This window comes from Thamnophis sirtalis, unplaced genomic scaffold (genome assembly GCF_051295495.1).
Source record: "Thamnophis sirtalis isolate CommonGarterSnake01/CBP01778 unplaced genomic scaffold, rThaSir2_p1.2 scaffold_6, whole genome shotgun sequence".
Lineage (NCBI taxonomy): Eukaryota > Metazoa > Chordata > Lepidosauria > Squamata > Natricidae > Thamnophis > Thamnophis sirtalis.
Window position 1 is genome coordinate 112190671 of NW_028261386.1, and position 60948 is coordinate 112251618.

The 60948-nt window shown below is 39.7% G+C and overlaps 1 protein-coding gene across 1 annotated transcript; it reads right to left on the reverse strand.

The window, feature by feature from the left end:
- Positions 1 to 31104: 31104 nt before the first annotated feature.
- On the reverse strand, positions 31105 to 60701 carry FHL5 (four and a half LIM domains 5). The gene is made up of 6 exons (XM_014066080.2): positions 60511 to 60701; positions 43231 to 43409; positions 39083 to 39257; positions 35886 to 36055; positions 33433 to 33619; positions 31105 to 31796 (listed from the first exon to the last, which is right to left on the reverse strand). The coding sequence occupies exons 2-6, from the start codon at positions 43387 to 43389 to the stop codon at positions 31645 to 31647; spliced, it is 843 nt and encodes a 280-aa protein (XP_013921555.2). The 5' UTR covers positions 43390 to 43409; positions 60511 to 60701; the 3' UTR covers positions 31105 to 31644.
- Positions 60702 to 60948: the final 247 nt, after the last annotated feature.

Consider the following 60948-nt stretch of genomic DNA (forward strand, 5'->3'; position numbering starts at 1 on the left):
CAGCCTGACCTCAATACCAGGAAAGATTCTGGAAAAAATAATCAAGCAATGAATTAGCGAACACCTAGAAGCAAACAAAGTAATAGCCAAAAGCCAACATGGGTTTGTCAAAAACAGATCATGCCAGACTAATCTTATTGCATTCTTTGGTAATGTGGACCAGAGGAATGCCGTCGATATAGTTTACTTGGACTTCAGTAAGGCATTTGATTAGGTAGACCATAACCTACTACTAGATAAAGTAGAAGAATGTGGTTTAGATAGCATCACCATCAGATGGATTCGTAACTGGCTGACCAACCGCATTCAACGTGTAGTCCCCAATGGAACTGCATCTACATGGAGGGAAGTATGCAGTGGAGTACCCCAAGGCTCCGTTTTAGGTCCAGTACTCTTCAACATCTTCATCAATGATTTGGATGAGGGAATAAATGGGGAACTCATCAAATTTGCAGATGACACCAAGCTGGCAGGAATAGCCAACACTCCAGAAGATAGGCTCAAGATACAGAATAATCTTGACAAACCTGAACATTGGGCACTATCTAATAAAATGAAATTTAATGGTGAAAAGAGTAAGGTTCTACATTTAGGCAACAAAAACGAAATGCACAGGTACAGTATAGGTGGTACCTTGCTCAATAGTAGTAACTGTGAAAGGGATCTTGGAGTCCTAGTGGACAAGCATTTAAATATGAGCCAGCAGTGTGCAGCAGCTGCCAAAAAAGCCAACACAGTTCTAGGCTGCATAAACAGAGGGATAGAATCAAGATCACGTGAAGTGTTAATACCACTTTATAATATCTTGGTAAGGCCACACGTGGAATACTGCATTCAATTCTGGTCGCCACGAAGTAGAAAAGATGTGGAGACTCTGGAAAGAGTGCAGAGAAGAGCAACAAAGATGATTAGGGGACTGGAAACTAAAACATATGAAGAATGGTTGCAGGAACTGGGCATGTCTAGATTAATGAAAAGAAGGACTAGGGGAGACATGATAGCAGCGTTCCAATATCTCAGGGGTTGCCACAAAGAAGAGGGAGTCAAACTATTTTCCAAGGCACTTGAGGGTAGGACAAGAAGCAATGGGTGGAAACTAATCAAGGAGAGAAGCAACTTAGAACTGAGGAGAAATTTCCTGACAGTTAGAACAATTAATCAGTGGACCAGCTTGCCTCCAGAAGTTGTGAATGCCCCAACACTGCAAGTCTTTAAGAAGATGTTGGATAGCCATTTGTCTGAAATGGTATAGGGTTTCCTGCCTAGGCAGGGGGTTGGACTAGAAGACCTCCAAGGTCCCTTCCAACTCTGCTATTGTATTGTATTGTAAATGACTTGGGTGAGGAAATAGAAGGGGAACTAATCAAATTTGCAGATGACACTAAGCTGACAGGAATAGTCAACACCCCAGGAGACAAGCTCGGGATTCAAAGAAATCTTAAAAGGCTTGAACAATGGGCCCTGACTCATTTGAACATGAATCAGCAGTGCTTGACAGCTGGTAAAAAAGCTAATACAATCCTGGGTTGTAAAAACAGAGGTATATAATCAAAAGTATGTGAAGTATTAGTACCACTTTATAAGGCCTTAGCAAGATTATATCTGGAATATGCATCCAGTTTTGGTCACCATGTTCCCAAAAAGTTATTGAGACTTTGGGGTAAAAGAGTGCAAACTAAGAAAAAAAAGACCAGTTTCAGTTCAGTTTATTCAGTTTGCATGCCGCCCTATTCCCGAGAGACTCAGGGCGGCTAACAATAAGAGGGGGAAGGGGTACAAAATAAAAAATAGAAAGACAGACAATTTAAAAATACAACAACAGACCTAACCTCAGATGGGGCTGGAAAATTCAACAGCCCCAGGCCTGCCAGAACAGCCAGGTCTTAGTTGCTTTGCGGAAGGCTGGAAGGGTGGTAAGGGTCCGGATCTCAACGGGGAGATTGTTCCAGAGGGCCGGAGCAGCCACAGAGAAGGCCCTCCCCCGGGGAGTTGCCAATCGACACTGGCCGGCAGATGGAATTCGGAGGAGGCCTAGTCTGTGGGATCTAACAGTTCTTTGGGAGGTAATTGGCAGGAGGCGGTCTCTCAAGTACCCAGGTCCGATACCATGTAGGGCTTTAAAAGTAACGACTAGCACCTTGAAGCTTGTCCAGAGACCAATGACCAACTAAGATGATCAAGAGTCTGGATACAAAAACATATGAAAAAAGTTACAAGAATTGGATATGGTCGGTTTAGGGAAAAGAAGGACTAGGGGGTGACATAATAGCAGTATTTGAAGGGCTGCCACAAAGAGGAGGGGGTCAATTTTTTTCCCGAAGTGCCAGAAGGTAAGACAAAAAATAATGGATGGAAACTAATCAAGGAGAGACGCAACCTGGAATTAAAGAAACTTCCTAACAGTGAGGACAATTAAACAGTAGAACAGCGTGCCTTCAAAAGTTGTAGATGCTTCCTTACTGGAAGTTATCTGAAATAGAGATTATTTGAAGTATCTGAAATAGTATAGGATGGTAATGGTCAAACCTGAGCAGGGGTTGGGCTAGAAGACCTTCAAGGTCCCTTCCAGCTCCATTCTGATTGATTCATTGATTGATTGATTACTATCAACCACCCATATCTGATGTTAGGACTGCAAAACTATACACGATCTTTTTAAAACATGCAATAATGCTTCATGCAGACTGTATTAATAATTTTAAATGAGTCAATTCTACCATCAACCTGATACCAGAAAGCCATTTTGATGCAAGAAACCTGTACTGGTTGCTTAGCAACACTGAGACATGCTCATCAACTTAGAAGTAATTGGTAAGCTTGCGCTATATTAGAGAAGATAACCTCAGTTTTTTTCCCCCTGGTATTCCCCATCCTATTAAATCCCAAACTAGAAAAGTGAAATTGATAAAACACCATGCTAGAATGACATGAGTGGGGACTTGACTGTATCCTGAGTAAATGAGTACCTGCCTCAAACCATCCATTTGTAATTCAGTATTTTTGTATTGTTTATAAAATCAGCCAACCGTAAGAAAAAAAATTGTTAAGAGAAATTAAATGTCTCTAGAAAGAGAGATTGGATAACTGTATGTACAGGGAAATGTAAAGAAGATAGCAAATTTAAATATTGTAATTTCTGATTTCCTGTTCCATGCTAAGCATTTTAAATTACAAAGCAGTGAGAGTGGATTTGTTTACGTGGCAAGCTCATGCAAACTAAATATAACTATGTCTATTAGTGCTTGGGTGTATCTTAATCAAAATGACACAAAAAATTTTGTGATCCCAGGCAAAGGGGGTGGAGAGAAGAGAACAAGAGAAATGAAGTTCCTGAGAAACTAAGAGAAAATGGTTGAAAGGAGAAAATAAAGAAAATTTACTAGTAGAATAGAATTAAATTTAAATGACCAGCGCAAATGTTCAAAGGTAAGTTCCCGTCTGTGACGTCAGTGGGCAGCATGCGGTGTGGAGAAGCGGGAAGTAACGTTTGGATCTGGTGCGCCGCGTTTGATGTGATTGCGGCTTTGGAGAGGCCGGCTGATGTGCAGCATCTGATTGCAAGTCGGGGTGTTGAGATGGCCGGCTGGGATTGTAACAGAGAGGTCTTGCGGCGGCGCAGTTGATTTATATGGCGCCGCCAAAGTCCTCTGTCGCTGAGCTGGACCCTGTAAGAAAAGGGCCCAGTTAGTTCTGTTATGACACCTGGATCTCCGGCGTAGTTTTGTGCGAAGACCCCCTCCTCCACCAGAAAGGACCAAGGGGGCCTTCAGAGTGGAAGGCTGGAGGGGGCATAGGATGGGTGGAGGCGGTCCAGAGTGGTCTGGAGTCGGCGGCCCATAAGAATCTTGGCAGGGCACTTGCCGAAAGGTTGGCAGGGGGTAGTATGCTGGGCCCAGAGATATGTCTGGAGCCTGGCCGGCAGGAAAGATGGCAGAGGCGAGCAAGGGCGTCCTTGGCCGAGCGGACAGCCCGCTCGGCCATGCCATTCCCGGCAGGATGGTACAGGGCCACCTGAGCGTGGCGAATGCCAAGGCTGGTCAAGTAGGATTGGAATGCAGCAGAGGTGAATTGAGGGCCATTGTCCGAGACAATGATGTCGGGAATGTCGTGGGTTGTGAAGAGGGATTCCAGAATTTGAATGGTGGCACCAGACATGGTGGAATGCATGGGAAAAATCTCAACCCATTTGGAAAGGGCATCCACCATGAGGAGAAAGGTGTGGCCCTCAATGGTGCCAAAGAAATCAATGTGGAGACAGCTCCACGGTGCAGAGGGGGTGTCCCACTCCCGGGAAGGGGTGGCAGAAGGGGCAGGCCAGACAGCCTGGCAGGGCGGGCACCGCTGGACCCAACCAGCAATGTCCGCATCCATAGAGGACCACCAGACATAGCTGCGACCAAGGGATTTCATTCGCACAATGCCTGGGTGGTACTCGTGGAGGCGGTGGAGAACTTGCTGGCAATTTTTTTTTGTGTGATCCTATTTGTTAAAATCAGGAGCAAAACTATGGTAGCGCCTATAAGGGAAGATTTTTTTTCAGTAAGAGGGCTTTATATGTATATTTGCAAAAGGAAAAAATATATATTCCTAAGCTGTGAATCTTTCATCAAGAATCTTCCAAAATGAAGATTACATTCAGCAGAAGATTCTGATGCTGGGTTTTCTTTTTAAATATATCTGCCAAAGGCCCAATATTATTTTTAATTAGTTTATCAGAATACAAAATACAAAGAAAATGAAAATAATGGGAGACTAGGGAAGAAAAAGGGGGAAAGGAAAAAGGATGGGGTAGAAGGGAAAAAAGAAAAAAAGGCATTGACTTCTGATTCTTTTTAGTGTGGGAGAAGATTCTTAATAACACTACAACCTCAACTTTTTACTTCTACACAAACATAAATGCTAGCCAGTTCTATGATGGCAAACTCATCTAATCAGCAAACTCAAAATTTCATATATATTTTTTCATCACAAGCACAAAATCCAGAAGCGATTTCCAAATGGGAACAAGTTTAGATAGATATATATCTGCCAAAGATCTGAATTGTTATATGATCTAAACTTGCTTCTACGGCTCTTTTTTTGGGGGGGGGGGAATGTAGCATCAGATACCCAGGAATTCCTCTACTTAGGAATTCTCTGCTTACCAAGCCCCTCCTGATTCTTAAGTTATCTGTATTAACTTTTTAAGGCTCTTACTTCCAATGTTACTATTAAATTTCTCCAGTGGTGGGATTCAAATTTTTTTAGAACCTCTTCTGTAGGTGTGGCCTGCTTTGGGGGAGTGGCTTGCTGGCCATGTGACTGGGTGGGTGGGTGGCCAGCCATGTGACCAAGTGGGAGTGGCTTGGCAGTCATGTGACAGGGTGAGCGTGGCCAACTTGTAAAATGTGGTGAAACTCACTTAACAATGCTCTTGCTTAGCAACCAAAATGTTGGCTCAGAAACTGGCATTTGAAGCACGCAAGTCTTAAATCTGCCAAGTTACAAGACCCTTGCACCCCTAACCCTTTAGGAAAAACCCCCCAGGTATGTTCAAACTTGACAGCTTTAAGACTTTAAGGTTTAGATAGGACTCTTAGAGGCGGGCGGGGTGATTGGTGAGCCAGCCAATCAGTGAGCGGTGGGCGGGGCAAGCGTGGTGTGGACGGGTGGGGGGAGGGAGCTGGAACCAGTTCTAAATGGCACGGTAGATTTGTGGAACCTCTTTTATAGAAGAGGTTAGAACTGGCAGGAACCCACCTTGAATTTCTCCTTCTGAAGATCTTGGAGCACTGATGAACCACTGGATCTCAGCAGTACTAGTACAGAAATATCTCTGCTGATTAAGAATGGTTAAACATGAAGTCTGCCTAGCTCAAAGACAGCATAGGACTGAAATGACAATTTAGGAATAAAATGAGAAGGTCAAGATGTCCTGCAGAAAATCTTGTACACTCTATTGTTCATGTTGTTCAAACTGGCAGAACGTATCCAGCAGACCACCCCCCCAAAAAAAACCCCTAAATCCCAGTTATTTATGAATTCTTCACCTACATAGAAAAATGAAGTACCGGTATTAATGGCTAGGAGCATTTTTCATTTCAGAACAGGCAAAATGGCTTTAGATTCAAGTATATTTAATTCTCACGAGGAGACTGCTTTTTGTGCTGTTGCTGCTCGCATTCTACTTCTAAAATGTTGCTTTTCCTCAAATATTTATTGCATTCTTTGTAATCAAACTGTAAAAATACCTGTATCATGTACTTTGTGTCTATATGCATGAAATCTTTAAAAAGAGGAAATACCTTCCATCCTTATTTCTGTCTTAAATTTACTCTCATTTAAATCTCAAAGGTATCAATTTAGTGTAAAAGGATTCTTTGTTGCCATGTATCAAAGAGCTAAAGCATCCTTTTCACGTCTTAAGGCTATGTCATTGACTGATACAGAGATGTTGGGTTATTTTAGGAATTATATACTCCACTATCTCATCTAGTATTGGAAAAAAATACAATTTTTTAAAAACCTGCCCCTAAAATTAATCGTAAGGGCTTCCCCTACCTGTGGTGGTATGGTGGCACAGTGGTCAGAATGCAGTATTGAAAGCTAATTCAGCATTCCACTGCCAGGAGTTCAATTCTGACTTGCTCAAGGTTGACTCCGTCTTTCATCCTTCCAAGGTCGGTGAAATAAGGATCCAGATTGTTAGGGCAATAAGCTGATTCTATAAACTGCTCAAAGAGATCTGTAAAGCACCATGGAGCAATATATAAGTACTTTTGCTATTTCAGACTCTAGGGGATGATGCTTGTCTCTGTTTCTTATCCAAGGGAGCCAGCATTGTCTGAGGATATTTTCAAAGACAACTTATTGCTGATGATTACATTGGGTTATCTCCCCAGTCACAACGGTAAGTTGCCTTGCAGTGAAAAAGCTGAAGGAAACCATTACTAGGGCTGTCTATTAAAGTTGCCACCTACAGTATCACTGAACATTGTATCTCCAACTCAAAATAATATGCAACCATGATAAGCTGCCAATAGGTATGCCAGTGACTATCCATTTAGATAGATGATAGACCCTTACTTTCCCTTATCTATAAACACCTGTTTTTGAACATTATAGATATATTTGCCATTATTATTATTATTCTTCAACACGAAGAACAATGTTATTCTGTTCTATGCATGAACAAAGTTATTTCTTGTTCTATGCAAGGGATGAGAGCTAAATGCAGGTCTTGCAATTTATGCACAATTAATTTTCAGCTCCAAATTTCAGTCACAAATGTCTCTGCTGTTGTTTTAATATTAGATATTTATCTCTTAAGCTGTTTATGGTAACTGTGGTAGTCAAGACTGAAGAAACAAACAAACAAAAACAAAATAACGTATTATTTCAAATAGTCTTTTTTGCGGACTATTTTTTGCCATATGAAAACTATGCCTGGCTTAGGTTCTGAATCATGTATTGAACAAATATAGTAGTCTGATTCATATAATACCAAGCTATAATCCATATTTTTTTAACCCAGTGGCTGGATTTTATACTTTACATAATGTCAAAAGCAAACAATGTTATAATTCATCATAATGTCTGAACTGAGCTACAGTAATCTAGCAATCAAACCAGAACAACTATAAAGTATCTTTGATAGAGGGATTAGTGGAATTGTTGGATGTTTGAAGGAGTATGTTTTTTCCCCCTTACTGGATATATTTACAGGATATGTGATGGTATGAATCTGGATTTTTATAGTCTTCATGTGAAAACCTTTCTAAACCTCTATAAAGCCAAGTCACTGGACCCCAATAGTAGAGTGTTATTTAAACTGCAGTGGCACATGGATTTAGCTAAACAGTTTAGAAATTGGACTGATCCCAAGAGCCTTTTGTTCGTATTCTCTCATAACAAAGCCTTGTGTTTTATTGAAGTGTATTACTTTGTAGAAAGAGAAACTGTTTCTATATTTGTTTTAGCTACTGAGTTCAACACATTCTCCAAATAATAACAATTTTTACTGACTTACCTCCACAGTCACAACAGTAAATTCCCTTGCAATGAAAAGCTGGTGTCTGTTTCCTCAATTTTGTGAGCGGGAAGCCTGGTAGTAAAACCGGGAACAACCCATCTCTGACTAACAGTTCTAACATTCTACTCATGACAATGAAAGAGCCTTTATCACAAAATCAATGGTGAATAATACAAGCAATAGTTAGGACTCTGGCATGTATTTTATGTCTCAATCTTAAAATCATTTCCTAAAAAAACAGGCCCATAATTTCAGCAAATAGGTCTACTTAGAAAAGAAGAGTAAACTGCTTCACCAGCCAAACATATGGATAGAAAATGCTGCAGTGTGAACAGCAGCTTTCCCCTACCAAAGACAAAATCATAGATTTAACTTTTATTTGAACAGTTCTTCTGTTTACTTTTCTTGCAAATAAATACGATGTTTTGTTTTTATAACCCTATTATCTATTTAGTAGGAGTATGTACATCTGTTCTTTGAGATATTTCAGTGCAGTTCCAAGCTATTCAAACTACTATCTTGAAAGGCTAGAGCAAACATGTTGATCCCACTAATATGGGATGCTAGGTTTACATAGTCCTCTTAGAATTCTTACAAGTTGAAGGCCTTCCCCCGAAACCAAGCAACTCAAGAGGGATGGGGCAGGGGATATATCTACCATTCTGCTTTCTAACCTTGAACTGTTTTAGCGTTGGAAAGTAAATAGGGAAGCAAAGCAAATAGCAAACTCTCTTAGATAGTGTGGGCAGAGCTTTAAAAACAGTAACCCATCAGGCATTTTACTCTCTGCCTATTCTAATGTCATCTAGAATCAGGTCCCACTATTTCTTCACATTTAGACTTGGTGACATTTTATCTTTCTATCCTAAAATGTCATTTTCTTACATACATTTCATTATTCAGTTACCTAGTTTGGTAATGAAATGTCCACAGTTCAACCCTGAGCTACAAAGATTCACTCCTATCAATCTCGTAATAATGATCATTCAGTGAAACTGAATAACATGAAATTTAAAACAGATTATATATATATATATATATATATATATATATATGTGTGTGTGTGTGTGTGTGTGTGTGTGTGTGTGTGTGTGTGTGTGTGTGGTTTTTTTTTATTTGTGCTGATAAATAAATGAAGGGAGACTAGTATAGATTGACAGATGATGGAAGCAGTTAGCTTCCTCCCATAATTGGGGCTTACCAGGGGTTGTAAAAAAAATCTTATATATATATATATATATATATATATATATATATATATATATATATGTGTGTGTGTGTGTGTGTGTGTGTGTGTGTGTGTGTGTGTGTGTGTGTGTGTGTGTGTGTGTGTTTTATTTGTGCTGATAAATAAATAAAGGAAGCACAAATAAAAAAAACAACACAAATATAACAAAGGCAACAGTAAAAATATTGGGTTTCTGTCTGGATGGACTCTTGTGACGAGCCTAATGACAGAGAGTGGAAGTGTGACCTTCCTCCCACACTTGGGCATACCAGGGGTTGTGACTTTAAGTGTATATATATATATATATATATATATATATATATATATATATATATATATATATATATATATATATATATATATATATACATATATATACATATATATACATATATATACATATATATACATATATATACATATATATACATATATATACATATATATACATATATATACATATATATACATATATATATATATATATATATATATATATATATATATATATATATATATATAAGTCACAACCCCTGGTATGCCCAAATATGGGAGGAAGTTCACTGCTTCCATTCTCTGTCCATCGGCTCGTCATAAGAGACCATCCAGACAGAAACCCAATATTTTTACTGTTGCCTTTGTTACGTTTGTGTTGTATTTGTGCTGATAAATAAATAAAGGGAGACTAGTATAGATCTATTTCAAGCTATTTAGCTCTCATCAGCTAGCCATACCCTTACTGGGATTAATACAGCACAGGTTCTAATCCCAGTAAGGGTATGGCTAGCTGATGAGAGCTAAATAGCTTGAAATAGATCTACACTAGTCTCCCTTTATTTATTTATCAGCACAAACATCACACACACACACACACACACACACACACACACACACACACACACACATATATATATGAAAAATATGTGGCTGCCCGACTCTCTCTCAATAACTTCAGGCAGTTTACAAAAATAAAAACCCAATTTAAAAACAATAAAAAGCACTCAGCCCAACCAACCTCCTCAATTCCTGGCAACAACAATCAAATAAGCCATTTGATGGCCTTCATCCCACTCTGGGAGCCCGTTGGCAAAACAGGTCTGCAAGTCCCTGTGAAAGAGTGTCAAAGCGGGATGGGGCAGGGAACTTATCTCTGGAGAGAAATATTGTTTCACCAGGAAGGAGCCATGACAGAAGAGATCCTTCTTGATGCTGCTAGGTGGCCCTCCTTAGTACAGGGGACATGTAGCATCTCCAGCCTTCCTGCTCTGGTGACCAGGAAAATGTGGTTTTTCAAATAAAGGAAGTATCTCTTCACACAGCAGGTAATCAAATTATAGAACATGTTACAAAATATGTCTACTAGCTTTGGGGGGGAGGAATTAGATTCACACAGTACAATTGCATCATGATTAGCTTTCCTGGAAGCTACTATCTCCTATATCAAATCTGGTTTGAATCCAATTGCTGAGGAACAGAAACAGAAAAGTATCAGAGTGTTTGTGTCCTGTTTGTGACTTTCCCAAAGCATCTGAGTGGGAACAAAAGGCCGGACAAGATGAATGTTAATTTGATTCAGTGTGGCCCTTCTGTTTCCTTAGTTGTTGGATCATTGTCTCTATTTTTTACAGCAATTAGCCCATGAAATTTCTAATAAGGATGCTGCCCATGTCTTGAACAGCCATCAGACTCAACAATGCTTTTGTTATAGTCCAGTCAATAGTATTGCACTTAGAATAGAATACTTAGAATACTTAATTGTCACTTTAAATGTATACTAGTCGGCATACATTAAAATGTAATTTTGTGGCATACAGCTCTCAAAGGGTTACCATCTCCAATATATACTACATAAGCATGACAAAATAAATAAATACAAAATTATGCATATACCCACATGCCCACATATATTATATGACAGTGTTTCTCAACCGTGGCAACTTGAAGATGTCTGGACTTCAACTCCCAGAATTCCCCAGCCAGCATTCGCTGGCTGGGGAATTCTGGGACTTGAAGTCCAGACATCTTCAAGTTGCCAAGGTTGAGAAACACTGTTATATGACATGGAATAACAACACAATTTAGTTTGGATCTATACATGTACATGGAGAGAAAAACGAATCTTGCAAGTTTAGCAGACAGATGGCAGAGGGAACAAAGCTGTTACAGAATCTGATAGTCCTGCTAGAAATACTATGAAACCTCCTCCCAGAGGCGAGCAACAGAAACGGATTGTAAAGTGGGTTTCTAACAATGCTTTGAGCTCTGAGCAGGGGTGTCAAACTGGTGGCCCACAGGCCGGATGTGTCATGCGCAGGCTGCACCCATCCCAGCTCTCTGAAGGGAAAAAATGTTGTAATATGTCACGTGCCAGCAACATGATATAGTGAATTTGACACCTTTGATATATCGCTTATAAGCAGTATCCTGAATAACAGGAAGCGAATTTCCTATAATCTTCTCAGCTGTCCTTATCACTCTCTGTATGGATTTTCTATCTGAGGCACTGCTGCCACCAAACCAAACAGTGAAGCAGTGTGTGAAAATGCTCTCAATTGTGTTTCTGTAAAAAAATGGCCAGGAAAGAAGGAGAAAGATGTGCTTCTCTCTCAATTATGCAAGCTTTCTAGCTGTGACTTTCAGAACCTAAGTTCATTTTATGATTAGGGGATGAGGTATAAATAATACAGAGCTTGGTTCCATCTGCGTATTTATGCAATCTATTTCCTGATTTACCATGAAGGTTTTTTTGTCTATGTAACTCTCCTTATATAGATGCTATATATGTGTCATCTGCCTTGTGTTGTTCTAATTATGGCAGCAATCTAATGCCCAACCACAAGGCTTTAGAACTTGTATGTTGGTTCTACTGAAATTAAATTATTTTATCTCCTGAGACTCCAGGCATATTGTTGAAATAAAAATGAAAATCAGGATGAAAAAAATCTAGCTGAGTAAAAGCACTGAGAATGAAATAATGAAAAAGCTCAAGACACGCAGATGATTAAGTCTGAAAAAAATATTCCAAAAGACTTCTGTAGAATCCTCAGAAGGAAAAGATAAAAAGAAGCTTTCATTATCCCCCTTCCCCTGCTTTTGCTTTGTTCATTTAGTTATGGATGATAGCATGTAAGCAATCTACCATATTAAGATTACTTTTCTTCAGAACAATCAGTGGTCATTTTGTTCCTTTATGTTCTTTAAATAATTCTCTGGTTACAACAATACAATTTCCAAAGCACTCCAGAAAACAAATGTTTTACAGCTAAACCTTTCAATAAACAATCCGAAAAATAATTAGAATGAGTCTACAGAATATACTTTTATGGACCTGTAGTTTCCTATATGGACAGGTTCTTTAAAATACTGAGTTACTATGGTGCATATTTTTTTGTATTTGGAAGCTCATTTAAATATTATTATGTACTATACCATAAGTACCTCTCGCTAAACTTTTTTGGAAGGATCCAAGAACAATCAAAATCCAAGAAAAATCATCAGTATGTGAAAAGGAAGAAATTAATAGCCATTAAATTAGCCATTAAAGTCCTTTTAGGATCTAAATCAGAGTCAATTTGGTGTCATGATTAAGGCACCACACTAGAGACACTGTGAATTTCAGTCTTGCCTGAGGCACCAAACCACTTAGTAACCTTGGGCCAGTCATTTTTTTTCCAGCCCTGGGAATCAGGCAATGCCAAACTGAAAAATCTTGGCAAAAAGCTCTAGGGTGTAGTCCAGGCAGTTGTCCGGAAGTCCTTTACCGACTTGAAGACACACACACACAACTCCCTCCCCGCTACTAAATCAAAGTTCATTACTCAGCTGAACGTTTGGGTACCATCAGCACCAGGGGTGGGTTTCTCGCCCCGTTCCAACCGGTTCGGTTGGAACGGGGCCAACGGTGTCCTCATGCATGCGCACGATGCACACATGCGTACTAGCGTCTGTGCGATGCTCCAGCTGCTCCTGGAGGATCGCGCAGGCGCTGTATGCGTCCTGCGCATGCGGGGAAGCACAGAACTCATCAAAACCAGGTAAGGAGCGCGGCTGGGCGGGTGGGCCATTCGTCGTTCCCGGAAGTTACTTACTTCCGGGTTCGCCGACCAACCGGTTTGCAGGGACCGCCGCGAACCGGTTGAAACCCACCCCTGATCAGCACACAATCTCAATATTGTTATTATCAATTTTCAATGTTTTCAGAAGGGTAAAATTCTGAAATACATGCCCGGAAAGCAACTGTGTATTTAAAATATATTTAATTGAATTCATTTTTTTTTAATGAAAATTTTATTTTTGGCGTCTCCTTATGTGCTACTTTTTGAGTGTGGTCTCCAGCATACAACTCAAACGAAATGCTCAATCTAAAGGTAGCACATTTCTGATTGCCAAGAAGAAAAGATTCTTTGGCTATTTTTATTTTTTTGTTTTCTTCTCACAAGGCTCTAAAAAGTTAAAGGTATCAAATCAGGGAAGCTTTATTGAAGTGAGAGGACAAGAACCACTCATTCAGGCCCACTGACTCTCATTTGGCAAGGATGTTTAATGATAATACAGGTTGTCATTTCTCAGATGTTCTATGGAGGCTCACCCTAATTTTTATGTAAACTTATTCCTCAATTAGTAAATAGTGGCTGGATTACCAGAATGTTTAATTATAATGTAACAGGATACAATCTGGGTCAGTCACCGGGACCACAGGTTTAGTCTTCTGAGCTTTCACTCTCTAGCAGAGTGTGTGCTTTGGGCTGTTCTCTATGTGGTTTTTTATATGATGCCTGTTGTATGAAGCTTTTTATATGTTCATTTTAAGTCATTGACTGTTGTTTGTGTCAGCATTCCAAATAACATCCAAAGTTAAATCAGAGTCCAAGGCAAAGTATTGCTCTAAGTTCCAATTTATTAAGAGAGTCATGTTGGCACATCTGTGGGAACCTGAATCTGAGCTACCTGGGTATCCCCACCCAGTTGAAAGTTCGTGATATTTCCCCCATACCCACAAGTCCATCACATGGTCCAATCTTCCACTGCCATGCTGGCAGTTCCACCCATCCAGTTCTGGTCAGGTGCAGAGGTGTAGAAACAAAGGATGAGCTTGGATTCTAGAAAGGATTTTTATTTTGGCAACATCACATTCTGTTCCTTACTATTCCCCCTCCCAATTCCCCACTAATGAAATAGAATATTAGTGTGGCAGGCCAAGGATCCCAAAAGGAACCGGCTGCCGGCCTGACAGTTTCCCTCTCCTCCTTGATAAGCTGATGGTAAATCAGCACTTCCGTTAACTGATGAGGGGCCATTTCCAAGCCTCAATCATTTCCCAGGCTGTTTTTGGGCCTGCCTGTCCAACAATCTTGTAGCTACAAAATGGGACACCTATATTCCTGGGACATGTATACCTTCATTCGTATAATGTGACTTGTCTGAACGTGATTCAATGTCTTGGGTCACCTGCAACACCCCCCCCCCCAAACCAATTACTGAGACTTAGTTAAGAATCATCCATGACCTAACATAGCATATGAATCTAGTGAGTATCTGCTAGCATTTTTACAGTGGGTTTCATTGTAATGCACCATTCCTGGGTAGTGTGAAACTGAAAAGTCATCTCGTATGGATGGTTCAAATAAATAGAAAACACAGATTTTACTATTTTAAATCAATACTATGCCAGCGTGTCATAGGAATTGGTTCAGAAAGGCCTCCATCAAGCCTTAGGCATTTAAGAGGGAAATATAACAGGCCCTGGAATTTTAAGTAGCTTAACCCAACACATGTCTTCTGTTCATCTCCTTTTACCCTCTAGAAGTTATAATTAAAAATGCAAAAAATATAACGGAGCACCAGACTCAGGCTAGTTAACCTCCCTTTAATTAGAAATAGTTTCTGGGCATCTGAAAATACACTACATGAATGTTGATGTTGGTATATTTTCAGTGTTATTTGAAGAGTTGCCATGTTTAAAACCTCTAAGTATTAATGCAAATAGTCTTAAATACTGGACTGGAGAGAAAGATGACACATCCTCTTAATGTTTTATTAGAGAAGAAAAGAACTAATCTTCAAAAGCTGGGAAAAAGAAGAAATTCAAATAAGTATACTGTGTCCAGCAGGATTCAAAGAAATCCTAAACTGTATCTGCTGAAATTCATACTTCTCTGCAACTGTTAATTGCAACATTTGGGGACCTTTGCATCCAATTATCTGCAACTCAGATAACATTGAAAGCAAAACCAGATGGCGGCCTTCCCTTTTCAATTACTGGGCTGTTCTCAGTTTAAGGCTATCCTATAATCTGAAATCCCTTCCATAGGGAAAAAAAATGAAGGGAAAAGAGGGGGAAATTGAAGTAAAAAGCTGAACAAATATAGCTGTTCTTCAACAAAGCTATATGGTTTTGTTTGGTTTCAGTGGATCTTGTTTTTCTTTAATTGTTTATGAATTGTTTGTCAGCTGCCTCCAGTGCCTTTGACAGATGGGATAAAGATTGGTTTAAATAAACAAGCAGGAATGTCCATGATAAGGCAGCACAGCACAAACAACAAACTGTCAATTCATTAACTTCTTGCTAAGAGGCCCACAGATTTTGCTTGACAGATGCAACCAAACCTTCCCAACACTAATCTACAAAAAGCGAGTAAATAAATTGTAAGAGGCTGCCTTGAAGCAGCATTGTTCTGACAGCAAGGGGCTGCTGTGTGAATTAGTTTTAATTATGAAGTACCAGGGACACCGTTTATTCCTGCTTCTCCAGTAGGGTCACTCCTTCCGTGCTGACAGTATTGGAAGTGCTCATTGAACCCCAGTGTTGCAATGGGCATGCTTGCGAGTGTGAGAGAGTTTGGGTCCACACCATGTTCTTGGAAAATGCAGTTTAATTAAATACATGCAGCTTTCTCCCACTGCTTGGTACCTTGAGTTCCCTAGGAAACCACTCACATAGAAGAGAGAGAATGCTCTGCTTTAAAAAAATGGGGGGGGGGAGCTTCAATATGGCACAGACTTTTTTCTTTCTCTCTTTTAAAAAAATTTAATTCTATTAAACTTATCAAAGTCTGCAATACAAATACAAATGAAAATTGTGGGAAAATAGGGGAAGGAAAAGAGAAAGAAAACAATGTAGGATAGAGAGGGGGAAAAGGTGGGGGGAAATATTGACTTCTGATTCCTTTTAACACAGCAGAATACCATAACATGACAGCCCCTTTTACATGCTTAATATGTATTAGCCATTTCTATAACAACAAACTTATCTAATCAGGAAAATCCAAAATCAAAGTTTAATTTTTTACCCATCTCAAGCACAAAATCCAGAAGCAGTTTCCAAGTAGAAACAAAGTTGGATGTATTTTTTTTCTTTGATTAGAGCCATTAATTTAGCCATCTCTGCTAGTTCTTTCCGTTTTTCCAGCCACTCATCCATTGTGAGAATTTTCATTTATGTGCATATTCTTGTTGCTGTCAACATATGAAACAATAAGGTTCCAGATTTTTCACCCAAGTTGTTTGTCCATTAAACTTAAAAGAAAAGTCTCTGATTTAATTTTTATATTCATATTAAGAATCTTCTGCATTAAAATATGGATCTTACCCCAGACTTTCCTCTCTCTCTCTTTTAAACATTTTTATTGAATTATAAAATATTCTAAGATACAAAATACAAAAGTAAATAGAAAAACAGGAAGAGGGGGAAGAGAAATTAGGAAAGATAAGAAAAAGAAAGAAAAAGAAGCATCAACTTCTGACTTTCTGTTGCAGTAAAATAAGGCTAATGCTCCCCTACACAGATGAGTTTAGATTATTGTTCCCAACTTCAAATCACAACTTTTTGCTTTTTCATAATAATACAGTATGAAAAAGCCATTTCTGTAAAGATCTATCAATCTACTTGGTAAAACTCACAATCAAAGTATTTTTTCTTTCTTTCTCAAGAAACAAAAATAAATGGGAACCATCTTTTCTTTCCCTTCTACACGAAGACTCAATCAGGCCTGTTGAATTTCGGTAGACACAATTGCAGAGAAATATTGGAAAAATACTATGTTTAATTGAAATATATGTATATCCAACATATAGTTAATATGAGGTTCTCTTGCAAGTGTTTAGGAAGAACTTCATTTCTGATTTTGAAGAACATAGAGAATTTGCAAGCATCTACAATTATATTTTTGATGGGGAAGTTTGGGGCTTGGGGCCAGTATATATGTTGAAAAGGGAGAAAATTTCTAAAATGTTTATTTAAAAACGATCAGTCTGAAGGTAGAGCTACTCCTTTGGATTATGTTTTTGTCCCATGCTAAGAATTTTGCTTCACCGAAAACTCAGAACTCTCCCAAGTGCTAGAATCTGTTTGATAAAAGGCAAAAGGTTTATACAATCCAAAGAAAAGCCAGAACATGCAACCACTTGGTTATGCCAGCCTATACGGTAGGTAACGTATCTCCCCTGCCATAGGAAGTGATGACTCCTACAAGTTCAACTGCTGCCCTTTGCTGCTTATTCTACCATTGGGGAAAAATGAAATGAAAGAAGAAAGTTAGGCTGTTTTATGAAACATGCTGAGAAGATACTGTGGAGGAGAGTTGGGAATCACAGTACCACCTCAGGAACACCAGGAGAAAAGTCTCAGGTAGTAGGACTGAGGATACAGAAATAACACTATACAAGACAGCCAGAATGTTTTAAGATCCAGGGAGACTTTCTGAACAATACTGATGATCTGTGTGATCAAAGAACTTCTCCCTCCCTCCCTATTTCCTCTCTCAATTTTCCCTTCCTTCCCTCCCTCCTTTCCTTCCACCTTTCCCCCCTTCCTTCCTTTTCATTTGAATAATGAGAAGATGTAGGAGTAGTACTCTTGCTTTAAGAATTTTTAGCGGTCTACTACTAAGATTGGTGTGCAAGGCAGTTGTCAATGTCAGAACAACACTTTCCCTAAGTGTATACAATTTCTCTATTAACTTAAGTTAAATAAGAATTCTTGTTAGCCTGGGGATCCTGAAATAGAACTGTTCAGACCCAATGCACAACCACTTCAATTAGGCGCTAGAGCCGTTGTGCTATTTTTTTTTTACAGGAGAATTTTCCACTTGCCCTGCACAAGCCTAAACTCCAGGGCAAAAAGAGTAAAGTTATCAAACCCTTTCATGCATATTTCAGCATTTTTCACAGCCCAAGTTCAAGAGCTAAATTTATCCAGGGTGCTATCCCTCTGAATGCATTAGTTTATAATCCACACATTAACAACTGCAAAGGTGAGACATTTTCTCAAAACCTGGCAACCAGTAGGTGTTTTTTAATTTTTTATTTTAATTCTTTGATTAACACCCGGTCAGCAAAATCTGAAGCTGAGGACATAGTTGAAACTTTCAGTACAGCATTTCTTCCCAAACTCCCCTACACAGATGAATTTAGATTATTGTTCCCAAAACTGCATTCATCAAATTACCAGTATGATTTTGATGGTAAGATTGTCATATTCCATTTAGAGAAAGTGCAGTGAGAATGAAGTGTAGATTTAATATGGTTGTTATCAATTGTTCAACATTAATTTAATTCCTATCTCACCTTTCTAAACCGCAGGCACTTCACAAGGCGGATTGCATTGTAAAAATCACATTATCGAAGTGAAACCATATCAGATCACCGCATGGAAAAGCAAGCTTCCATATAATGTTATCTGTCTAGCAAGTCAAAAGCCTGCAGCAACTAAAAAGAAATGCCCAAGTCAACGAGAAAGGAGTCCACTTTAGCTGCAGAGGACAAGATGTTCCTTAAATATCTATAGAAGAGTCTCAATCATCCAGGTCATGTCAAAGGACAATCACACATCTCCTACTTACAACACAGTCCTTTTAGCAGTCCCAAAAAGGTTGCACATCCATTTGCACTCTGATTCAGGTGCCCCTGAGGGTACAAATTAAGTGGCCTCAACAACTTTCAGAGAGCTAACGACAGACCTCCAGAGTACTAATGACCAGATGCCTGCAAAGAATATAAATCTTTCTATTCCCCATTATTCAGTCAGAACTGAAGAAGCTTCTTGGCTGTGAAGTGAAATGTTCTGTAATGTTGGTGCAGCCATTAAAAATTTCCTCCCTTTTATTCCATTTTTTTTCTATTATAGGCAAGAAAAGAAAAGAGTGCCTTCTCATGTCTTTATAATGATAACATTTTAAGAAAACCAGTTGTTTTTTTGTGGAGGAGGTGTGAATAAAAAGGAAACAAAGGCTTTGGCCTAATAATTCAAGTCACCCTTAAATATGCAATGACCTGATAAAAAGCTGCAATTTTAAAAGTTAAGGGAGAGACTATAGAGCCTAACTACGGTATAAAACAATTGTTCATGAGATTGTACTCTCTGCACTATTTTTCCTGTCTTATTTATCTGATGCTTTTCCTCCTGTCTTAGTTTAATTTATATGCACTGCTCAATTTAGATATCTAATTATAAAGGTTTTCTCCCTCTGTGGGTATCGGGTCAAAGAGCTGGTCAACCTTTGCAAACAGACATTACAAATGTACCAGAGAACCTAATATAGTCCTTCCATTTCAAGGTTGTGTGTGTGTTTAGAGAGAAGGAAGGAAGGATTTTTTATTCTCCCTGTCAGATTGCCACAAGGATCCAAGAGGAAGTCAAAAATTTCCCCTGCTCTCACTGCTTTTTTGCTCACCTGTGATAATCCAATTTCCCTGTTTAGATAAGGAAATATATTTGAACAATCATCAATGGGATGTGGATTGTCTAGCTCCCTCTACAAACCTTGAAGCTTCATCATACCTTGTGATATGTCCTTCTTCTGAGTGTAGCTGCTCACCTTTAGGCTAGATTCAGATTGGCACTGGAGGACTGGAATAATTGTTGCTAATTGTTGAAAACTGGCTCCCCATGTTTCTGCAAGTCACAACATGGTTTGTGTCAGGGTTCCAAATAGCATCCAAAAGTAAATCAGAATCCAAGGCAAAGTATCGCTCAAAGTTCCAATTTATTAAGAGAGCCATGTTGGCACAATTGGGAAAACCCAAATCTGAAAGCTTCCCGGTTTTCCCCACCCAGTTGAAAGTTCAAGATCTTGCCCCCAGACCCACAAGTACATCACATGGTCCAATCTCCCACTGTCATGCTGGCAGTTCCACCCATCCAATTCCGGCCAGGTGCAGAAGTGCAGAGACAAAGGATGACCTTGGCTTTCTAGAAAGAATTTTGTTGTGACTATATAGTAGGTGACTCCCCCGTCCCATTTTCCCACAATAGAAAATGCATAACAGAATAATAGAAAGTGTGGCAGGCCAATGGCCCAAAAGAAAAGATGGTTGCAGGCCTAACAGTTTGTTTGATTTGGTGTTAGTAGATTAGATGAAGCCAGCCAATGAGATTTATAAACCATGCTTTACAATTCAGTATGCTGTGTAGTCCCAGACAATTGTGGGGTGTTTAATGAGCCATAGCTAAATAATGGAAGTCTATGAATGCAGCTCGATTCTCTATAGATAGTATCCTGATTGTTAACATTTCCCCAATAAACATATGTACTTGTTGCTTAGTAATTCTGTCTATTTAACCTAATGTGGAGTTTTGTCCTGATATTAGTATTTTTGCTTAAGCTTCTCAATTGGGTGCTTTCAGATGTGTGGACTCCAATCCCCAAATTTCTCTTCAGCATTGGCATTGCTGAGAATTGTGTATGTTCAGCTGAATTGCCTAGAGGCAAGTCTTGGGCTGTGACAGCACAAGGAAAAATACTAAACCTCCCCCATCCAATCAAGAATTCTTTTAGAGCAGGCACAGTTGGGCTGCTAATTTGCCTTTGACAGAATAAGAAAGAAGTGATATTTCAGAAAATGTCTGTGAGGAGGAGTAAGTCGTCTTGAGTCACCGAATTCTCTAACAATCTCAATTACTTGTGATTGTCTCAGGAGCCATCTGCCAATTTTAATACCCGCATCTGTTAAACTGGGACAAAGTGGCAGCTTCCTTCAGAAGGACATTTGGAGGATGGAGGCGAGAGTGGCACTACAGGAGCAGCAACACTGAGGCACAAGGCAGAGGACATTATAAGAGAAATAGTAGAGAAATAGTAGAGGAGAGAAAGGAGATTCATAGTGGTGCTGAATGTGAAGCAGAAAGGATACAAAACAACAGTGTCTTCTCAGTAACCCTCTATCCAATTTGAGACTGAGAATTAAGCAACAAGTGCCCAGATATGTTGACAAGTGGTATAAATCATTTAGATAAGATATGTACAATTCTAAAAGAAGAAAAAACCATCTATTTATCAGTCTTCTCCAATGTAGTAGTATCCAAATACATTGGGACTGCAAGTCCCAGACAATTGAGACATGTGTCCCCAAATTTTGGGAAGTGGAATCCCAACGCCTTAAGAGTACAATAGTTTGGAAAAGCTGAAGAATGGTGGATAGTTGATCACCCAAATTATACTAAAGATTGCTCCTTGCATTTTGTTTGTTCGTCTTCTACATTTATAAAAGTAAACCATACCAGTAAAAGGTAAACAAGCAATAGCAATAGTTAGACTTATATACCGCTTCATAGGGCTTTCAGCCCTCTCTAAGCAGTTTACAGAGTCAGCATATCGCCCCCAACAACAATCTGGGTCCTCATTTTACCCACCTCGGAAGGATGGAAGGCTGAGTCAACCTTGAGCCTGGTGGGATTTGAACAGCCGAACTGCTGAACTGCAGTCAGTTGAAGTAGCCTGCAGTGCTGCATTTAACCACTGTGCCACCTCGGCTCAGTGGTATACAGGTAGTTCTTGACTTACAATAGTTGTGTAGTGACTGTCCAAAGTTACAACAGCACTGAAAAAAAAAGTTACTGATGACTGTTTCTCGCACGACAGTTGCAGCAAACCCCATGGCCATGCAATCAAAATTCAGATGCTTGGCAACTGACTTAGATTTATGACGGTTGCAGTGTGTCCAGAGGTCATGTGATCACCTTTTGGAAAAAAACATCAATGGGGAAGCCAGATTCACTGACCTTGTTAGTAACTTAATAACTGCAGTGATTCACTTAACAACGGTTGGCAAGAAAGGTCTTAAACTGAGGCAAATTTAACTTAGCAAATGTTTCAATTTTGGGCACAATTGTGAGCGTAAGTCGAGGACTACCTGTAGAAGTTTGCTCATGCAAGGTGGTAATGGGAGTGGAAATCCAATGTATGACGAGACATTGGAAAGCTACTGCATACGGTTCAAAATTCATAATTCATGATACTGTCCATTTAGTGTGGCAGGGAGGAGGTTGGATTGGTGTTGTTTTGGTTTTTCTTTTAAAGTTTTTTTTTTTACAAATTGTATGTTTCTCTTGTTCAAAAGACATTTCAGGATTGACCAATTTGGTTATTTCTTGTTCTTTTACTGTTACATTTTCACCTTTTTTTATGCCATCTTTGAAATAATCCTTGTTTCCTTTAATTTTCCTCATCGATGTTGCTTTCCTTCGATACAAGCCCTACCGTCCTTGTGTTCAGCACTTCATTCAGTTACTTAGTTGTGATAGTTAATTAAAGACTGCAGTCAATTTAAAAGGTGAAAATTAAGCTGCTGTTTAATTTATTTAGTGTGCTGCTTTCCTGCTTTTCCTTCAAGGTGCTCAAGGCATTTTACATGTTCCTCTCGATCATTAATCTTGTTTTTACAACAACTGATTGGCCCAAGATCACCCTACAAGCTTCTTTGTTAGAGAGAGCACAGTGATCTTTATTTGAAAGATTGTATCACTGGTGGGTTACAACCGGTTCGCCCCAGTACAGACTTACTGGTGGGAACACCAGGTACCATTCTGGTATGGTGGGCCTACCCACTCTCCTTACCTCTATTTGAGCTGACTGGGGCGCATGTGGTGGACAACCGGCGTACTGGTTGCAACGGGATCCAGAAGAACCCAACACTGGATTGTATACTTTCCATTGCTTTCAGGCCATCAGATCAGATCTACATTAGCCCTAAATCAAATAATTTTGAAGGTATTTGTTTGGAAACGGGCGCAGGCAAAACATACAAAGTTACTTCATGAAGCAACAGAGTTCTTCTAATAGGGAATAGAGTCAATCTCTTTCCAGGAAAGTCAGAAAAAGCCAGAAAAGAAAAGTAGAATTTTTTATTAAACCAATTAAATGCACTGGTTTATAACAAATATGGGGCAGAGAGCTGGGGAAACTTAAAGGGAAAGACAATTAGCAGTTGTGAGGGGTTGGTTGACAAATAAGAGAATAAAAAGAGAAGAGGGAAAAGAGGAAAAGAATATTCTGTTTGTGCACAGAAGTGTAAGTGTTTTCTGCAAAAATAAACACTGGTAGACCTTATGAAAAAATAAAGTTTATTCTGTACATGAGGATGAAGTTCTGTACTTTTCAAGAGAACCAACATTCTTCCTATCATCTGTTTAGATAATTAGTTTTCATCACTGATAAATCATTCTCTCAGTAAGGGAGAGATAGACCATAATACCTCTCCTCCACTTTCTGCCAGCCTAAGATATTAGAAAGAGAGCTGATAGGAGAGAATAACATCAGTATAAGAACTATACATTTATGATTTGGGTGTTGTGGTCGTGACCCATCAAAACCGCGCTCGACTAAGCCGCGCCCGATTAAACCGCGTCGCTGATGTCATCAACAAGGCGACAACAGCCAGCGCGGAGAAAGAAGGCGCTTTAAATAGCGCTTTGAAAGCAAGCCGATTCAACTTAAGGTAAGGGTTAGGTTTAGGGTTAGGTTTAGGGTTAGGTTTAGGGTTAGGTTAAGGGTTAGGGTTAGGGTTAGGTTTAGGGTTAGGTTTAGGGTTAGGTTAAGGGTTAGGTTTAGGGTTAGGTTTAGGATTAGGTTTAGGGGGTTAGGTTTAGGGGTTAATTTTAGGTTTAGGGTTTACAGCGTGCTTCTGTCTCTGCGCTGTTGTCGCCCTGTTGATGACATCAGCGATGCGGTTTAGTCGGGGGCGGTTTAGTCGAGCGCGGTTTTGTGGTGGAACCGTTGTGGTAACAGAGTTTTAGTATTTATTTACATACACACTCAAAAAACTTAGAAGCAATGATTTAGCAAATAAACATGTCTGGTTGCACTTATCTGCCTTTTTCTAGTGGTAGTTAGAGTGCCCTGCCTCCTTTTTCTTATGCTGTCGTCTTACCCAAATTGTCAAATACTCATAAGGAGTAATTTGAAAGGAAAATCTTATGGCATTTCATAGTTCTATTTTCAGAAAGCAGGTTTCATAAAACCATTTTTATTTTTGATAAGTTAGTTAAAACTTTAATTCTCAACTGTCTGTTGCATAATGCCATCTATTGTGTTTGACACAATGCCATTTTCACAGGTAGTTAGGCTGAAAACTGATTTTATGCCCCAAAGAATTGTATTACTATCTTAAAGGTTTTGAATTTTATTTCAGTCAATGAATCAGTTAGCCAATGAGTTAACTACATCACAAGAGTCATTTATTTATAAATTCCAATGCACAACAATCTGTTTATTTTTATTGCTTCTATGCACTCTTTTTGGATCTGAGGAATATCCTATCAGCAGAAATAATCCTGTATTTTTTAATGATAATGTAAAAAGGAATATATTGAATTTTAAAAACAAAATGCTGGCAGAGCAATTCTGTTTGCAGCATTTTGTAACAAAATCCAAAGGAAAAGATAAACATTTCCTGTGTCCATTCATGTCCAACTCTAGGGAGCAGTGTTCATCCCTGTTTCTTAGCTGAGAGAGCTGGTGTTGTCCAAATATATTTCCATGGCCATGTGGTCAGCATGACTACATGCCAAGACAGACGAACCACTGTTACCTTCCCACTGAAGTGGTACCCATTTATCTATTTGCATTTGTGTGCTTTTGAAGTGCTATGTGGCCACGAGCCAGGCAAGTAATGGCAGCTCACCCCATTGCATGGATCTTGGGTCTTAAACCTGGGCTGTTAGCTTTCCAACTAAAAGGCTCAGTGTTTTTAACCTCTGAGTCGTCACCTACCCGCCCCCCCCCAAAAAACCTCAAACACTTTAAGTTCCTTTTATTGTTGTTTGAAACATTCAAATACCAAAATAGTGTGTGATCACTTCCTAAGTATTTGATAATATGCATAAACGTATTATACTAAAAATGATGGCAGAACTGGAAAGAAGCTATGTCTCTTCTTTTTCTTGATTCATAGTTTCTTGACTCAGGACCAAGGACAGCTCCAAACGAATTAGGATACTGTACAGTACAATGATACATCTATACAAATATCCCTTCATATTTTTTTTTTTAAAAATGCTTTGAAGTCCACCGCATTGCATGATTTTCCAGTCATTTAAAAAAAACCACTTTTCACTACATGTTATTGTTTTTTGGTCAGTTTTGGCCCCATGACCCAATGCAGGTACTTTGCTCACAACCAATTTGGTATAGACATTAACATGTTGATCTGGAAACCAGGATACTGTTTCCTTCTTTCTATTTGAATGAAATTTTCATCATCCTTGACTAGCATGACCAATGTCATCAGTTTAGAAAATAGTGCTGATTTCCCCCCCATAGATGGCCATAAGTAGAAATTGATGATCTAACTTACCTTAGGTTTTGATGCAACCACAGTCATTTTGTTTCTATTGCTAATTAGTAATTCCACTCCATTGAGATGATTTGTAGGGCATATAGAATGTAAGGGTAATAAACCTCACATATAACTCTTTACTTCAGACAATGTTCTGTACAGAGACTGCAGATGCATAGCTTAACCAAGAGCTGATTCTTTCTATGGAACTGGGAACCTTGTATTTTTGGGAATTCTTATAATTTAAGAAAAAGGAATCTTGTCCCTGTACACATGCAAGCTCACTGTAGCTCTTTGGTGATGTATGGGGAGACTGAGTGAGACTTCTCAAATAAACCAATGTCAGCCATGCTTACCATGTCACTATCTCATGGAATTGAAGTTGGTAGTAACATTGTAGGAAGAACCGATGAGATTTGGGCAGCAGCTCCACCTTGAATAGCTGCAGCCATTGCTGAAACAGGGAGCATATCAGTTACTAGTTTAAGAGTTTTGTGTATCAGTTTCCATGGTACCTGACCAAGGACCATAAACAATATATGAATCATGACAGATGCTCTTCAATGCATGTGATAAATGGCTCAATGTCGAGCCACGCTGATTGCAAATGTTTAATAATGTCATTGGGCCAGGCCCAAAGTTGGCAACGGTCAATATTAGCATAGATGGAAGCAACAGTGCCAATTTATTTCTTCCATGAATTCTACTGTCTCATTGTTTCTTTTTCCTACCATTTTTTTACTGATGTAAAACAGAAGGGATCAATAGGGGCTGCCATAGAGAGGAAGGGGTCAAGCTATTTTCCAAAGCACCAGTAGGCCAGATAAGGAATAATGGATGGAAACTGATCAAGGAGAGATTCAACATAGAAATAAGGAGAAATTTTCTGACAGTGAGAACAATCAATCAATGCAACAGCATGCCTTCGGAAGTTGTGGGAGCTTCATCATTGGAGGCTTTCAGGAAGAGATTGGACTGCCATTTGTCAGAAATGGTATAGGGTCTCCTGCTTGGGCGGGATGTTGGACTAGATGACCTACAACTCTTCCAACTCTGTTAATCTAATTTTATGCCTCTTAGTGGTCCTGAAAGCAACATTCCATTCCATTTGGTGGGTTTAAGCATCTTTGTTCAATTTGCATACAACAGTCCATTTGTTTGGGATGGTTTTTATTACTGCTGTAGAGTACTAGCCATACAAGAGAATACTCTTCTTGGTGTTCCTCATTCAAAGTCACTTTGACAAAAATTGATAGCTACTATATGTTCTTATTTGCAATTTCTCCTGCCTGCAGCAATGTAATCCATACTAAAATAAGTTGGGTATTTGTGGGGGGTCTGTAACCTTGAAAGAAGTCTGTGATGGAGCATTCCTTCTCATAAAAGGAGCCAAAGATTGCAGAGAAAATACAGCTTAGGGGAAGGGATCAGTAGCAACCTCCCCCTCTGTATATAGGAAGCATTAATTTAACAGGGTTCGATAAGGTTCAGTTACTAATACAAGTCATCGTGAACATCAATAATGATGCTCTCATTAAAAATAAATAGGAATAAAATAAATAAGTGGGACCACAGCCTGGTTTGTGAAATAACTCAAAGGAGATTTTGGCTGCTTCATATCTCCTAATAATTTATGGAAGGAGAGAGAGGAAAAACAGATTTCCTCACTTTTGTCTCTAATTTTACTCTTAATTTCTTCCTTTTAGTAAACCAGTACATTATTTCCAATGATTTTCTGCATAAAGGAATCACTTGGCCGTTGCATAATGGGTGATTCGATTTCATTTTAATTTTTCCTAGTTGTTGAGCAGATTGCATGGTATAGAAATGCCTCTGGCCACACAACCAGAGAAAGAATAAAATCATGGTCGAGGGAAGAAATAAGCTAAGTAAAGTGTCTGTAATGTTTTCTTGAAAGGCATGTTTAAATCCCAGCAATTATGGGCTTATGTATATAACCTATTGTTATCTTTAAATTAACAATAAAGAATGAAAAGGCATTATTAAAAACATTTGAGATTCCTTTAAAGAAAAATCTCTTTGGATAGATTTTTCCCAAATTATTTTAAGATACTTTTTAACTTTATTGTTCAAGAAATGAACCCTATTTGACACACAATTACATTTATATCAGAAAGAACTAAATCTCAGACAGAGGAAGATCTCCTACTGAATCCACAGATTAAACAGCTAGGAAGCATCTGGTAGATAACACATTTTTGTCTCAGTACTTGGAGTATCTTCAGCATCTGCAGACAGCAGTGACTAGTGGAGTAAAATCTGCAGGGACTCCTATAGCTTTACTTAAACTTGAATTTAGTTCAAAATTTGCTCTGGAAAATTACGCATAAATTTTTAGAAGCTGTCAATTCTGATTCAGGATGTAGAATCAGTTTTATGATAATACCTATATACTTTTATTTTCTAGAAAGGGTTGAGTTTTTTAAAACTTAGGTTCTAAGGAAAGTTTCCATAAATCCTATATTTGAATTAAACACTACATTTTTTTCAGTGGTTCTAATTTTTACTTTATGATCTTGCATTGTAAGCCATCTGGCAGGTCCTGATACATCCAATTCTTATAAATGATGGTACACACGTGCTTCTATCCGTGATTTTTATTTTTAGCGTTCACAACCTAGTTCTATTTTTTGCTAACTAAAGGGTTGTTAAGAAGGGGAAATTGAGGGAGGACAGAAGAGCAGGCAGCTGGAGAAGGTAAGCAGAGATTGTACAAAGCGTGGGGAGCAGGTGATGCATACAGGTGTAGGTGTGATGCTATTTTGAGTAAAATGAAATATGTACTTCATATAGTTAATAGAAAATGGAGCAGAACTATTTTGATGACACTGCTTGCTGTCTTCTGCATGCCCTTGTGTTCAGGAAAAGAAAATAACCAGAAAAGAAAGCATGGCAGCTTAACGGGCGAAACTCGCATTGTCAATAAAAATACAATTGTGTAAAATGAAATACCAGCACTTGAACTATTATTTCTTTGCTCCCTTCCCTTTGGAAAACAACCATTAGTTCTGAAACAAGCAGTAATTTGCCTTCTTTTCAATACCATTGGTGGATTCAGTAAAATGGGATCCATTCCCATCAGGTCCACAAATTTTCCTTGGTAAGAAACTTGCTGAGAAGTTGGTGGGCTTAGAGTTGTAGAAGACTTGAAAGGAGCCGACTCTCTGGACCATTTTAAGTTGTCTTTCAGGTTGAGTGATAGTACCATGAGAGTGTTAATCACACTGATTGATGATCTTTGCAGGGTTCGAAGTGGAGGAAGTGCATTCATTCTGGTCCTTTTGATCTCCCACTGTCTTTCTGGTTTTCTGATCATGGTATCCTTCTGGACCAGATTAAGGAGTTGGGACAGTATGGGGGGACCGTTAGTGATCCTCCTCTCTTCTTCAATTTTGGCTTCAGTCACTGGTGTGGGTAAGGTCCTATTCTAGATACTCTGCAAAGCAGGATGACTCAGAACTCAGTTTTTTCCCTATTCCTATTTAACATCTATATAAAACCATTGGGTGATGTTATTCATAAGCATGTGTTTAAATGTCATTAGTATCTCTGTCATGAACCAAGCAAGAAATACCATCAAAAACTTTTTCCTGTGTCTGAAAGCTGTAAGAATCTGGATCCTAACCTGAACAAGACTTAGTGGCTGTAGTTTTAGAAACTACCCTGGATTTGATGACTCTTCATTTTTAGTTCTGGATGGCAGTACTTAAGAGTTACTTAGAGAGAACTCATTGCAATTTGGAGTACTCGCAGCTCCTACTTGAGAAGCAGAAGGTAACTGTGACCAGGAGGACATCTGCCCCAATCTATATTGTACACCAATTGTGCCCATTCCTGAAATCGGGAGGCTCTGCTCCTGGTCATTCATGTCTTAGTCATATCCTGATTGAGCTATTGTGATAATACTCTTTCTCTGCTTCTAAAGGGCCCAAGCTACTCATAACAAAACAGTTAAAATAAAGACAACCAGAAATAATTTGTTCTGGATTTCGATTATGTGAATAAACTCTAGAATTTAAGATCTTGCCATGTACATACAGCAGGCTAACTATCACAGCAGAATTTACACATTCAGGAATGATATCCGTTGTTTTACTTCATGTAAGTGTTCTTACTCCCTCTTTCATCAAGCTAATTCATGTTAGACAAATCTATTAGAAGGAAAAAAAAAGATGTATACTAAATGCAATTGCCTTTCCATAACCAACTAAGCTAAAGCCAATAAAACAATGTTATGTTTATACTTCAGTGGTGGGATTCACATTTTTTTATGACTGGTTTGCTGGGAGTGGCTTGGTGGGCGTGGCATGGCTTGGTAGGCATGGCTTGGTGGATGTGGCAGGGGAAGGATACTGCAAAATCCCCATTTCCTCCCGATCTGCTGGGACTGGGGAGGCAGAGAATAGATGGAGGTGGGGCCAGTCAGAGGTGGTACTACTCAAAATTTCCGCTACTGGTTCTCAGAACACGTCAGAACCTGCTGAATACCACCTCTAATATGCTTTCATATATGCTACTTCTGCACTGAACATTTTTTTCTTCAGGGACCTCATTGACTGTTGAATGCGGTCCGTATCCAACCATATTAATTGATTTAAGGTGGTTGCCCTTCAGTAATGTATTTAATAATTTTCTTTTTCAGTTTCCCTAAAAATTGCAGTTTGGTAAAAACTTTGGAAGAGAGTCTGGGAAGTCGCCTTCACAGCCTTTGAGGAACTACACATAGTCTAAGAACCTCAGATTTTGTTCCTTAGAAAAATAGCAATTTTAGTTCTGTGCAATACACACACACACAAACGTGTGTGTGTGTGTGTGTGTGTGTGTGTGTTGCATTTGTGCTGATAAATAAATAAAGGGAGACTAGTATAGATCTATTTCAAGCTATTTAGCTCTCATCAGCTAGCCATACCCTTACTGGGATTAGAACCTGGGTTAATTTAGTTGATGAGAGCTAAATAGCTTGAAATAGATCTATACTAGTCTCCCTTTATTTATTTATTTATCAGCACAAATACAACCCAAATGTAACAAAGGCAACAGTAAAAATATTGGGTTTCTGTCTGGATGGTCTCTTATGACGAGCCGATGGACAGAGAATGGAAGCAGTGAACTTCCTCCCATATTTGGGCATACCAGGGGTTGTGACTTTATATATATATATACACACACACACATATACACACACACACATATATACACATACACACACACACACACACACACACACACATATATATATGGAAGTGTGGTGTATTTTTTTGGAGGGGGAATAAAGATTTGAATGACTACATGACAGGCTGAATATATTTTTATGGATAGTTATGGGATGTAATCTAAGAATGATACCTTTGGTGGCAGCAGAATATAATCTTTCGCCTCATTTTAGTTTTTCCAAATTAAGCAAGATGACAAAAATAAACCATTGAATCTTACCTGCCTGCCAGGATATTCTTTTATAGGTATGTGCTACACAATGAAAAAAACATTGTACTGTTGAAGAGGTTTAAGGTGCTTCTCCACCCAACCCCCGGCAACGCAGTTCTTGCATAAACTTATTTCACTGAGAATTTTAGCACGATGGTGTATAGACTCACATTCCTAACAGCAGAGTGCACTCTACTACAAGAAAAACACACAGACCACAAACTTTTTCTGGCTCTTGTACGTTAGGAATGACTTCTTTTAAACAAGGGTCCTATTATGGAAAGTAGCTATATTGGATGTAGTTGTACACTATGATTCTTGTTATAATTCTTTTCTGACTAGTGCGCAATTATGTGCATGGCTAAAATAATGCAGGGGAAGGGATGAGCAACCTTGAAGAGCTCCTGAGTCATGTAGAAGACCCACAATTGCCACAGAGGACTTTATCTTGCTGGGTGAGGAAGCCCTTTCCCACCAGGGAGCAGGTGCATTGGCTGCACTTGAAGCAGTCGCTGTGCCACTGGCGCTCCTCAAAGGAGATGAACTTGCCTCCTCCAAGAGCTAAAAAGAGAAAGTAAAAGTTGAAATGTTGGGATTGCATGCAGCTTTCGGCAGATTTTGCTTACACTCTAATAAGCAGAGTTCTTTCTTCTGAAAAATCTGAGTTAAAAATCTGAGAGAAGCGATACATCGCTAAGACAAATGACTAGTCTAGAGTTTTGTATGTTTGTTTTGCTGTTTTGCTTTTCTGGCTTGCAAACCAGAGGTGGGTTCTTACCAGTTTGGACCTGTTCAGCTGAGTAAGTAGTAACTCGGCCAGACACATACCCAAACTGGTTCTATCGGTGGTGCCATAGGTGCTGCCATCTTATTTTTTGCTTCTGCGGATGTGCAGAACAATTTTTTTCACTTCTGTGCATGAGCACACAGCGTGCAACAAGTGTGCACATGAAGCATGTCCCTGAGCGAACCGGCAGCAAAAGAAGCTGGAACCCACCCCTGTTGCAAACATATGATCCAACCATGATCTCTATGTTCTCAAATGCCTGGCTATTTCATTTTTCTCTTGAGGGGCACAGATTCTGAAAAAGGAATGATTTTAGGCATTTTGCCACAAACTCTCCACATTCACAGGCAAAAGCCTGTTTGCTATCTCAGCAACGATTCTGCCCCCCCCCATGCACTGACATGATAAATGTCTGGTTAATTGAAGAACCGCCCAGCCCAGCCTCTCCCTCCCCCTCCAATAAAAAAAGCAATATTTTTTTTCTTTCCTCAATTCTGCTCTTCCTCCAGCGAGCAATTCAGTCAAATGTGCTCATCCCTTTGCACTCCAAATTCTAACCTGTTGTTAATTAAACCTGCAATGTTGTGGTGTCAGATACAATGAAAAGATTAAAATTGTGTTTTCTAACAGAAAAGAAAATATTAAATATATGTATATATCCAAAAGCGAGATATAAAGGGAAGGAAAATATAGTTAGGATAGATTAACAAAGGTAAGAGAATAAGAAATGTTATCAAATTATATTTGGGTTTGCAGAAATACCATCCCAAGGAAACATAAACTGAGATCTGAAAGAGACACCTACAATAATAGAAAAGAAAAAGAGCGAGGAGGAGAGAATGAAAGGAAGATGGGGGAAAGAGGTAAGGAGAGGAGGATGGAAGGGAGAGGAAGAGAAGGAGAGAGGGTAGGAAGGGGAAGAGGAAGAGTAGGACTACGAGAAAGGTAAGGGAAGAAGGAAGGGGAAGGAGAGGAGGAAGGAAGGAAGTAGAGAAGGGAGGGAGGGAGAAAAGAAATGGAAAATAAGGTGGTGTTACAACAGGAGGAAGTGATGGTAAATAAAGCAACCCAAACTGTATATTATAGCCTATTAAATGAAATAATAAATGCATGAATGATAAATGTAAAGAAAAATAACAGTTATATGAATGTATACTTAAAATGATATATAAGAGAATAAAAAATAAAAAACAATTCTAGGAAAAAATTATGTTTTCTACTGCCACCACATATTTCAGATCAGTTCCTCTCTAGCCTGAATATCATTTAATCTTATTCACGATGGAAAATTGTGATACTGCTTTCATGATGTAAGAAATGCAAATGCCAGCTATGCCTAGAACAAGTTTATTTGTCCCAGGACTGTCAAAATTGAAGATACTTATAAGTAAGAAGATTATGAACAGTTACCAGTAATGGGTTCGGTGCAGGCCACACACTTCTTTGCAAAATGTCCTCTGAAGCACTCCAGGCAGTAAGGATGTTCATCTTTGGACATGAATTGATGTTCTGCAAGTTGCTTCTTACATCCAGTACATAGAAAACATTCCTTATGCCATGGCTGATCCTGATAGGTCACCCCACCATTGGTGATCATCTAGTATATGAGAAAATATCATTAGTGTAAAATGATGGATAAACATATGGTTGTACCAAAATTACATTAAATATCATCTTTCCCTGAAAACATGACCTACTGTATTTTTCAGAGTATAAGACGCACCAGAGTATAAGATGCACCAAGATTTTGAAGAGGCAAATTAAAAAAAAAGTTTCTGCACTCTGCAGATCTCTCAAAAATGACCTGTTTTTCTGCAAAAGCAGCCAAGATTTTGAAGAGGCAAATTAAAAAAAAAGTTTCTGCACTCTGCAGATCTCTCAAAAATGACCTGTTTTTCTGCAAAAGCAGCCCTGTTTTTTGTCAAAAAAGGGCATGCATAGCCTTTAGGAGCCTTGTGGAGTGCTCCTGCGGGCTGGGGGCTGGGGGCAAAAACAAGCAAAAAATGGCCCATTTTTCACTCATTTTTTGCCCTCCCCAGCTCCCAGGACCACTCTGGAACTCTACTAAAGGCTATACATGGCCATCTTTGCAAAGGGGTTGGGGTTTCAGAAGGCCAAAAAATGCTGTATTCCATGTAGAAGATGCACCCAGATTTTCACCTTCTTTTTTGAGGGAAAAAGGTGCGTCTTATACTTCAAAAAATACGGTACTCAGAAAATAACTCCTAGCTTGATTTTTACAAGTGCACCCAAAATAAGCCCTAATTAAGACCTTGTCCACTCCAGGGTGCATGGGTAAAAATTAAGCTAGGGTGGAAATGGGGATGGTGGAGCTCCCCTACTATTTACCTTCAGATAGTTGCAGCTAGGCCTTGCACACCTCGGCCCATTTCTTCTACAGCCAGCAAGGCTTTCCTGAAGGCCTCTGCAGCCATTATTGGCCACAGAGGCCTTCAGAAAAGCCTTGCTGGCTGCAGAAGAAATGGCTCGAGGTGTGTGAGGCCTGGCTGCAACTATCTGAAGCTGAAGAAGTTTCTGAAGGCTTCTGACAGCTAAAAGGAGGCTGGGGGGTGGGGGGTGACACACACAAGTGAGGTGAGTCAGTGGATAATATTTTCCCCTCCCCCCAAATAAGACCTGGGGCCTTTTTTGGTGGCAAAAAAATATAAGCCAGGATCTTATTTTCAGGGAAACATGGGTAGCTATTACTGCTGCTTGATTAAATTTCAAAAAGAGATAATGAGAATATTGAGAAAAGCACTATAAGCAGTCCTTGCCCAGTAACCACCTTATTTAGAAACCATTGATAGATATAAACAGAATTGAAAATGTAACTTTGCAACCATCTCTTGTATTTATGACTTTGCAGGTTTGTAAAGCAAAGAAAAGTCGAAGTAAGCTTAAGGTCAGTAAGGACAATTGTGGGTTCCCTTAGCAACTGCTTTGGTTAACAACTATGTTGCCAGTTGTTGACAAGTGCTAATTGGTGTTGCTAAACGAGGATTATCTGTAGCAGAGTGTCTGAAGAACTAAGCTTTTTTCAATTAATATCTCCCTTTTCCTTCTTTTTAGGGCAGTGCTGAGGAAGCAACGATGCTCCAGAGGTTGATAAATTATACCGTAGCAGCTTAGCAGACCTGTGGCATAATGGCTAAGACGTTTGCCTAAGATGCAATGCAGCACAGGTTCGAATCCCAGTAAGGGTATGGCTAGCTGATGAGAGCTAAATAGCTTGAAATAGATCTATACTAGTCTCCCTTTATTTATTTATCAGCACAAATAAAACACAAATATAACAAAGGCAACAGTAAAAATATTGGGTTTCTGTCGTGATGGACTCTTGTGATGAGCCAATTGACAGATGATGGAAGTAGTTAGCTTCCTCCCATAATTGGGGCTTACCAGGGGTTGTGACACTAAATATATATAGTATTTGTGCTGATAAATAAATAAAGGGAGACTAGTATAGATCTATTTCAAGCTATTTAGCTCTCATCAGCTAGCCATACCCTTACTGGGATTAGAACCTGTGCTGTATTACATCTTAGGCAGATGTGTTAACCACTAAGCCACAAGGTCCTTCTCCTTTGTCAGCTGAGCCAGGGAAATAGGTATGTATTAAGTGTTACAACCCCTGGTATGCCCAAATGTGTGTGTGTGTGTGTGTGTGTGTGTGTGTATGATATATATGTATGTGTGTATGTGTGTGCATGTGTTTATGTGTGTATGAGACAAATAAGTACATTTTCACTGCGTTCATAAGAGTTTATTCCCAGTAAAAGTCACTTTTTAAATCAATGCCTGCAAGGCCACTGTATCGACTCATCCCTTCTCCCTGCTCTTATTTTCATTTCCCATACTACCTTTTTGCAGGAGTAGCAATACTGTGCAAATTGCTTCTCATAACAGGGTACACAGTAATTGTCATCATCCTTGGTAATCAAAGGTTTCATTCCTAGTGGTTGCCGGCAATACTGGCAAACAAAGCAAGTTTCATGCCAACAATTGCCTTTAAATTCCATTTTACGAGAACCTGCAAATGGAATTGTAATCCCAGTTACTTTTCTGGCAAATAACTGTTATTATTATTATTTTCACTGAATGGCACTGAAACAAAGATATAGTACAGGTAGTCCTCAACGTACGACTACAATTGGGCCCAAAATGTATGTTGCTAAGTGAGAAATTTGTTGTGAGTTTTGCCCCATTTTGCGACTTTTCTTGCCACATTTGTTAAGTGAATCACTGCAGTTGTTAAGTTAGTAACACGGTCGTTAAGTAAGTAAATCTGGTTTCCCCATTGACTCTGCTTGTCAGAAGATTATAAAAATGACCCCAGGATATTGCAATTGTCCTAAATATAAACTAATTGCCAAGCATCTGAATTTTGATCACATGACCATGGAGATTCTGCAACCGTCATAAGTGTGAAAAATGGTCATGTCACTTTTTTCAGTGCCGTTGTAACTTTGAATGGTTACTAAGGGAACTGTTGTAAATTGAGGATTACCTGTCCTGTACTGAGGTACTCTTTTTTTTTACCAGTTGCATATAGCACCACATCACAAAGGGCACAAATTTGTTAATAAACACACTCTGTCAAGTTTTCTTTTGCACTATAAAGCTTTTTACAAACTAATCACAGGATATACAAATAACTTGTTAATATGAGTGCCCTACAGTTTATGAAGTTTGCTTCAACATATTTCTAGTAACTTTCTTTTAAATTTCTTTAGTTGACAGATTCCCAAGTCTGTATCCATTTTTCTCTCTCTCTTTTATCACCTGTGGATCTCTCTCTCTCTCCTCTGTTGTCTATATCTATACCTATATCATCTATCTTTCATCCATCAATCAATCCATCCATCCATCCATCCATCCATCCATCCATCCATCCATCCATCCATCCATCCATCCATCCATCCATCCATCCATCCATCCATCCATCTATCCATCTATCCATCTATCCATCTATCCATCTATCCATCTATCCATCTATCCATCTATCCATCTATCCATCTATCCATCTATCCATCTATCCATCTATCTATCTATCTATCTATCTATCTATCTATCTATCTATCTATCTATCTATCTATCTATCTCCTATCTCTCTCATCTAGCTGTCTGTCTGTCTCTCCTCCCCCCCCTCTCTCTCATCTGTCTGTCTTTCTGTCTATACAATTGTGTGGACACGTGGTGAAATTAATGCTGAGATTTATATGCTGCTAAAACAGAATCATGGCAGCTAACAAGAAATCCATAGCAAAACAAAAATACAGTAATGACAATTGAAATGTCCATGCTGGCAATTAAAATTTCCAAATTAATGATAATTTGAAGAGTCCATAGGATTGGACCTATTAATACTATGAGCTAGGGCTGTGCACCAGTGAGTAATGTCATAATAATAGAATAAGTAGTATTTTAAATATATATTTTACCATCAGATAATTGGAACTTTACAGCATCATTCCCTCAAGGAATCGCAAAATCATTGTTTGAAAGTGCTATGTGAGGGAGACTTTGCAAAGCAGAGGAAGACAATTAGAGAAAGACAATTAGAATAGTTTTCTTATACATAGAATTATTTGAATATAAGCATAGTGAAATCAATGTGTTCCTAATTAGTGAGTGAATTAAGTACCTTTTTAGACACAAGCATTACAAATTGAGTCAGTACAGAATGACTTCATTTTAGCTTCAGTACTGTATTACCTTTTGGTTTACAACATGTACTTGTGGCAATACACATTTCCAGGAGTTTCTTAATTTTATTCATTTAATGAGAGGAAGAACTGTTGTGGAAATGCTAGGAACTGAGATCTGCCTCTGTGTTTATATATCAAGTATTCCTAAGTATTCCTAACCTAAATCAACATAAGAAAAGTTAATAATGTGCTTATCACTGACCTGATGGATGGCTGAAACTGCTTAATTGAAGCATGGAAGTGATAAAGCAAATAACAAAATTCAGCCAAAGAACAACGGTGAATAGATTTAGAGTGTTGTTATTGAAGATACGTTTGCAGGTGCTGTGCTAAGTGAAACTGTGAGCCTACACAAGTATCTCAATGAGAAAAGCACAAATAGGAAATACAATTATAAATATCAAAAAGCAGGATTTTATCAAGCTGAAGATCCATTTGCCTCTCCTCTCTTAGTAACCACAGGTTTCCACTGAAGACTATTCTTGACCAGCAAGTTTTTGAGAAGGGTTGTTATAGGATGCGAAATATTTTATAATTACTGAGTTCTTATCTCCGATTCGCTGGGAATTGTTTGAAACAAAGTCAAAGTGAGCAAAGTAGCCTTTTCTTTATGGACAGAAAGAATGGATCATAACCATTTTGATTAAACACACACACACCGGTGCGCGCCCATGTGTGCACACACCCACCCACCAAGATTTCAGCAAGCAGTGTTTAGTCTCCCAGAGTTTTTTTAAAGGAAGGGACATCCCATGGCATTCTGGTATCAGCCACTTCTATTTGGTATATTTCAGTGACAACAATTGGACAACTCAACTCTAAAATGTAGTTAGTATGTGAATGTATGTATATATGTACATGTGTACATACATACATACACACACGCTTAAGAATGTGAGAGAGCATTGCGAGAAAGAAACAGTGCTATCAATGGAAAGGAAGAGTGGGGAGCATTTACATGCATGAAGAATAATTTTAATTACAGTTCTATAAGAAGGTACTACAAAACTCTATGGTTCTGATGTTGTGGAGACTATATCAGCAGTGACACATTTTACAGAGACACTGGCAGTCATTTTCCATTATACTTACTCATTCCAAATGCTTGAAAGACGAAGAATTATTAATAGGTCAGGGGATGGAAAAAAATAGTTGATTTTTACAGCAGCATGTGGTCTATGCAGGGCACATACAATGAAGCATTTGCCTTGGAAAAAACCTTTCCCCATCAGATTTCCCCCCTTACCAATTTCCATGAATCAATGTCTCCAGGGTCAAGTGTCATCCTACCCTTTTCATTTATTTATCCCCATTAAGGAATGCCCGTCTCCAGCTCCTTATTATCTTACCAGGCATGATAGTCCTCTTGCAGTGAAAGCACTTAGATGAATATTCATTAGAATAGCAAGTTGTACACAGCAGGCGCTCATCTTTAGCTGCAAAAGGCTTCTCAACCAGGGAGTGATGGCATTGGGCACACTTGAAGCACGTTTCATGCCAGTGGCAGCCTTTATAAGCAAGATCCTTGGAGAGAGTGAATTCATGTTAGTAAGAACAAAAAGAAGCATTGGCTACTCTGATTCCAACGGAACAAAACTATGAGCTGTTGGACTTCACACCAATTGTTCAACAATGACCTGAAAGAAGATAATTTCCCTGTCCTTTAATCCTCTTCTTTTTTTTCGCTTCTCCTTGTGATGTTCTCAAGAAGATTGCACTTGTATCATGGTCTGCAAAGGAATCAGTAGTTTACTGTGCAGGTAATCCTTGTCTTACAACCACAATGGAGCCCAAAATTTATGTTGCTAAGTGAAACATTTGTTAAGTGAGCTTTGCCCCATTTTACTGTGATCTTCGTTGTCACAGGTGTTAAGTGACTCACTGCAATTGATAAATTAGTAACCCAGTTGTTAAGTGATCTGGGTTCCCCATTGATTTTGCTTGTCAGAAGGTCACAAAAGGTGATCACAAGACCCTGGGACACAGCAACGGTCATAAATATGAATCAGTTGTCAAGCACCTGAATTTTGATCACATGCTCATGGGGATGCTGCAAAGGTCATAGCGGTGAAAAAAGATTATAAGTCAACTTTTTTCATTGCTGTCGTAACTTTGAGCAGTCACTAAATGAACTGCTGTAAGTTGAGGACGAACTGTATATCTTGAGATTTGTTATGGTTTTATGTTTTAAATTAGTACTTTCTCTGAAAAGGATTCACGAAGAACACATGCCTCTGCGGCACAGCTAGAGCAGAACTAAAATATCTGCAGTCAGCTGTTAGGCAGATTGAATCTTCTGCCTTGAGCAGCAGATGGTTGGTGGCTAAGAGAGGAAGGAAATGGGAATAGTGTCTTGACACCATTTAATCTAACCTTCTGCCCTCATTCTGGTTTCTTTGTTGTTACATTGCTGAAATAGAGCTGGTCTGGTCAATTTTAATGCATGGAGTGTGATAAGACTTTTGTCCTTGCTTCAGATAGTAAAGTAGCTGAGTTCATTTGTTTTCCAGTCCTAATCTGGAAAACTCACACACTTTTTGTGGTTTTACCCTATAGACTCCAGTGGAATCTGCAAAATAATAGACATTATCATCTTCAACAAATGTCTATGGAGATATTCAGTCATGGTTGTCCCAAAAGTGCTTTTTCAAGAGGAAATTCTAGGGTTTCAACTTTTGTCATGCGAAGTATCACCTGGATCTCTTCCCCTCTGATTTCACCTGATGATTTTGCAATTGTAATTCATTATGATTATTCAATTTAGATACCAACTTTTTACTTAGAGGGCTATTAAGGCAGCTGTTCATTGCTATGGCTGTTGTCTATGTGCATATGGGAGAAAAGAGGTAAATGTATGTATACGTGTGTACACATGTGCATTTATGTTTGGAGAGACTCAATGGAGTTATTGAAGATGCCTCTCTTCCTTGGTGATAACTGCTAATAATTAACCCCAAAACCCCCCAAAAGGAAGGGTGGGAGGGAAGAAGGAAGGAAAGAAGGAAGGAATGAAGGAAGAAAGGAATTGTTGAAGGATACTTTGAAGAAAGATGAGACCAAAAAAATATCTTCAAAGATATAGTTAGTGTATTTAGGTTTGCCCTATTCCTGGAACTGCAAGATATAAGAGATATATCCAAAAATTAAATTATCATTTAGCAAATACAGTATTTTTTTTTACCAAAGGCACCAATCTTTCTCCCTTTCTCTTGCTTTCTCTTTCTTAGATATCATGCTCATCTAGATAATATTATAAACATAAAAATGATGAATGCCATTTTATTTTCTAGTGAAACTCCCTTTAAATCTTTTCAGTTAAATGGAGACCATTGGTAATATAGAGGAAAGGAAATCATTTTTCACAAGCTGTTTGTCAGTGGAATTTATTTTAAAAGTTTGGTTGATCTTATCAATTGAATGAAGCCAACGCATAGAAAAGAAAATCAATGCTGTTATCACTATGGAATAAATTGTGAGAATAAAACAAATACTCTTTTTTTTGAAAGGGAGATACTAAGGGAGCTAAAATGTTGCACTGAAGTTAATACAACTAATATCTTTCTAAAGCTTCTGCAGTCAGATGATGGATGAAACCAATCCTATCTGATCTGTAGGGAATCTACAAACCATTAAAATTCTCAGTATCTCTCTAGAAGCTTAATCACATACTTTGCCTTTGTATAAAATATAGAGATCTTAATCTATGTTTGAGTATACAGTGGAAGTAATCTTTGCCTTTCTTTGTACAGTAATCTGTCACTGGATTATATATTACTGAATATAAAAGCGTCTTTCTCAGGTCACAATGAGGCCCTATCTCTGTGCCAGAAATATTAGATATAGATCTTTATTTTAATTTTTATAATGAACACTGCTGGATCATCAGCAGCGGATGGTTGTCAGGACAGGGGTTTAGACTCCATCTTTCATTATTCTCATTATTGGCCACGCAGGGTTGGGGTTCAATCATATCAGACAATTGGTGCAATACCTAGGAAATAAAAAGGTGAAAGTTGCAGCTATCCAATTTCTACTTAATTATGAATAAGCAGACTTGTGCAGTCAGGGAACCTTTTAGGAATATCAAGATGATGTTGATATTCAGGACTCTCACAGAATGATTGCCATAAAGGTCTTGCCTATTCAAAATACAGTAGTCTTTGTGATGTAGCTAATCAGAAAACACATTCACTCAAAGACACCTGGTGAAATTGTTACCTGCAAGGCCCTGTCCTCTTCCAGGATTGTCCCTATCACTTCTGCCAACTTTAGCTTTCTGTTGCTTTGTTGACAGATTGAAGGCTTCCAAAGAAAACATCCATCCATGTTTATTGTTTATTTGTACTAACATCTATATGTTATTCTGTGGTCCAGAGATACATTTGGAAGTAAAGCTGATATTAGAAGCATGACTCCCTAATAATTACCAGGTTGCTAGGAATTTTTGCCGACAAAACCAAAGTGGATGGTATTGTGGCCTGCCAGCGGCCAGTGGAGGTGGCAGCAGTTTCGAACAGTGAGGAGGTTGGGAAGGAATATGGGCCAGTCTTTGAGTCTGGGGAAGGCTCTGATGAGGGCTCTGTGTCAGAAGTAGAGAGAGGGCCAGAGCAGTATGCCAGTTATCAGCTGCCTTCAGTGTCAGACATCAGTGAGACAGACGAACAGCTGGTGCCTGTTCCCAGTGTGCGCATGCACAGAGTTGCCAGACAAAGGGAACAGCTAAAGAACAGGAGTCAACTTGGGAGTAAGGCCACAGGTGGACAATGAATGGCCCCTCCCAGAAGAAATAAAAGAGGAACAAAAGGGGAATGGAGTTTGCAGGAAACAATTAGTTTGCTTAATTGGTTCGTGACTCTCCAAGACTCCTTGCCAAGTTTTGCAGATATCGGCCTGGCAGCTCTCCAAGCCAGATAAGGTCTGTGACTCTAAATCCTCCCTTGAAATACTTTGATGGATATGAATGAGCAGAATTCACAGTAAATTAATAAAAGGTTTTTTTTTGTCAGGACAAGGAGTTTGCTTCATCCTCTTGGGAAGCCTAGGTCAGAACAGATGGTAAATTAGCCAGGTGCTAAGGTAGGTATTCCGGGTCACACTAGTAGCAGATTGCTAATCTGTAGGTCATTTCATTTAGTACATCTACATCAGATAGCACACACAAAAAATGATTCTGTACTACAGTGCTAAATTTGTTACCCACATTAAATCAAATGTTTCCAAAGTTTTAAATAAGTAATGGCATCCTTCTGTTCCTTGCTGACTTAAAACATGCTGAAAATGAACCCATGAGGCTGGAAGATTCCAGCTTAGACAATCTAAGCTGGATCAGTTTCTATAGTTGCATTAACATAAGAGTAGCATTAGGCAGAATCTCCAAATTATTAGAGAAGAAAAGATTCACATCACAAATAATAATTGCATAGCTGAGCTCTGGGTATTTTTTTTTTTTCATTTTCCAAAGGGAGTACAGATGGTCCTGAAACTAACTAGTGCTTACCTTGGAGTCACATTCAATGGCTTTATGACATTTTTCGCAAAAGTTAGCAAAGAGGCTGTCATAGCATTTCACACAGAAAGCGTTTTCTTCTTTCATGATGTATCGTTTTCCACAAAGTGAATCCTTGCAGTGAAAGCAGTTTGACTGATCACTGGCCATTTCTAAGCCTTTTGACGCTGCTGCAGATGGAAAGACAAGGTGCATGCCGATGAAATAATATGGCGGCAAGAACAAGATTCCCAATTTTGGAAGTTCTGCACAGTCACAATGATTTAAGAAAAACCACCCAAGTTCTAATACTGAGGAAGGAACAATTATAAATCTTCACTATTCTCATTGGTGATTTTGGCAGATTTAGTGTCTTTTTCAATCCCCCGCCCCACTAGCCCTTTAAAATATAAAAATTAAACAACTTGTCAGTTTTTAACATTAAGCAGAGGATTCTTTATGAGTGCTAAATGATCTTCAATAGGACCAACCAAGATCAAAACGCTTCAAGGCGCTAGTCGTCACTTATAAAGCCCTTCATGGTATTGGACCTGGGTACTTGAGAGACCGCCTGCTGCCAATTACCTCCACCAGACCGATTAGATCACACAGACTAGGCCTCCTCCGAATTCCATCCGCCGGCCAGTGTCGACTGGCGACTACCCGGAGGAGAGCCTTCTCTGTGGCTGCTCCGACCCTCTGGAACGAACTCCCCGTGGAGATTTGTACCCTCACCACCCTCCAGGCCTTCCGCATAGCCCTTAAAACCTGGCTGTTCCGACAGGCCTGGGGCTAAAGAATCATTGCCCCTATCCCGAATGGTATGATTGTTGCGCTTTTTAATTATGTATTGTTTTGTGTTGTTGTCAACGGTCTGTATCCCCCTTCCCTTGCTTGAGTTGTGAGCCGCCCTGAGTCCCTTCAGGGAAAAGGGTGGCATACAAATGAAATAAAGCTCTAAACTCTAAGAAAGCTGATTGGCAGATTGCTATTCGGAGAAGTAGCATAACACATCAGCCTTCATTTTTGGATATTTTTTCAGAAACGTGTTTCTAGAAAGATTCATTTTCTGTCCATTGCACATCTTCCTCATCCCAACACACCCACACATGTATATTTTTGGCCTGTTCAAACTGAGAAAAACACATTTTAGATAAACATTCAAACTTCACGATAAGACAGAATCTTCAGAGGTTTGTAGGCGAGCTATTTTAGTCTCGTTATTTGCCCATTGGACCAGAAGAACTAAAATCAGGTCACGGGTTCCTGAGAATGAAGAAATAAACAGAACCCAAAAGAATTCCCAGTGAAGCTGATCACCAACACATCTGTTGGATTCATTGAATTTGCTCTATTATAATATCACTGTGCAATTCCCACCCATAGCATAGCATAGAACCCCCGCCCACACTCCTTTCACATCTTTAGCATAGGTGTGTAAATTGGTTCAAAGGAGTGTGCTCTGGAATACATCTTAGAAGAACTCAACCAAATGAAAACCTTTCTTCCTTCTTTGTAGTCTTCTACTGATACTTCTTTATTTCTATATTTTTCTCCATGCATTAAATCACTGGTCACATGCTAGTGCTGGCTAGATATTGTCAGAATTCACTGTTTTTGCAGTGCTACTTTATTTCAGTTTTAATAATTCTATTCAGCAACTTTTAACCTGGTTTATGACAATATATAACTCTTCTCATTTTGTGGGCATCCACTTTTACCTTTTTCTGCCATGACCTTTAGTATGGTATTTATTGGACCCAGATTGTTTTGGGGGGGGGGTGGGAATCTGCTGACTCTGTAAATCACTTAGAGAGGGCTGTAAAGCACTGTGAAACGGTTGCAGGAACTGGGCATGTCTAGTTTAATGGAAAAAAGAACTAGGGGAGACATGATAGCATTGTTCCAATATCTCAGGAGTTGCCACAAAGAAGAGGGAGTCAAACTATTTTCCAAGGCACCTGAGGGTAGGACAAGAAGCAATGGGTGGAAACTAATCAAGGAGAGAAGCAACCTAGAACTGAGGAGAAATTTCCTGACAGTTAGAACAATTAATCAGTGGAACAGCTTGCCTCCAGAAGTTGTGAATGCCCCAACACTGCAAGTCTTTAAGAAGATGTTGGATAGCCATTTGTCTGAAATAGTATAGGGTTTCCTGCCTGGGCAGGGGGTTGGACTAGAAGACCTCCAAGGTCCCTTCCAACTCTGCTATTGCATTGTATTGTATTATATAAGTCTAAGTGCTATTGCTATTGCAAATTAACACTTTACAATGTTTTTCACTACTATCTATTTCATTTCTAAGTTCCCTTGTTAAGTCCAATTCTTTCTTTGTTTCTCTTTTTCTGTCAAAGGTGTGGCATGCAAGGAACCCTCACCTGCATTTTAAGTTATATTCTAATCATTCCTTGTTGGCCTATTTCAGATAATTCAATGTTTTGTGAAGAAAAGAAAAAGAAAAACTTTCATGCACATCCCATGGACCTACGACCATGGGAACTGGAGCTTCTGTAACTAAGCAAGGTGGTTGTTGCATAATCACCATGCTCATTAAGTGAATCCAGCTTCCTGCATTGACTTAACTTGTTGGAAGCCCTCTAGGAAGGGCACAGAGGTGATCATGCGACTTTGGAATGCTGCAACTATCATAAACATGTGTTTGTTGCCAAGTGCCCAAATTTTGATCATGTGATCACAGGGTCACTGCGGCAGTTGTAAGTGCAAGGATCAGTCAGAAATCACTTTTTTTCAGTGCCATCAGAGTTGGAAGGGACCTTGGAGGTGCTCTAGTCCAACCTTCTGCTCAACTAGCAGACCTGTAAAGGTACTGAGGATTTAATAGCTGCCAGCTGATGAAAGGTTGTAAACTGTAAGCTGATGCAATGTGGCTGATGCAATGTGGCTGATGCAATGAGGCTGATTCATTGCAGCTATGGTATAACCCTTCTAAGACTGTGATGGGATGTCAACACAAGTCTCTCTTTCTATATATATAGGTGGTCATTAGAGGGTGTTTCTCTCTCTCATTGTATATCTCATTTTCTCTGACAAGACCCTATACTATTTCAGACAAATAGCTGTCCACTCTCTTCTTTAAAAACTCCAGTTTTGGAGCACCTACAACTTCTGGAAGCAAACCGTTCCACTGGTCAATTGTTCTAATTTATCTTTTTTGGAATGGGGGGGGGGGTACTTCTTGCATGATGTTTACCATCTGCTTGAGAAAAAAAAACTGTTTAAATTTGGTTCTCCCTGCCTGCAGATCTGTGCTGAACTGGACTGGGAATGGTATTCAAATAGCAGATATTATTGTCTAAATATATAAGAATATCCATGACAGTTATTACTAATGCAGATTTCTCTGTAAAAATGAACTAGTGATGGAGAACGAAGTTTTAAATTCTATTCCTGGAGGATTTATGGTATGACAGCGTGGGGGAGTAGAAGAGTATGACAAGGATGGAATGCTATCTCAGGCCAAAAATAGCAATAGCTTTATTTGGCATAAGCAGTGGAAAATTTCTTACCCAGCGCATTCAAAATCATTGCATTTAAGTGCTTTGCTGCATCTCCAACTGTGTCACAGCTCTCCATTCTCCAAAATGACACATAACACAACCCATTAAAACAAGCCACAGTGTAAACATTTGTGAAAGCCTCATACTTTCACAAATATTGTTCACTTGTTTTAGATCAAATAAGTGAGAAGAGGACCCTAAACCCCAAGAACAGAGATAACTGTTGCGGTAGAAACCTTTCCAACACTGAAATCCAATTTGTGGGGGTGGTCAGCAGCTCCGTTGGAACAATTAAAGCAGGAATATTGAACTCCTATGTAAAATTTCCTTATAATAAACAAACAAATAGCCATTGTTACCTACTGTATGCTTGGTAAAGAAGTATTATAACCTATATAGAGAGAGAGTGATTCAAAGAGCATTGATTTCAAGAGTTTTATTTCCAGAAGTGTACTGTATGCATAGATTACATTGGCTTGTTTAATAAATATTTAAAAGGGAACATTGGGTAGAAAATGGATCACTTACCATCTTTTAAAAAAATCATCTTCTGGCTATCAGAACTGTTAAAATATTCTAAATGGGGGAAAATTTAGTCTGCTCCAACAAACCACTCTTTATGGTTATGTATTAAGAGTACATAGCTGGAATCATTTAGCACAGAATTCTTGCCAGTTAATCATTTAAACAGTATCAACTTTATCCTCTATGAATTTAAAGGATGAAGAGAGAGTGACAGGATAATAAACCATGCAGAAATACCCAGATTCAATGAGTAGGGTTCACATATCACTCTAGGTCATAGTGTGTTGGTTTTGGCTTAGAATATTAGTTGAAGTCATCCCCTGTAATTGGCAAGTCATGATTTATGTCTGAGCATAATGTGTGAACCCAACAAATCAGGTCCTAGTGAACATGTAGCTATGTTAAAAATATGGACCTAAAAAATTATGAATCCTAGCTAGACCAAGGAAGATCATTGTTCATACCCGATTTGTGACAACAGTTGGCTAAAAATGTCTTTCATTTGATTCCTGTTCTTTCTGATGAATTCTGTAAATGAAAGAGCAAGGGAGCAAGATATGTTCTTTCAGTCTCAATCCTTACATCTGTTGCAGGGGTGGTTTTTGGCTTCTGTTACTGCCGGTTCGCTCAGGGCACGCTTCACACGTGTGCATGCTATGCGTGCATGCACAGTAGTAAAAAATAGATGGTGATGCCTACGATGTTGCCAATAGAACTGGTTCAGGGGCGTGGCCGACTGAGTTACTACCTACTCGGCTGAACAGGTCCGAACCGGTAGGAACTCACCTCTGATCTATTGTATGAGACTTAAAAACATTGATTTATCATAACTGATAGGGATCAGAGTTAGATAACCCTGTGATGTAGTTTGAACACTTAAAAGCTATACAGATGCTAACTATGAAGTGTTTTCTGTTTTATATTAACTGATAGTGCCAGGTGTTCCACTGAAGGTGACTAAATCAGAGTTCTTTCTCCAAATTTAATTTTAGTTTTGAAGTAAATAACCTTTTTAAAAATTGCATCTTTATCAGATCCACAGAGTTAATAGGAGTGATGGTTCAGCAGTTAAAGATGCTGAGTTTGTCAGTTGGAAAGCTGACAGGTTGGGTTTGAGACCGGAGTACCATGTGATGGGATCAGCTCCTATTCTTGCCCCAGCTCCTGCCCACCTAGAAGTTCGAAAGCATGCAAATGCAAGTAGATAAATAGGTACTACTTTGATGGGAAGGTAGCAGCATTCCTTGCACCTTGGCATACAGTCATGCTGGCTACATGACTACAGAAATGTCTTGGACAAAGCTGGCTTCCTCTGCTAAGAAATGGAAATGAACACCATTCCCTAGTGGCTGGCAGGGGAAATCTTTGTCTTTACCTTTATCCACTAGGGATCATGAGCTGAATGACAACTACTACGAGTTAGATGTGCTTATCCAGATTAGTTAGCTTTGTTATAACTGACATAATCCCATAAACATACACTTTTTTTAACAGACATGGATATGAATATATTCTTCCTTTGAACTTTATTATATCATTTTCCCAATCCTAAAATTTTGTCAAATTTTAGTCAAATTTGTGAACTTGGAAAAGGCAAGTTGGCATTGGGGTGGTGTTTTCTGCCAGCTCTTTAAATTATACGTTTGTCACCATCAATAGAAAAGAGGCCTCTTTGAAATGTTTTGATCTTGACTCCACATTAAAAGCGGCAAATGCCAGGTAAAACCAGAAATGACAAAAAAGTCAAAAGGTGGGTGACTTAATCCAGGTTTATTCATGGGCCCAAAACAGTCCATCAGAGTGATTTAACTCCTGTTTCTTCTGTCCTCTGAAGATAAATATGGGAATGCACTACTTTGTTGAAGAGAAATCTTTTCTGCCCCTTTGAGCCTAATCTTTAGAGGAACATGCTGACTTTAATTTCATTAGAAGTTAGGTTTTGTGTTTGGTTATATCAGATAAAGAGACAGAGAACTGCTGTTGCTGACATTGCTGGACTAAAAGATTAAGTCCTATTTTCTTTGGTTCCCCAGTGTGCAGTTTTATTAACTGCATGACTGCATTAATATAGAATTAATAATATATTCACATATTAAACCTACAGATACAGTACAGCGTCCTTGGCTTACAACCATTCATTTAGTGACCATTCAAAGTTACAATGGCAGTGGGAAAAAGCGATTTATGATTGGTTCTTGTATTTGGGACTGTTGCAGCATCCCCACAATCATGTGATAAAAACTTTGGCACTTGGCAACCAGCATGTATTTACAATGGTTGCAGTGGCCGGAGGTCATGTGATCACTATTTGCAACCTTCCCAAGCAAAGTCAATGGGAGAAGCTTGATTTGCTTAATGGCTGCATGATTCACTTAAAAACTGGGAAAAAGTTGTAAAATCAGACATGACTCACTTGACAATCTCTTTGCTTAGAAAAAAAATTCTGGTCCCAACTTTGCTTGCAAGTCAAGGACAACATGTAATACTTTTCACACTTTTCTTGTTCTTCTGTAAAAAGTTACATTTTAACATTATGTTTACTATGAAATAGTATAAAATAAAAACATATGCCCACAGATATCTTCTTGGTGCCCACCACACTTCCTACCACAACTAATTTTAAATTAAACTAGCTGATAACCCAGCATTGCGTAATTTCTAATGTTGGATTTTCCCCCTTACCAAAGGGAGCCCTCTTGTGGGGTATTGTGAAGTCGTTACCATGGCAATTCCACTGCACTGTACAGTAGAATCCAACACACACACACACACACAAACACACACACACAAACACACACACAAACACACAAACACATGCAGGTTTTGGTGTATTCGGGTCTTTTCCTGTGTAAGATTGAGAGTATCTTGGCAACGTTTCGACGAGGTCCCACTCGTCATCCTCAGGCTGGTGTCTTCGGCCTCGTGCCTGTGTGAGCAAAGCGTGATCGGAGCTGCTGTCTCTCTATAAATAGTGGTGGGGGTATGTGGAATGCTGGCTCTGTTGCTGCAAGCAGATTGGTTGGCTGTGTTGTAACATCTTGATTAGTTGATGGAGTTGATGTTTGCAGATTAGTCAGCTGTTTCGTAACATCCTGTGTGGTTGAGGTACTGGCTGTGTGCCTATTGTTCTTTTGTGTTGTAATGACCTGAGTAATGGGCTGTGTGGTGACCTCCTGAGCTCTATTGTAGTGGTATCCTGAATCCTCTGCTGCAACCTCCTGGGGGGTTGGCTGCATTGTAACATTCTGAGCCTTTGTGTTGTAACCTCCTGAGTTCTGTGATGTAATGTCCTGAGCAGATGGCTGAGGTGTAACATCCCAAGCTTTGGTTTGGCTCTGAGTTTGTGGTCTGGCCTTGTGTTCATGGTGTGTGTCAGTTTGCTTTGTGTGTGGGTTGGAGCGGGGTGCAGCAGTTGGTGATGCCGCCATGGTTTGGCTTCATTTGGTCTATGGGATGGGTTTGGGTTTGAGTCTGGTGAGGGTGATTGGTGGTTGCCTCCTGTATTGTTCTTGGTCCGGTGTCAGTTTTCGTGTCTGGGACTCATTTGTTGATTAGGGCTAGTTTCCAGATGTCAGGAGGTTACAACACAAAGGCTCAGGATGTTACAATGCAGCCAACCCACCCACCCCCCCCGCCAGGCGGTTGCAGCAGAGGACTCAGAATACCACTACAATAGAGCTCAGGAGGTCACCACACAGCCCATTTACCCAGGTCATTACAATACAAAAGAACAATAGGCACACAGCCAGTACCTCAGCCACACAGGATGTTATGAAACAGCTGACTAATCTGCAAACATCAACTCCATCAACTAATCAAGATCTTACAACACAGTCAACCAATCTGCTTGCAGCAACAGACACACACCCCCACCAGTATTTATAGAGGGACGGCAGCTCCGATCACTCTTTGCTCGCACAGGCACGAGGCCAAAGACACCAGCCTGAGGATGACGAGTGGGACCTTGTTGAAACATCACCAAGATACTCTCAATCTTACACAGGAATAATAGCAATAGCAGTAGACTTATATACCGCTTCATAGGCCTTTCAGGCCTCTCTAAGCGGTTTACAGAGAGTCAGCATATTGCCCCCAACAATCTGGGTCCTCATTTTACCCACCTCGGAAGGATGGAAGGCTGAGTCAACCCTGAGCCGGTGAGATTTGAACCGCTGACCTGCTGATCTAGCAGTAGCCGGCAGTGCTGCATTTAACCACTGCGCCACCTTGGCTCTTATTCAGGAAAAGACCTGAATACACCAAAACATGCATACCTGTATCCGTGAAAATTTACGATATATACAATATATATCTCAGATATCAGATATCAGATATAAAATGTGGAATATAAGATCAGTTTTACTCAAACCAGTCTGGGCTCCCCACAGAACTACTTGGACTATATAAATGGCTGATGACTTCATGTAGATTACGCCAATTTGTCAGTCAGACAGAAAGGTGGTGGGAACAGCAACCCATAGAGCTAGAAAGAAGGTTGTATACTGGTCATGGAAGGTACATTTAAAATATGTAATTAAGTGATATTTTTCCTGTCACAGAAAAACATATACAGTATGTCAGTACTGACCAAAGCCCTTTTCAGTCACACTGTTTGTCGTTAATGCTGCCAATATTTTCTTTTGCTTCCATAGATTAGACTATCCTAGAGTGACTTGCATGGAAGTAGAATGAAATGAAATAACAGAGCTAACAATATGATGTGATGAGGAAAACACCAATGCATGACACATGGGGCTGCCCTTGAAGAGCATCCGGCGGCTTCAGCTAGTCCAGAATGCGGCCGCGCGAGTGATTGTGGGTGCACCTCGGTTCACCCACATAACACCTATCCTCCGCGAGCTGCACTGGCTACCTGTTGATCTCCGTGTGCGCTTCAAGGTGCTTCTTACCACCTACAAAGCCCTTCATGGTAGTGGATCTGCATACTTGGGAGACCGCCTCCTGCCAATCACCTCCTCTTGACCCATAAGATCTCACAGATTAGGCCTCCTCCGAGTGCCATCTGCCAGCCAGTGCCGGCTGGCAACTACGCAGAGGAGAGCCTTTTCAGTAGCAGCTCCGACCCTCTGGAACGATCTCTCTGTGGAGATTCGTACCCTCACCACCCTTCAGACCTTCCGCACAGCCCTCAAGATCTGGCTATCCCGTCAGGCCTGGGGGTAAAGAGTATAATCCGCCCCCACCCGAATGTTGAATGAATGTTGCTCGATTTTAATTATACATTGTGTCTATATGTTATTGTATGTTTTCCCCCTCCCATACAAGTTGTTAGCCGCCCTGAGTCCCCTCAGGGAAAAGGGCGGCCTATAAATAAACTCAACTACAACTACAACTACTACAGAACTATAAACCACAACAACTGAGATCTGAAAAAAAGTTTTGTATGGTATTTTAACAACAAAACTGGATCTCTGTGCTTCTAGCCACTCCGAGCAGAGTGAGCCTGGATTAAGGGTTTGCAAAAAATTGTAAGGGGAAAAATATCTCTCATGAATAACTTATTACTTTCGTATATGGCAAGAAAAGCTCCTATCTTTATATCAACAGAGAAGTTATCAACCAAATTCAAACTTTGAAGCTGCTGCTGCATTCTTTTTTCACTCCAATCTATATTCCTTCAATATTGCAAGTATTATTAAAATGACCCCTTTTTTACACACTATCCTAAGGGTGTCAAATTTGCAGCCCATGGCCCAGATATGTCACGTCCTGGCCACGCTAGAGGTGGGTTGCTCCCAGTTTGTCCCGGTTCAACCGAACTGGTAGTGGTGGGGGTGGGAGGCTCAGTCCACCCACCTGGATGCTTCTGTGCATGTGCAGAAGCATTGCACATGTGTGCTCGCGCTCGCACAAGCAAACGGATAGTAAACTGGTTAACAACCCACCACTGGCCCACACCTACCCTGTTTTAGCAAAGGGGAGAAAAAGTTGCGATACATCATGTGATGACAACATGACTCCGTGAATTTGATACCCCTGCACTACCCTGTTCCTGACATTTTTACATATTCTAGCTTCTGCTTCCTTCTTCAGTATCCTATGAAATTAAACTACAACACTAAAGAGTACCTTTTTATCATCCTCGGTTTTTAGCTTGCTGTGTTTTCTGTTGCTAGCACAGAAATATGATTTTAAACAGAAAAAAAGCAATTCTTAACTAAGAAAACTAAGTTATCTGCCTTTGCAGATATTTTTTCAGCTTTCACACACCACAATGACAACAGATTGAGAGACAAATTCATTCTATCCATATTGAGATAAAAAAAAAATTAAATGTCAAGGGTATGAAATATCAATAAAAAAATTAGAACAAACATCACATGGGAACATCACATGGGAAACATCATCCCGGAGTCCTTCGGGATTGGGCGGCCTATAAATTTATTAAACAGTTAAATAGTTAAGTGACATGTCAGATTCCCCCCCCCCCCATAATAATACTGTATATTAACATCTAGGTTTATATTTCCTTATTTTATCCCTCATTTTTTGTGGAAGGTGGATGGGCAAAAACACCAACCCACCTGACTCTTAGTTCTGAGAAAATTCCATTTAGGCATGAAGTTTGTTGATTTAATACTTTTAAAATATTTATGGTAACCTTTGTTTGATCTTGCATCCTTTTAAAATTCTTTAAGTGTCAGATTACCCAGGAATTTTTTAAAAATAGTACCACATTAATCTCTTTCAGTTAACATGACAGTCTCCTGGCTATAAGCTTGGTTTTACATTTGTAAGCAAAAATATGCTTCGTTGGAACACCAGAATTGTTCCACAAGACTAAATCAACCAAATACAGCATGATCCATACCAGGGGTGGGTTTCTACCAGTCCTTGCTGGTCCTTGCGGACCGGTTGGTCGGTGAACCCAGAAGTAATTAACTTCCGGGAACACTGGCAATGTTCCCTCTAAGGTGCGCGACTGCGCTGCTCTTTACCGTCAGTCGCCCCGTTTTCAGCAAAGCAAGCACGGGGAAGTCCTTTGCAGGCGGCTAGAACTGGCCACCTGCAAAGGACCTCCCCAGACTTGTTTTGTTGAGCACTGGGCGACTGATGGTAGTTTGCGCCGGCCATGTTCAGCAAAGCAAGCCCGGGGAGATCCTTTGTGGGCGGCCAGTCCTAGCCGCTTGCGCCTGGTGCTGCGGCTGAAGTGAAGCTCCAAAGCCCCCACTGCCACTAAAATAACTGCTGCTGCCTCCTCTTCCTCCTCCTCCTCCTCCTCCTCCTCCTCCAACAGCACCACCACAGTTGCTGCCCGACACTGTGGCTGAGGTGAAGCCGCCAAAGCTCCTGCCGGCACCCCTACCCATGGCAGCAGTGCCCCCCCTTCGCTCGGAGCACCTGAGCTGGGCATCGCATTACCCCTGCCCCCTCCTCCTCCACCGTGCTTTTGAGGAGCCATGATGCCGCGGAAGCCAGTAGGAAGGCAGCAGGGGGGGGGGGGCGGGAGCAGGAAAAAACAGCCTCATGGCTTCTCAAAAGCACGGCGGAGCAGGAGGAGGTGGCAGGGATAACACGGAGCCCAGTTCAGGTGCTCCGAGTGGAGGGGGAGGTGCCGCCGCTGCTGCCACAGGCGGGGGCGCCAACAGGAGCTTGGTGGCTTCATCTCAGCCGCAGCACTGGGCAGCAAATGTGGTGGTGCTGTTGGAGGAGGAGCAGGAGGCAGCAGCAGTTATTCTGATGGTGACAGGGGCTTGTTGGCATCTTCAGCGGCAGCCCTGCCCCCTGTGAAAAAACCGAAGATGGAGCAGATCCGCGCAGATGATGTCGCCGCAACATGACTGGAGGAGGAATTCTGGGAGTTGAAGTCCACAAGTCTTAAAGCTGTCAGGTTTGAAGACCCCCTGGGTTTTTTCCCCTAAAGGGTTAGGGGTGCAAGGGTCTTGTAACTTGACAGCTTTAAGACGTGCATGCTTCAATGCCAGAGTTTCTGAATAGCTACTTGGACCAACCCAAGTACTAATTCATAATTTCATATCCGGTCACATGGGCGACAAGCCACTCCCATCCGGTCGCATGGGTGGCAAGCCACTCCCAAAAAGGAGGCCACACCCACAGAGTAGGTTCGAACAATTTTTTAAACCCACCACTCATCCATACCTAAAATGGAAGAGTTAGGTTCTTTCAATTTTTAAAAAACTATTTATTTTAAATATTTGATTTCTAGTTTTACTAATCACAAGAGACTGCTTTTGGTTATCCTATTCATTTCTCTCTCTCTCTCTCTCTCTTTTTTTTACATAAGAAAAACCTATCAGGAATGATGGGAATATGCAATAGATTTAAAAATCCTGAATTTGAAGCGCAGGGATTGCAACCTAAAAGGCACATCCGGGAAGCTCTCTGGAGGATTTTCAAGCTTGACAGAAGTAAAAAATAAAAATAAAAAGTTTTTTTCAAAATGATGGGGGTATGGGAAAGGACTTATAGAGTTCCTTTCTTTTTCTCCAAAGAGCTTCAGGAGCATGCTTCTCATGATTAAACTACTTGGGAATCCCTTCTACGAAACGGGGCTGCTGTGCAGAAGTTGAATAACAAGAGAGGGACTGGGAAATACAGGTAGTCCTCAACTTATGACCACAATTGAGCCCCAAATTTCTGTTGCTAAGCGAGACATTTGTTAAGCGATTTTTGCCCCATTTTACAACCTTTCTTGCCACAATGGTTAAGTGGATCACTGTGGTTGTTAAGTTAGTCACACAGTGAATCTAGCTTCCCTATTGACTTTACTTGTCACACTTTCAAAAAAGAGTGATCCTGTGACGGTCATCAAACCGTCATAAGTATGAGTCAATTGCCAAGCGGCTGAATTTTGATCACATGACCTTGGGGATGCTGCAACCACCATGTGTGAAAAACGGTCATAAGTCGCTTTTCCCAGTGCCACTGTGACTTCAAACAGTCACTAAACAAATTGTTGTAAGTCAAGGACTACTTGTACTGCTGACTCTACCATTTGTGATGAAATAGCCTCTTACATTTCAGAACTTCAGCGCTTACTTGAACTTGGGGCAAAAAAGAGCTCAATTCTAATTCTAATTACAAAAAATGAAAGTAGCAGTTTTAGCACAGTAATGCAGTGCCACAAATATATGATATGGATGCAACCATAATAAATTGCAGAATAGAAAACAGAAGGCATCTGCTGATGTCCAGGTACGATTCTTGGTCCTAGCTCGTTTTTCTCATTGAGACATTTTTAAATTTAAAATATTAGCCTGTCTCTAATATATGCGGTTTCTGAAAGTCAAAACATGGATTCTTTCTGTTTTAAAAAAAAGTCTGAAACCATTACATATGGTTTACAGCAACATATTGAAGAGCAAGCCATGAGATCTTCTCGAGATATGATTACAGTCCATCAATAAGTGAAGTTACATTGATGGATCTGTTTATTTGATAAATTGACCATAATTATTGACCATAACATAATTTTTAAAACGATTTAAGTAATCTGGTCCAAAGGCTAATGGAAATAACTACCTTGCTGAAGCTAAGGAGGTTTGCATGCTGTGAAATTTGATGTATTATTTCAAGCTTAGGCAATAGATAGATACATAGATGTGGCTATGTCAAGAAGAAGGGCTTGCAACAAAGTGAAAAATATTATATTTTGGAATAGGTCCCTATTTCTGGCTCGACTGGTTGCACAAATTCAGAAGCAGATTCCAGTATTGGGGAATTGACGTGGTTAATTGTTAACAATTGGAATCAGATGTGAGAAATTCCAGCTTGTACCTTTGCTTCTCCCTAAAGCAACATATTGAAGAGCAAGCCATGAGATCTTCTCGAGATATGATTACACTCCATCAATAAGTGAAGTTACATGGATGGAGCCAAGGTGGTGCAGTGGTTAGAGTGCTGTACTGCAGCCACTTCAGCTGACTGCTATCTGCAGTTCGGCAGTTCAAATCTCACCGGCTCAAGGTTGACTCAGCCTTCCATCCTTCCGAGGTGGGTGAAATGAGGACCCAGACTGTGGGGGCGATATGCTGACTCTGTAAACCGCTTAGAGAGGGCTGAAAGCCCTATGAAGCGGTATATAAGTCTAACTGCTATTGCTATTGCTATCTGTTTATTTGATAAATTTATAGACCCACCTACTACATAGATGACTGGATTTCAGGGAGTGGTGGGCCTGTTCTGTGGATTCTCAGAGCGTGTGAAATTCCCAGGCAGAGAGAGATACATATGGTCCAATTTGAAGATACTTTATTAAAGTAGTGTTTTGTTTGCTTCATCAGAAACCTTTGGAGCAGTGATTCCCAAACTTTTTCAGTCCACTGCCCTCTTGGTGCTACAAACTGATCCTCAGTGCCCCCCACCCAGTGGTGGAATTCAATTTTTTTACTACCGGTTATGTGGGCGTGGCTTGGTGGGCGTGGCTGGGGGGGGGGTCATGTGATTGGGCGGTTTGCATGACGGAAGGAAGATAGTAACAGTAAAATTCAAAACTGCAACAATTAATTGCACATTTATTCAAAATCCAATTTAAAAACCTTTTTAGTTAATGTTAATTCAACAAAATTGTTGAACATGATCCAGTGATACCAGGTTTTCAAAGTCTGATAGTCATTTATCAAGAACCTTAGTAACTAGTAACTTAGTAAACTCAGTAAAATTTAGTAACTATTTCACTGTTCAATAAATTCTTAATGTGATGGATGGGCTCGCTGAAGTGATACCAGTTTCCCAATGTCTGGTTTTAAATCACTTAGCAGGAGTCTTAAATCACCATGTTCAGTAATCTGGAGTCGATTTCTTTGTTTGGAGAGAAGTTGGATGACCACACTGAAGCCACGTTCCACCAAATATGATGTTGGAAATGCAACAAGGAGCTTCTTAACCACTCTCCATAGTGCAGAATAGTGATCAGAATTTTCTTTCTGTAACCAAAACTCTTGGTACGATTTCTTAAACTTTGGCTTCAGCTCAATGTCATTTTGCAGCTCTATGAGATGTTCCTCCACTACCCCATCTTCCTCAGTATCTGAAAATGGATTTATCCCCCAATCTGGAATTTCCATCAAAAAAAGATCCTGATATCATTCAGATATCTAAGTCTTAGAATGTCAGAGAAACAACTTTAGCTGGATAGTCACATCCCTGCAATAACATCAATGTAATTTTCAGTTTCATTAATTTCCACAATATCAACACTAGCTTTTCTACTAACCCCCTCCAAACCATCTGCATAGTCTTTAAGATTTGGTGATCTAAATATCAAAAACGGTTGACTCACACCACACATCTAAGCAAAACTGAAGTATAATCTATTTTCCCTTTTTAAAAAAATATATCTCAATTTTAAGATTTGTATTTCTGTTTTTATCCAGTTCCCATCCAAAAATGGCAAGAAACTCTGGTGTCAGAGTTTTATAAGCTTTAGAATAAATGAGCTGGAAGGGACCTTGGGGGTCTTCTGGTCCAGCCCCCTGCTCAAGCAGGAGAACCTATACCAGAGGTCTTCAAACTTGGCAACTTTAAGATTTGTGGACTTCAACTCCCAGAATTCTCCAGACAGCTATGAACTTCAACTCCCCGCTATGCTGGCTGGAGAATTGTGGGAGTTGAAGTCCACAAGTCTTAAAGTTGTCAAGTTTGGGGACTCCTAACCTATACTATAGTAGTATATACATATAGTATATTATACCTATATCAAAGAAAGCTCCCGTGAGTTTAACAACACCTGTATTTCCAAGGCTAGAAACAGAAGATTGCAATGCGAGCTCACGCCTGCTGGTAATCCAAACCTCCCTAGCCAAAATCCACACCACCAAAAGGGAGTGACCACACTTCAGCTCATCACCCCCTCCCCCCAGTTACTTTTATCCAGCAGCGTCTCCATGCAAAGGAAAAGGATGGCACGAAATATGTGACCGTTTTTTAAACCAGTGGCAAAGAGCTCTCTCGCAAGCTCAACTAGAATTCGATTGGTGGGGTTTCCCCCCCTAACAACACCGTGCACAATCTTCCTGCCCACTGACCATTTAAAAGAAAAAAGCCAAGATGGTCGGTTAAGATGCCAGCGGTGTTGGGGGGCGGGTGATTGAAGTGGTGCGTGCCCCTCTCCTGGGAGGAAGGTGGTGATTGGAGGGGAGGGTGGTGACGTTGCTTAAAGGGAAACCCGTAGCTATTTCCAGGTTTGTTTGGGTAATTTCGTCCTTCTGCCCACGCCTTTAAACAGCCCATCTTCTGCTCGGCAAGTTTCTCCTTTCCATCTGAGAATTAGCTAAGGGGAAGCTACCAACCTAGGGGCATGCTGTCTGCAGCCAACACAATACACAATCTTTTTTTCCTCGCCCTCTTAGTGCCCCCCTGCTGCCCCCCTTGCCTCTTAGAGCGCCCCCTAAATAATCCCCCCAGGGGCAGTACCGCCCACTTTGGGAACCACTGCTTTAGAGGAACGTAGTGATGTTAAGCTCTTCTATGAAACCCTTATATTTCTTACTGTGAGAACAATGTGCTCTGTAAAACACACTAACCTTATACTTTCCTCCTCATAAATAAATAATATCTCTCTCTCCTATACCTACCTGAGCATTGCTCACCCTTTTATAGCCCTTACTTTACTTGAACTTTGCATCTTATGCCATTTACTCCACTGTACTGTAAGAATTATCTTATTTAGCAATATATCACACAAGGGTGGTAGATCCCTTTTGGTAGCAGTAAATAATTCGTTAGGAATTTATTTAATGTCTCAAGGGACTTACACTCTTGTTAAAAATGTTGTATTTATAACTGCACAGAATACTGTTTTTATTGTATAAGTTGGTCAAAGACCATCATATTTATTTATGAATAAGCACATACATAATAGAATATGACTTCTAACTGCAGATTAACACAAATTTTAACACACGATCAACTTACAATTTGCAGCATTATTCCTTATTCAATTTTCTGGATATGTTCCCATTCCATAGTTTTTCTCAGAACAAATAAAACTTCTGAAGCATATAACATTAATTAGTCCTTCCAGTGCATAACATGCACACTTCTTTAAAAGTGAACTTTTTTTTATATAAACGTTTTTCCACTATCCACATAGTGAACATTAATCGAGACATTTTGTCAATAGGATTACAGGAATAAAAGGAACTAAAGTTATACACTGTGGTTCATAAGGGGCAGCTATGGGAGGAGATACTTAGTACAGATTTGATTAATATTTTGAAATCAGGCAAAAATTGATTAGAAAAGAAAAACTTGTCGCAATACTCACCTTTTTTTAAACAGTTGCTTCTTGTTATCTTTGGACCTGAGAACAACAACAACAAAAATCTTGAAGAAACAAGCCCCAACCGCCAGCCGTTTTTCTTCTGCAAGACTCTCTTGGTTTTGGAAAAAGCAGCCAAGGTCACTGTTTCCTTTAGATCTCAAACAGCTGACTCCCTTCCTATTTGTCATTACACACAGCTTGCAAATTGGACTGCAAATCCATGTAGGAGGGTCTTAAACAGGCTTATATTTCAGAAGCAGGGAGGAGACATTTCAAAGATTTAGGCATTTTGAGGAACCACAATTGGCAAAATAACTTGTCCTGTATTTTCCATATAAAATAACTGATCATGTGGAACAGTCATTTACTAAGTCACAGTTGGCTGGTTACATGGTATTGAATTAAGCAAAAACCAAACCAGCTACATGGTGGCTTAGTAAA

Excerpts from the sequence above, each read along its gene's own strand:
- FHL5 (XM_014066080.2), bottom strand. The coding sequence starts at position 43,389 with ATGGCCAGTGATCAGTCAAACTGCTTTCACTGCAAGGATTCACTTTGT. Across the intron at positions 36,056-39,082 it reads CAAGAGGACTATCATGCCTG|GTTCTCGTAAAATGGAATTT; the intron begins GTAAGATAATAA and ends TTCCATTTGCAG. Across the intron at positions 33,620-35,885 it reads ATTGCTACTCCTGCAAAAAG|ATGATCACCAATGGTGGGGT; the intron begins GTAGTATGGGAA and ends CTCATATACTAG.